The following is a 72,089-nucleotide window of genomic DNA, read 5'->3' as shown; positions in this document are numbered from 1 at the left end:
ATAATTCTACTTTTCTAAAATGTTTTATGATATAACGATTTAAATTAATATTAAATATATTTATACGCGTATTATACGTACATAGTTTTATACTTTTACTATACTTTAACTTTACCTTTACTTTACTTTTACTTTACTTTAACTTTAATAATTTACTTTAATAATTCATACTTTAATAATTCACTTTAATAATTTATACTTTAATAATTCACTTTAATAATTCATACTTTAAAAATTCACTTTAATAATTCATACTTTAATAATTCACTTTAATAATTCATACTTTAATAATTCACTTTAATAATTCAAAAATCTATTATAAATAGAATTCAATAGGTTTCATTATTTCATAGAAACTTAAAAATATATTTCTCTAAACTCTCTCAATCGAATTACATATATATATTTACTTAGTATTATTTCAAGATATTATTAGTATACATAAAATACTACGACGGAGTTATATTCAGACGATTTCAAAATAAGTTTTCAAACGGGATAGAGCTAAGGAAATTATGGGCTATAGCTATGGAGGTTATGGGTATTGTTCGAGGGTATTGCTCGTGAGGTCAACCTAACATTTATCATTTTCGTTGCGTCTACGTACTTTCCTGCAATATTGAATCACAATATTGATACGTGAGCATTCATATCTTATCTTTTATATATTAATAGTGTATCCCTGACTAGTGCTCGAGTATATATGATTATGCATGTTTGTATGCATAGTTTCGTCGTTAAATAGTTTATGATAAATCACGAATTTGATACATATGCTACTGAGATAAGGTATATGATATGCATGTCGTTGAAAAGCTAAAGAAAAATTAATAACTTTTCAATTAGAAATCTTGTGGGTTCGATGAACGAATTAAAAGATATGGTCAACTGAATTATTATTAATTTTAATATTATTATTAAAACGATTATTATAATTGTTATCAGTTGATGTTATTACTAAAATTATCTTTATTACTAAAAATTAATATTTTTATTGAAACTATCATTTTATTATTTTTATCATTATTATTATTATCAATGTTATTTTATCAAATAAATATGCGTACAAAGATATTTTTACCACACGTAATATAATTACATTAATAATACATACCACTATATTTTTATGATATTAAGTGAATTTTATAAATTTTATTACTTGAGATATATAAAAGTATATTTTTATCATATATGAATTTAAATATAAATTTTTATTTATTAATAAATGACTTGTATTATTTAGTATAATAAGATCTGATAAATATATTTAAATATATAAAACGACTATATATAAGTTATATAATAAACATGTATAGATTTTGGAAGTCATTTTGGGTCAAGTTGACTTTTGTTGACTTTTGCATGTCGGTCTCGAGCATTAGGATTGTGATACACTACGACTTGATCTAAATTGTTAGACAGATATTGACCAACATATAAATATATATACTTAATATAGGTTCGTGAATCCGAGACAAACCCTGCACTTGTTCAGTGCCGTCATATACATAATTGCTACGAAATACAGTATTGTGAGTTTCATTACTCCCTTTTTATATATATTTTTGGGCTGAGAATACATGCACTGTTTTATAACTGTTTTACGAAATGGACACAAGTACTAAAAACATATTCTACGTTGAGTTGTACCACTTTGCATATTTTTCCCTAATAGCTTGGTAACTACCATTTACATGCGGTATTGTAAACGTGAATCCTGTTGATAGATCTATCGGGCCTGACAACCCCAACCGGACTGGACGACCAGTATTCAACGGTTGCACAGTACTTCGTTTCAGTGACTACACTTGGTACAGTGTAGTGAGATTTCATAATAAAGGGAATATGCGACGTTGATTAAATGTTAAATATGGTTACCAAGTGCTCAACCACTTAGAATATTTTTATTAAAACGTTTATGTATATGAAATCTTGTGGTCTATTACTATTACGGAAATGATTGATTATGATAAACTAATGAATTCACCAACCTTTTGGTTGACACTTTAAAGCATGTTTATTCTCAGGTATTAAAGAAATCTTCCGCTGTGCATTAGCTCATTTTAAGGATATTACTTGGAGTCATTCATGACATACTTTGAAAGACGTTGCATTCGAGTCGTTGAGTTCATCAAGATTAATATTAAGTCAATTATAGTTGGATGTAATATGAAATGGTATGCATGCCGTCAATTTTAGATGTAAAGAAAGTTTGACTTTTAAAAACGAATGCAATGTTTGTAAAACGTATCATATAGAGGTCAAATACCTCGCGATGTAATCAACTATTGTGAATCGTTTATAATGTATATGAACGGGTCCTTTCAATCAGGAATACAATAATCCCTAGAGCGTAATAGAAGTAAACAGATTCTTCTGGTGACAAAAGAAAAAGAAGAATTATTATTGCAATGACCAGAATAATATTCTGAATTAGAACTGGATTGAGCATTTTCACAATCCTTAGAAGAATAGATTGAGGAAGAAAGTATATGAGTGATGAAAATAAAAGGAACGAAAGAGGTTGATTTATAGTGAAGCGATCGAGGCAGATGAGCGCATTAAATTAAAGAGAATCCTAATTTTATAATTTACCGAAGAATCAAATCTTATAAATTACAAAGATTTTCTTTAAATCCCTTGAATTCCGGAATTCAACCCTGACTACATCACCAGTTAAGACAAACCTGCATTTACTCATTTCAATCTTTTATGATAGCTTCACTCGTACTCTTCGAGTAATCGAATTGTTTTATCTATATTAATCAATAATGATAAAACTCTATTCATCAACTCATATTCGTCATGAAAACATTTTTTTATTGTTAGCCATGACGACCTTACTCAAATTTCGGGACGAAATTTCTTTAACGGGTATGTACTGTAGTGACCCGGAAATTTCCGACTAAATTTAAACTTAATCTTTATATGATTTCGATATGATAAGCAAAGTCTGTAGAATTGAGTCTAGAAAATTTTGGAACAATGTTCATATATTCAATTGACCTTCGACCATTCCCAACGATTAACGAACAACTATTTGTAAATAAATACATATATAATTAAATGTATATAAATAATAATTAGGAATATTATTTGAAATATTATAGGATTTAATGGTAGGAAATAAATATGTAAAATAATATGCGATGTAATAAAAACTATTATGTTGTTAAATATATATTAGGGATTATCACCAAAAAACCCATTTTTTTGAACTTGTTTGCGTGAGAGCCCATAAAAAAAAAGTTTGACAATTTGCCCTCGCAAGGAGCAAGAAGCCTCTTGCTCCCTTGCGCCTTGCGTCCTTGCGACCTTAGTCACACTTGAGAGCAAGGAGCAAGGAGCAAGGTGCCTCTTGCTCCCTTGCTCCCAGGTGGAAGCAAGGACGCAAGGTGCATCTTGCTCCCAGGTGGACGCAAGGTGCATCTTGCTCCCTTGCTCCCAGGTGGAAGCAAGGACGCAAGGTGCCTCTTGCTCCCTTGCTCCCAGATGGAAGCAAGGACGCAAGGTGCATCTTGTTCCCTTGCTTCCACCTGAGAGCAAGGGAGCAAGAGGCACCTTGCTCCTTGCTCTCAAGTGTGACTAAGGTCGCAAGGACGCAAGGCGCAAGGGAGCAAGATGCATCTTGCTTCTTGCGAGGGCAAATTGTCAAACATTTTTTTATGGGCTCTCACGCAAATAAGTTCAAAAAAATGGGCTTTTTGGTGATAATCCCTATATATTATTGGTATTTATATTTATACATAATAATACTTGTAAATATATAATATTATATTTATCTGTTTAAAAAGATATAATTAATATAATTATTTACTTAAACTTTTTTAATTAAGATTGGTTATATATATAGAAAGAGCATATATTAAAGATAAATGATTTTGAGCTTAATTGGTAAACGTCGGTAACACTCGGTTGATGTTTTGTTAGTTTTAATATAGATATAATACATGTTCATGAAGGATTGAAATAAAAGTTGGAATGTAAATTGATTACGAAGATTTTAAATTTGTTAAATATATTTTTACCTTTTCAAGTTTAAATATTAATACTCCGTACATATTAATTGGTACAGAAAATAGATAATTACCGAACCTTTTTGATCAGGTTTCAAACAGTTAATGAGTGAAATAATTAAATATATTTAATCTAAAAATTTGGGATTTTGTAACAACCCAACATTGATTTACCAAAAACACGACACAAAAAAAAATTTCTGTGACTGCACATCTGGACGGCGTCCAGAAATCGGGACGGCGTCCAGCCTTTACAACTGGGACGGCGTCCAAGGATTTGGGACGGTGTCCCAATGAACTAAAAAGTACTGATCAGTTTTTGTTTACACGCGAGCGAAAAACTCGCTCCCTGACACTTTTCAACGAAACCATTTTCACAATATGACATATTAAGTAAAACTAAGATATTGCCACCATAAAAACAAGTTTTACAACCCCGGGCTCACAATGACCCGTTTTACAAATAAAGTAGCAGTTTTGACCCATTTATCTCTTTAGACGGATTAGAACTCTACAACCCAACCCAATACCAAGAGCATAATCCCGGAGACTACCAAATCCCCAATCCGCGTCCATATAACCAAAAGCTACCCCTTCGAGCCCAAGCGCTCCTATGCATCTAGTCTAACAACTAGCTAGCTTCAATAACACAATACCTGTAAAAAGGTAAACAACGAGAGGGGTAAGCCGAGGCTTAGTGAAAGCAATAATTATACACATACATATATAATATACCTACTTGCAAACACTTACTCACATACCGCATACATGCTAGCAACACAATTAGCTTATCATCACAATTACAAGCTATAACCTCCAATAATCGAGCTAGCATAACAAAAGCATATATAATATGAACAAATATAATATGCTTATGCTACAACACAAATAACCATGGTCGACCAATAGTACAAGGGAACGGCGCTCGCGAAAACGCCATCGGTGTTCATAACATCCGTTAGGGCACTTAACACCTCGCACCACTAACCCCTAGGGTGGCACCTTAACACCCTGCACATCACCCCGAGTGGCATCTTAACACCTCGATGCAACACTCATTATTTTACGGAGTGGTGTCTTAACACCTCGACACTACACTCCTAGGTGGCATCTTAACACCTCGATGCTACACCCGAGTGGCATCTTAACACCTCGATGCTACACTCTTCACGTGAAACGTGGTGTCTTAACACCTCGACACTACACCTTTCACGCTACAATAAATAGATACATTATATACCTACACATATAATTATTCCACTCACCTCGAATTGCCCGCACAAGTCATAAACGTAATTCGCCTCCAAAAGCAACCGAGCAAACCTTTTACCTATAATACGCATATAGATATACAAACAATCAACATACATTCTCTACGAGAGAATTCGACTTCAACACCCTTAACCAAGGGTTTACACCTATCACCACAAACCGCCCATTTAGAAACATAAAGTGGACTTCACCAATTACCACTACGGGTGGTAATTCCGACCCATCCAACAAGTACAATTTAACCAAAATTGCTTATCATCCAATTAATCCAAAATTAAAGTCATTACCAAATTTGACCCATCTAAGTCAACCTATTTTGACATAAGTCCCAAAAACATCTTTAATCACTAACGGCTAGTGACTAACTTTCCAAAATACCATTTAACACTTGAATCAAACATTTATATACTAGGTTCATCAAATCTTGACCCATAACTTAGTTTGACACCGAATCAAGCTCACTTGACCTAAAATACCCATTCGACCCATTTTGACCTAGATTAGGGTTTACACCCAAAAATCAAGTCAATACAAGTGTTCTAAGGTTTAACTAACACATGCAAGGTCCAAACTAACAATTCCATCAATTGAAACCCTAAGTCACCAATTCGGGTTTACATACATGAATCTTCCCCAAAAACCCCCAAACTTCACAATAAATAGGTTATAACTCTAACTAGCACAAACTTTAACTCAAACAATAATCTTAACAAAGAAATTCGGATTTAGAGCTTACCAACACTACCACCACGTAGCCGTGAACGAGGTAAACAACTTTAACTCTTGAGACCGGACCCGAATCACACTTCTTCTTCTCCAAATCCCCAACTCTCTCTTGATAGAACCTCTCTCTCTCACTAGGGTTTGATGAGAGTGTTTGAGAAGGTGAAATGGAGATAAGAATGAGAGTGGATCAGTTTTAATGGCTCAAAACCGACCCCCAAGTGAAAAGACTCAAATACCCTCTTTTAAAACCTTTAAAATACAGCTGCTGGCCTGTCAGGCACTTTGGACGGCGTCCAAAATGGCCGGACGGCGTCCCACCCTTCATTCTTGGATGGCGTCCAAAAAGCTTGGACGGCGTCCTAACCTTCATTGTTGGACGGCGTCCCAAAGTCTGGACGGAGTCCCAATGAACTGAGTCTGAAACTGAACTTGTTTTGGTCGTAACTTTCAAACCGTAACTCCGTTTTCGACGAATCAAATATCGTTGGAAACCTAATGAGATTTACTATCCAATGGTAAGGTTTTAGAACACCAACTCTAATTTTATTTGGGATCCAAATATACGCTTACATGCCTCGTATTTCGAATGACGCTCGAAATAACGTGTAACTGAAAAACGGGTGTTACAACTCTCCCCCACTTAAATTGGATCACGTCCTCGTGATCCGCACAAACACTAGAAGTTGAGCACTTCTCCCACGAACATTTCCGCTTCCAACGCGGAGTCACACAAGTAGTAAACTCATCCGAATCCTCGCTTCGTGCACTAACGCATCATAATACAACAACCGTACTTCACAATCGTCCTAAAAGAAGGACAATTCATCGGCAACCATCGTCGTCACACCTCACGATTCCTACAAAACACAACAAAGCCCGACATCCATAACATCTTCTACAAATCCGAAGATCTAACCACACGCTAATAATCACTAGCGTGCACTACCGCAATAAACGATATCTCATACACTCAACGTCCAGAATTTCCATTTAGGAAATACGAAAAATACCACATTTTCCTTCAAGTTCTCACGGCTGCAACACGCAACAAGCGTCATCCATAACTATATCGCCCTATGCGATCTTCTAAATTCACTACGCCGCGAACCAAGTCTTACATTAATCCAAATCGAGAAGGATTCATGCTTCCTTAAAATTTCGTACTCATTCGGTTCATAACCGTACTACTCGACCGATCATTCCTGAATATTCTTTAGGCCAAGAACCAAACTCACTCCGGCTCTACACCGGATCATTCCTTCAATGAAAAAAAATTTTAATAACCCCGCAATAACACTTAAGAAGCACCACTTTCCCGCCGATCGATCCACACACGACTATACATCACTGGATTAATCCAGGACGACAATAATACACCACGAATTAGACGAAACATCAACACATCATCATAGGGTTTCTCCTCTGAACCATACAATACGGCTTCCTAGTACTAGCATAGAAGCTATTCGTATACCAAAATCCCATCAACGGCGAATCATCATCACAAAATTTCCGCAATTCGCCACACGAGTCACAAAAATATTCACCACGCCGGGTGAACTTTCCTACCTAGACCGTCCGTTAAGGATGGTCTCAACATTTCAATGCAACTAACAGTCGCATCACTAGGGAGCACACTCTCGCAACCAAACAACATCTGCGTGTCTCGATGTGAGACAGTCAAAATCGACACTCTCCGCCTCACATTCGTCCATAAAGTGGAATAATCCACTGACAATCTTCACGATTGCATTTCCCGACAGGGAAAATACGATATTCGCCACGATATCGAACTCGTTCTCACTCAATTATACTGTCCGGGTTTCATGACAACCCAGATTTTTCACTACGGGAGCACTCGCAACGACACTTCATTCTCTCACTCCGGGATCTCAAACTTCACATTTGGTCTCATACCGCACATTGGTACTACACGACCACCTTACATAGGAAGTCTTCCACTTCCTTCGATCCCATCATCACAATCTTCACGCATAACATTCCAGAGTTGTAACTCACAATCGTAAAGCACGATCTCGAGTCGACATTAGCAACCCGTCACTCTTCCTCGTTAGGAACTCCGAATACCTATTGAGGCTTAGCACAGTACGCTCCGACATTTCACTATACATAACACCACTGGAGTTTTCCTCGGGCGGCAGTAAAAACTCCCCCACTTAGGATTTATCTCCCTATTCTCACCGCCAAGATGATAACATCCCGCGGAATTGAAATTCCACGTCACACCTGACCATTTTCGCCGTTGGTCATGAACATCAATTCACCGCAAATTCACTTTAAGCTCTCAGAGCCGACAGGCACAATCACTTGAGACGTTGTACACGCGATGACATCGCACATTCATACCACAATTCACAACTAACTACCTTAATTGTTTGAAAAGCAAACTCCACCAAAGTCCTACATTTGCCTCTAAGCCTAGGCATATGTCACGCCGCTTACTTAGTCGTGATTCTCAGTCGAGATCACCCGACCTTCCACTCAACGAACTTTTTCAACAATTGCTCACTCTCATGGAGAAGAGTGACCAATTCTGACACCATAATTGCGTCCACCACAATATCAACACTTCATCAAAACCCTTCGGACTAACCGACCATTAAGTCCGTCACCGGCTCACCGGTCATCTCTACCCGTCTATCACTTAAGAGCAACAAGATTCGCTCACCCGTCACCTCATAAGAAGTATTCGTCACAATGCTCTTAAACTTCGACTTTCGCAACCGTCGAATTACCATCACCCGTCGATTACTATTATAATCTCCGATGCTCCCAAGGGTATCTCACGGGCACCCTAAGCACAAAGTGATCACACCACTACCGGAGTTGAACATTACACTAGCAGGTATAAAAAGGCACCTGACGCAGTGTCATGCAGACTCCCACCACAATCAAATGAATTTTAGAAAATCGATCTTTAGGTTCCATACACCCGATGTCACCCATCTCTCTATAATAATGACCCGAAGTCATACCTACCCGACAACCTTACGGTTTATTGTCTTATTGAAAGTTCCTAGCGATCACACGCTACCCGCAGTTTCCACAAGGCCAAATGATATAGCCTAATGAGGCCCTTCATCTAACACAAGGAGATGCTCGGGGATACCAAGTTTTACACCCTTCTACATCTCGATAAAACCACTACTACAAGGGATATTCCATTAGGAATGTTGCCCTATAATCTACAACACACTAACGCAATCAACATTACACGGGTCCCACTCCCATGAGTTTAACGACCCGAAGACTCCTCGATTCGCCAATTCCAAGGCGACTCACAACAAGAATCCTAACACGATTCTCTAACCACACACTCTACCGAGTGTAACTCAAAACTACAATCATTAGACTTGTCGCATTCCATTACAGAATTCAAGTCCTCGTCGCACACACGCAAACGTAAATCGATCTTCCTAGTTACGATGGGTAACTAAAACCAATAACAATCTCAATAATGCACCCACTACTTAGGGTGGCTAAGCACGCACCAAACTTGTGAGTTGGCTCAATCACTTAACTAACCGAATCCATCGTAACACTTCACGACTCTCAACGAACCCGATGCGACTACAAGCACATCACCCGAGACAACTATCACTTAGGAACCAATAAAGATTCCTCATTTATCCCGAATCTACCCCAACCATGCCACGTTTCCTCCGTTCGGTACTCGTCATGTCATGCTTAATGTCAAGATACACTTTCGTAATAATGGTGATCGGTCACTATTACAAATGCGTACCTTACCATTTCCACATGGTCACGCAAAGTACTTTATCCGGACTGACGCAACATTCACACAAAATAACACGCGATATTTCCTAGTACCCGAATGACCAAAGTCCTCACCGCAAACTTGATCACTCAAACCGCCAAGTATTCGAATCTCTCCAATAGATTCGTCCCTAGGACACCGCACGAAATAGATACCTGTATATATATATATACACCTATATACAATATAATAATAAATGTACACAAGTACACCTCAACAACAAGTCAACCTACAACCTAGGTGACAATCACTAAAACAACGTCCCCGTTCGCCTACTTACCTTAGGCACTAGCAATCTAAGGCACTAATTTACTCACGAAATAAAGCTCCACATAATCCCACATTGGACAAGCACTAGTCCTAGTTAGTCACCTACTCTAAGGCACTAACAAATCTCAATCCGACCCGTACTCCTACAAGTCTCGCAAATAACGCACCACTGTCAATACGTCTAAGACTAGGCACCTATTCCAAGGTCACCTAATTCCCTTAGACTATGCTCTGATACCACTTGTAACAACCCAACATTGATTTACCAAAAACACGACACAAAAAAAAATTTCTGTGCCTGCCCATCTGGACGGCGTCCAGAAATCGGGACGGCGTTCAGCCTTTACAACTGGGACGGCGTCCCAATGAACTAAAAAGTACTGATCAGTTTTTGTTTACACGCGAGCGAAAAACTCGCTCCCTGACACTTTTCAACGAAACCATTTTCACAATATGACATATTAAGTAAAACTAAGATATTGCCACCATAAAAACAAGTTTTACAACCCCGGGCTCACAATGACCCGTTTTACAAATAAAGTAGCAGTTTTGACCCATTTATCTCTTTAGACGGATTAGAACTCTACAACCCAACCCAATACCAAGAGCATAATCCCGGAGACTACCAAATCCCCAATCCGCGTCCATATAACCAAAAGCTACCCCTTCGAGCCCAAGCGCTCCTATGCATCTAGTCTAACAACTAGCTAGCTTCAATAACACAATACCTGTAAAAAGGTAAACAACGAGAGGGGTAAGCCGAGGCTTAGTGAATGCAATAATTATACACATACATATATAATATACCTACTTGCAAACACTTACTCACATACCGCATACATGCTAGCAACACAATTAGCTTATCATCACAATTACAAGCTATAACCTCCAATAATCGAGCTAGCATAACAAAAGCATATATAATATGAACAAATATAATATGCTTACGCTACAACACAAATAACCATGGTCGAACAATAGTACAAGGGAACGGCGCTCTCGAAAACGCCATCGGTGTTCATAACATCCGTTAGGGCACTTAACACCTCGCACCACTAACCCCTAGGGTGGCACCTTAACACCTCGGCACATCACCCCGAGTGGCATCTTAACACCTCGATGCAACACTCATTATTTTACGGAGTGGTGTCTTAACACCTCGACACTACACTCCTAGGTGGCATCTTAACACCTCGATGCTACACCCGAGTGGCATCTTAACACCTCGATGCTACACTCTTCACGTGAAACGTGGTGTCTTAACACCTCGACAATACACCTTTCACGCTACAACAAATAGATACATTATATACCTACACATATAATTATTCCACTCACCTCGAATTGCCCGCACAAGTCATAAACGTAATTCGCCTCCAAAAGCAACCGAGCAAACCTTTTACCTATAATACGCATATAGATATACAAACAATCAACATACATTCTCTACGAGAGAATTCGACTTCAACACCCTTAACCAAGGGTTTACACCTATCACCACAAACCGCCCATTTAGACACATAAAGTGGACTTCACCAATTACCACTACGGGTGGTAATTCCGACCCATCCAACAAGTACAATTTAACCAAAATTGTTTATCATCCAATTAATCCAAAATTAAAGTCATTACCAAATTTGACCCATCTAAGTCAACCTATTTTGACATAAGTCCCAAAAACATCTTTAATCACTAACGGCTAGTGACTAACTTTCCAAAATACCATTTAACACTTGAATCAAACATTTATATACTTGGTTCATCAAATCTTGACCCATAACTTAGTTTGACACCGAATCAAGCTCACTTGACCCAAAATACCCATTCGACCCATTTTGACCTAGATTAGGGTTTACACCCAAAAATCAAGTCAATACAAGTGTTCTAAGGTTTAACTAACACATGCAAGGTCCAAACTAACAATTCCATCAATTGAAACCCTAAGTCACCAATTCGGGTTTACATACATGAATCTTCCCCAAAAACCCCCAAACTTCACAATAAATAGGTTATAACTCTAACTAGCACAAACTTTAACTCAAACAATAATCTTAACAAAGAAATTCGGATTTAGAGCTTACCAACACTACCACCACGTAGCCGTGAACGAGGTGAACAACTTTAACTCTTGAGACCGGACCCGAATCACACTTCTTCTTCTCCAAATCCCCAACTCTCTCTTGCTAGAACCTCTCTCTCTCACTAGGGTTTGATGAGAGTGTTTGAGAAGGTGAAATGGGGATAAGAATGAGAGTGGATCAGTTTTAATGGCTCAAAACCGACCCCCAAGTGAAAAGACTCAAATACCCTCTTTTAAAACCTTTAAAATACAGCTGCTGGCCTGTCAGGCACTTTGGACGGCGTCCAAAATGGCTGGACGGCGTCCCACCCTTCATTCTTGGACGGCGTCCAAAAAGCTTGGACGGCGTCCTAACCTTCATTGTTGGACGACGTCCCAAAGTCTGGACGGAGTCCCAATGAACTGAGTTTGAAACTGAACTTGTTTTGGTCGTAACTTTCAAACCGTAACTCCGTTTTCGACGAATCAAATATCGTTGGAAACGTAATGAGATTTACTATCCAATGGTAAGGTTTTAGAACATCAACTCTAATTTTATTTGGGATCCAAATATACGCTTACATGCCTCGTATTTCGAATGACGCTCGAAATAACGTGTAACTGAAAAACGGGTGTTACAGATTTTTAGGAACGCTTTTATGCGTTAACTGTTTAGCAATGGACACGATAGTATCTTGCAATTTAAAAGTGTCGGTAGATGAAGTTAAAATATAAGGCTGCTTTACTAGTGATACAATGTTAAATCATTGATTCCAGTTCATCAAATGTGATCCTTTCCCACAACTTACTTATATTATATTACATATATTAATACAATAGAGAGATATATTAAACCCACTTGGCACCATCATTCATAAGTATATTTCTGTTTTCTGTATCCATCATTTATCACTTTCTCTTTCTATTCTCTACTACTAAACTTAAACTTGTTCTTTGCTATCCTCTTTATGATTCTTGATTCAATTTATACTTATGAAATCAAACGAACCCATCATCTTTGTTATTTCTTTCTGCTTGAACCGAGCTCGAGACCCATATTCGATGACCAAAACCCACCACAACCGTTACCATCGTGATTCACCACTCCATCGCCACCATCTCCTATCACACTCAAACCACCACTCCACCGTGAGCATCGCCACAGTCACCCATCATCACAACCCTCGGTCATCACCATGCCACCATCCACCCTAAGTGAATCACCACCACCGTGAACTTCACTTCACCATCTTCCATATTTTTTTTCCTTTCTCTCTCTTCTATTCTCTCTCTTTCTGCTATTTTCTGATTATTTTCACGACACAACCACATCATCCTCACCATCATGTTATTGCTCGAATCCTACTTCTATCCAGGTCAGTCGACACCATCATCAATTAACGGTTAAACTGCTGCTATGGTTGATCAAGTCACGCTGCTCACTGCAGCCGTGAACCACCATCACCATCACGAGTTCCCATCATCTTCATTATATGCTATCCGATCAACCTGCTGCTATGAGTGTTTCTGTTTTTGCATTCGGGAAACCACCAAAACCACCACCCAACCATCACTTTATCGCTACTATAGTTGCTACAGCCATTTATTGCTATTAATACGCTGCCTTTTTATTTGTTTTCTTATTTCTGTTTTGCTATTTCAACGATGAAGAAAGAGGAAACCGAAGTATTGTTGATGATAATAATGGTGTAACAGTGACGGCGATGATGGGAGGTTATGTTGAGAAGATGATGATATAAGATGGCGATATAGACGATAGGTGATTATAAAGATATTACAGTGACGATATGATAATTATATTTTTTTTTTGTTCTTCTTCGATGATGATAATTAATACGTATTATCACGATGATGATGAAGGTTGATGGAGACAATGAATTACAATGATCAAAGAAGATGATTATGAAAATAATTATAAGGTTAAGATAATGTTGATGATGTATGATGGAAGCTTGAAGAAGAAGAAGAGCAGACGAAATAGGATATATAGTTATAATTCGGGTTTAAAACAGAAATGAGACGGCAGAGGGATGGTTGGACGTGTTGTGTTTAGACAAAAGGTCCCGGGTTCGATTCCAACAAGCTGCGTTTTTTTTAATTATCAATTGAATAGAAGTTGGGCCAACTAATTTGCTGTTGGATCGAATTGCTGTTGGGCCGAACTGCTTGTTGGGCTGCTAGACTTTGTTTCTATAATTGGGCTCGGCATTTGGGGCTTCATGTATTAATGTCTTAAAACAATTAAAAGTGAAGTTTAATACAAAAACAAACTGATGGTCCACTGGTTGGGGTGATTTCGTTTGAGCGAGAGGTCTCGGGTTCGAGTCTGGTCGTGGGCAATTCTTTTTAGAACGAACTTTAAAAGGGTTCGTGAATCCAAGGCCAATCATGCATTGTTCAGTTGTTTAATGTCGTTATATGTATTTTTACTACAAAATACATAAGCTGAGTTTCATTACTCCCTTTTTAAATGCTTTTGCAATATATATTTTTGGGACTGAGAATACATGCGCTGCTTTTATAAATGTTTTACGAAATAGACACAAGTAATCGAAACTACATTCTATGGTTGGATTATCGAATCGAATATCACCCTTTTTAGTCTGGTAATCTAAGAATTAGGGAACAGACACCCTAATTGACGCGAATCCTAAAGATAGATCTATCGGGCCCAACAAGCCCCATCCAAAGTACCGGATGCTTTAGTACTTCGAAATTTATATCATGTCCGAAGGAGGATCCCGGAATGATGGGGATATTCTTATATGCATATTGTGAATGTCGGTTACCAGGTGTTCAATCCATATGAATGATATTTTTGTCTCTATGCATGGGACGTATGTTTATGAGAAATGGAAATATGACATCTTGTGGTCTATTAAAATTATGAAATGATTATTTATGTTAAACTAATGAACTCACCAACCTTTTGGTTGACACTTTAAAGCATGTTTATTCTCAGGTATGAAAGAAATCTTCCGCTGTGCATTAGTTCATATTAGAGACATTACTTGGAGTCATTCATGACATATTTCAAAAGACGTTGCATTCGAGTCGTTGAGTTCATCAAGATTATTATTAAGTCAATTATAGTTAGATGTATTATGAAATGGTATGCATGCCGTCAACTTTCGATGTAATGAAATATTGTCTTTTCAAAAACGAATGCAATGTTTGTAAATGTATCATATAGAGGTCAAGTACCTCGCGATGTAATCAACTGTTGTGAATCGTTTATAATCGATATGGACTTCGTCCGGATGGATTAGGACGGGTCTTCACATCAGACATGTCATAAAAAGCAATTAAAGATATATTATTGTTACCTTTTACTGTTCGTCAGCTTTCAGTATTTGTCAGCTTTTACTGAAATCGGTTTTCAAAATACCAGTTTCTGTATCATACACTTGTCTATATAAGCAGATCTCAATTGGAAGAAATGAATATATCACTCTCCTCTGCAAACAAAAATTCAAATTGAAAACATGTCACCAATTATTGTTCAGATTGATGTCTATTGAAATGGTAAGTTTTCACCAAAATTCACGTGTTACGCTGCGTGGACTAGAAAGCAGTTCCCAAATGTTGATGTTAGTCAGATGACAATTTCAAAGGTGTTTGAGTGGCTCAAAGAAATCATTTCGGTAGAACACTCAGGCGTGATGTTTTGGAATGTAGCTAAAGGAAAATTCGAGTATCTTTGCTAGGAAGAAGAATAGAATGGAATAAAAAATGAAGCAATTGTGAAACAACAAGCTCTTTCCTTGTATCTGGTTTAATTATGTGTTATATCTACTTTATGTGTTGTTTCTAATTTACTTTAATTATGTATTTTTAATTTGAAAATATGTAACCGTGTTATTGTTAGCAATAAAAGTGTTGTTCAAAAATATTATATTTGCAAATTACTAATAATAATAATACTGTGTTGTTTGTGATGTTCTTATTGGATTTAAGATAAAAGTGGCATAAGTAACTATGAAAACGTATCAAATTCGAGCGTGAAAAGACTATGAATCAGAGTTCTATTATTGCAGATGTAAAACCGAAGTTCCAAAGTTCGGATTTAATATTTTTCTACAAATTCGGAGTTTGAAACTCCGGTTTAGGGTTTCGGTGTTAGTTAACTGCCAAAAGGGACAAATCCGTAGTTTCAAACTTCGTTTTTAGCAAATCTGGAGTTTCAAACACCGGTTTTACCATTTTTATAAAAAAATTTCTATTTTTCTATTTTTGCAAACAATGTTAAAAAAAAAAAAAAAAACACTAATTTAAAAAAAAAAAATCTCACCGTCTTGCATCTTGCTAATGTAGATTTAATTGTTGGTGTTATTATCGGTACTTTCGGCATTTGACATCATCTTCCGCATTTCCTCGGTGGATTTGTTTTCTTCTTCATAGACTTCATATCTCCCTGACATATTTTGTTATTTAGGGTCAAACTCTTAAGTTCCTGGGTGGAGCTACATGTCTTAGTTGCAGGTTCATGTTTGTTGAGTATTTTAGATGATTTGGTTTCAAAGTTTTCTTTGTCTTTGGCGGCGGGAGATTTGTCCCTTTTTGTTTTGTTCTTCATAGACTTCATACAACCCCTGACATATTTTGTTATTGATGGTCAAACTTTTTAATGTCTTGGATGGAGTTGCATGTCTTAGTTGCAGGTTCATATTTGTTGATTATTTTAAAGGATTGGGTATCAACAATTTTTCGTGTCTTTGTTGTTCGAGAGTTTCGTCACCTTTTTGTGCATAAGTGTTTCGGTGGGTTCGAAGACCGGATTATTAGGCGCCATGAGGGTTTGGGGATGCTCTTGATCTTCGTCAGATCGTCACAAGTTCATACAGTCAATTGCTCGTTAGCTATTTACTTTCTGATGAAATCCTCGGTCCATGTTGAGCGTAGACGTGATGTTACAATTATGTATTAATTGGTTATTGTTTAGTGTTTGTTAAATATTGTTATGGTCCAACTCGACAGTAGTTCAAATAATTCATACTCCGTATGATCTAATATGAAGCAGTGTCTATTTCAGTTAGATCTTTGAATCCGTTTTAAACTAAATTCCGTTTTTTAAGAAATAAAACATCATATTTTTGTTTTACTAATAAATTTGACATGATAATAAAGCCCATAAATCTTCGTGGACACATATCAACCCGCATAGCCATCAAAATACCAATAACTCGGTAGGTACCAACTACCAAGTACAAACTTTTATGAGTAGCGATTAGATACGGTAATGAATCAAATATGGATTAGGTGAGTTTATATCTATACTCATGTTCATTTAATTTTAAAAATTCATATCCATAATAATATATTTTTAAGTATAATTCATCCATCTATATTTATATCTGTTAGATTAAACGGGTTAATAGATATTTATTGAAAATTAATTTTTTGTAAAAAAATATTCCTATTATGAAATAAAATCATAAAGTATATTTAACAAAATTGTGTAATATATATGTAAGGTATATGAATGTAATACTATTCACATAGTTATATCTTTAGAATATGTATATTCTATAATATTTTAATTGTTTATTGGGTACATATAAGGATATATATATATATATATATATATATATATATATATATATATATATATATATATATATATATATATATATATATATATATATATATATATATATATATATATATATTTATTTAAATAAATATCTATATATTTAAATGTATATATAAATTTCGGGTGGTAAATGGATATATTAATGGATGATAAATTGTCATTCATTTCCGATCCACTAATTTTTCGCATTATCCATATCCATATCTATATCCACTTATCAACCATTTAGATCGTCCATATTCATTTAAATAAATCGGATCGGATGAATATCCATTAGATCGGACATCCTTCAATTTAAAAACTCGATCAATCATACTTATATGATCGATTAAGTCATCCAGTTATGTCGTTTCTTCAAACTTAATCTCAAATTATTCCCAAGCTACAAAAAAAATTCTTCATGGTTTGGGACATAAGGATTTCAATGGGGTTGGCTGAAAGGATGCTTCTCTAGTCCTCTTCCTCCTCACCTTCGTCCCGGACGATTGATCCGGATTCAGTTTACTCAGTTGACTCATAAGTCCGATTTCAATATGTATCCTCGTTCCTGAATCTAAGTTGTAATTCAACAATGCATCTTTGAAGTCATTCGATTTCAGCATTGCGTGGATCGATCACGCAGCCTCTCTCGACGATTCCCCAAGTTCCATCCACTTGATCCTTGCTGCCTCTTTCAGCGACTCTGCAAGTTCCATACTTTCGTCTACGCCCCACTCATTCAGCCATTACCAAAATCTCTAATACCAAATAATGACGAGATAGGACCGTTGGCCACGCAACACACAATTGCACGATAAATTATGAACTCACGCAACAACTAAGCTTTGCGGCTTTTTATAACTCACGGAAAAAGTCGAAGCCTTTTATGGCTATTACTAACTTTATTTTAGTTCTCGAATTCAACTAACTCTAAAAATAAAAAAAAAATAAAAAAAAGTAAGTCTTTAAAAACCCTAACAAAAGCTATGGATAAAAGCTTATGCTAATACTTTGACTTTAGATAAGCATAAAATTAAACAATTGTAAACAAACTTAAATTCCTCCTTACTTATCCACATTCGCGTGTTCTTGACTTGGCCTACGAGTGTTTAGCCCATTTCCATTCGCGCAAAATCATACCTACATAACAAGATCTTGAAAATAATCAACGCAAATCCACCTGATCCTGCTTCAATTGGTTAATTATGTATAATTATAAGCGTATACCTTTTTTGTAATCTAATTTTTTTTATTTTTTATATAGCCTCAATCATTGTGTGATCATTGTACTATATTGTAATTAAGTTCAAGTTTGATGATGAATTAGTCACAAAAGAACATATGGATAGGGCATTAGAAGACTGGTGAGGAAGAGGTTAAGTATTGTCAGTAGTGGATGTCCAAGGAGTAAAACAATATCAATAACAAAAGAATTACTTTCACTTTCCCCTAGCCATGGCTTTTTAACTAATGTCCTCTATAACAATGTATGACTTTTATTCGAACAACGATATTGGCATCACTCAGAAGGGATTTAACCACATTCGCGATCATATGCCACTCACACACACGTTAGGAGGAAACTCAATTCGTAACGATGTTGGCAGTACCATCGAAGGTTAGGAAAACCCTCCGAGACCTTCCCAAATAGCATTGATGTTGGCAGTACAATCAAATGTTGGAAACTCCCGCTTGGAGTGAGAATCGAACCTCGGTTGGCAGTAACTCAAGTTAAATCACACCCCATACCACCAAAGCTAAGACTTCGGTGGTAACAATGTATGAAATGAGATTTATGTTACGTTTTTAACTTAAGTAAAAATAATCATTGTGTGGTTTTAATGACATGAACTCGTGCCTAGGGAATTTTTAAGCTACTCAAAGAGAGATCCTCTGTCACGCACCGAGCCTTAAAGAGTGGCGGTAGCAGGATTTTTTTCACCGGGGGCAAAAAAAAAAAAATTTAAAATCGTAGCAAAATATTGAGGTTTTTGGACAAAATTTGAAGGTTTGTGGGCAAACTTTGTAGGTTTTGGGGCAGAATTTGGAGAATTTTGGGCAAAATTTGAAGGTTTTGGTGCAAAATATGTAGGTTTTAGGGTAAAAAAAATTCACCGAGGGCAAAGTCGAAAAATCCAAAAATTTAACACTGAAAATTGCAAATCCACTGGGATCGAGCGCTCCCCGGTCCCCACATAAAACCGCCTCCGTCCTTAAATGTTGGTAAGCTTTAAGAATGCGAACTAAAGCATGCCGAATTTTAACTTCTGGATTTTAACTTCTGGGTGAATATACATTTAAGATTTGGCACTTCTAAAATCAATTTTAATGTGAAAGTTCTTTAGGTGTCTTTTATGTATACAATACTAATATTGCTTGTCATAAAGAAGTCTACCTTGTTTGATTCGGTCTGTAATATGTAGTTTAAGTGGTTCCTAGTAGAGACAATGTAGATCTAAATTAAAACAATTGGCTTCAAAAGCCATTGTAAATGTCCCATGTCCCGTTGTATTGTTTGCCCTTGGACCATGAGTGGTCTATAGTCTACTTGTAATGTTTCTGTTTTAGTGAAATTAAAGTTTGCCTTTCAAAAAAAGAAAAGAAAAAAGTCACGTTGTAATCGTTGTTTTTAGTGGTCTTCCTAGTTACTCGCTAGGGGATCATTTTGATTTAATAAAATTTTGTCGTTCTGAAGAAAAAAAATATTGCTTGTCATAAACTTTTATCTTGCTGACTAGCAACAATTCCAAACCGAGGCTCCACTTTTTTGGCAAAGAAACGAGAACTTTATATTAGACCAAGACACTTCATCAAAAAGATGAAGGCCAAACCATGATACAAACACCAAGTGAACCAAAACACGCAACAAGATCTAAACAAGCCTAACAACACGAAAACAAACCTAAAACTAGATCAAGGCACAACAAAAGTATGCAATGAAAAACTAAAACCAAAAAAACGAATCAAACGAGGACGAAAGATGGAATATAATCAAAAACCCTAAGGCCCAATTAAAAGCCATTTAGATCATCAAACCACACCCGCAGTTGAGACCGAAGAAAACAAACTACGCCCGATGATCACATGCCCTCGGAGAAAAAAAATTCTCAACTCGGCACCGTGAACCTTACGACCCTTAATCTTTTTAGGTTTGGAAACCGCATTTGAGCTAATGTGTTTACCCTCGACTTTAATTTCCATATGATCTTTCTTAATCGAGTCAAGTTACCCAGAACACTTGTGCGTCGAAGGAACATCAAACGCACCAACATCTTGCTCCATTAGCCGAGAACCCGCGTTATTGTTGAGTAATGGAAATGACTCTAACGAAGATTGATCGACTTCAGATATTTCCGCTACATAATTCTGGGAGTTACCTTGTTCAACCACATCCAACTTCAATCCGAAACGTTCTTCCTCAACAAAAGGCAAATTACTATCACCACCATCATTTTGTTCCTGTAAATTTGAAACATCAACAAACCTTACTCCCTCATTATAATTCAGCATCATACCATCCTTAGAAGCACTATTTGAAACAATATCAACAATAGTTTTTTTTCCTTTTGAGCGATCATCCGAGTCTTCAAACAAATAGTCTCGCATTTCTTACCAACACATGAGCACGACACAGAAGCCGAATCAGGTACATGAGGCATAGACTCCTGACCAAGATCATGGTCACCATTGTCATCAACTAATCATCCAATTCAGGGATTGAAACAAAACCAACATTTTCTTCCGAATCATGATCCACCTTATCTTGAACATGATCACTAGGAGACGATTCTTTTAAAGTATTTTCGATATCCGCCCCGATGCGATTAGAAACATCATTATGCTTCAACGCGGCTTGAACAAAGTTAATATTACGATGATGCGAGTGAGCCACCGGACTCGAAGAATTTCCTGCTACGCTCTTAATAGTTTCACCATGATCGTGACCGATCACAATCTCCCGATTAGAGGAAGCTATAAAATCCAAGGAAAACCCCTAGGCCCAAGAATCTATCAATAACTGACAAGTCGCTCACTTCATTCACCCATATCTCGATATTGGAGACACCAACCACATCAGCAATGACGGTCTCATGAATATGCTTAACTCAGTCGCAACAAATCCGAAAAAGGATCCGATAATGTTAAGAATCTCTGTTTCCTTAGCTATGATCAAGACCTTTCCAAAATTCCCAGCCACTTCTTGAATGTTATCGATGGAGGTGAACCGAACCAGAATGCCCCGTATCTTAAGCCACACAAATCTCATATATTGTTCGGCCATAATAACAAAGGGAACAATTTGAACGAACTAACCGGCACCTTTTGCCGAATCTACCAGCTTGGAGAAGCCTTCTTGATCGTCACAAACAACAACACAAGCGAATAAACCCAGCAAACTATAGTGAGAAATAATAACATGTCAATGCAGAAGTAAATATTTCACCTCAGCCTCTACGATTGGTGAGAGGCTCATTAAAAGCACACTCAGCTTCAACACATCGCCTACATGTGGATCTGAGATAAATCGACATCTAGGTCGAGCCACAAGAACCTTTCGGCATGATGAGTGATGAGTGAGCTCTCAATAGCCACCCCATGAAGATAGGTCTTCGAAACACTAACGAACGGTTCATGGATGAAACTGCCAGCTCTGTCGTGGAAGAATCTTTGTAAAGACAAACGCATATTTATGAGGAATCCAGAATCTTATATCCCGAATAGAACCAATTTTACCTATTTTAGTACACTCTTTCCCCAATCGTTCAATGAAAATCGAAGATCCGACCTTCTTATGCGGATTGGAGGACATATTTTATGAATAAAATAGTACTCATTAATTACAATTTTTCGTTAAATATATGGTCAACATTTTTTTTTTTTTTTTTTTTGAACAGCAGTACAGGATTACTCAGAGGGACTTAACCACCCACGCGTTCATCTCCCACGGTTGCGTAACCCTCCCCCAACTGCTGCCAAAGAGGAAACCCGGCTCAATCCGAGGGCATGGGCGGTAAAACCCCCTCCCTTACTGCCCCCGCAACGCGATGTGCGAAAGGGGTGAAATTCAAGGGTAAATGGGCAACCTTGTGTGCAATGTTGCACCCTACGAGAGTCGAACTATTGACCTCTCGCTAAGAGAGACAAATCACTAACACATGAGCTATAACAAAAGGTTGTAAACAATTATTTATCGAAACAAATTATATAAACTTAATAATCAACGATGTGGAACTCACAAAATCCCACAAGTCTCGATTCATTGATAACGTCAATATTAATAAATGTAAATCGATATCTCAAATCAAGATTATAACAAACTTTAACATAAATATGCATAAACATTCATGAGTGAAGGATTCAGTGACATAGGGACTTTCAACTTTGTCTAACACATGACTTAAATGCCAATAATTACCGGAAAGATTAGCTACATGGACAACATTTTTAGATCATGTAGTTTTAACTTCATAAATTAATTAACTTTGTATGCCAATTATTAACATCTTAAGGTATCTTTTAAACTAATGATCGTTAACTACTCTCCCAAAAAGGACCACGTGTAATTTACTTTTTTTTCAAAGTAAAATATAAAAGGTGACTTACTCCTTACATCTAAAAGTAAAATGTCAACGTACTTACATTTCTACTGAATGTACAAAAGTTGTGTAGCACGTCTCTCTTTACTTTCAGACACCGAGCTTACATCCGACCCATAATTACCCTTTTGTCGGGTCAAACCGGGTCAAACTATTCACACTTCGAAACAAGCTTCCAACAGCCATCGACTCCGATAACCGCCGCCGCCTTCCTCCCACCCCACCACCACTAATCTTACACTCATCTCCGACCACTCTCACTGCCTTATGACTCACACAACCGGAAAGTATTCCCGGCCGTTTCTTTTCCTCACATTTTTTCTCCGTCACCGAAACTTTCCCGCCGGAATCCCTCCAACCTCGATCCTCGTAATCGGTAACCACCGAGAAATCAGCCGCACTCGCCGTCACAACACTCCAATCAACACTGACCTCACTAGGCGCGTAACAGTTTGAATCCGAGTTCCGGTGAGCTAAAAACGAACCGTTACCGGAAGTCGAAAAGCTTTCAATTTCAAACAAATCAGAACTTGAATAGCTATCTGCATCGTCGTTGTACATTCCGCTTGACGGTATGTACATCTCCTTTTCTGTTGGAATAACAACATCCCAATTATTTAACAAACTTAACTTCCTTCCAAGGCTTAATTCACCGTTACTGTTATCTCCACTTGATTTTCCCGCCGAAATTCCTGATTTTGAATTCGAGCGATCAGAATTTGAAACTGAATTCTGACCGCTCGAGTTTAATACAGGAAAGCTAAAGTAATCATTCCTAGTATTTTTCTCCATGAAATTGCTTGACAACGGAACGGTATTTGCATCGGTGTACAACATTTTAGGGTTTGTATTCGAGATATTTTTTGTTTGGATGAATCGTTTTTCACATATCTGAGTCGATTTTTTGTCGATACAATTGCAACTGAAACGAGAAAGGAAAAATCGAGCTTTGCTTTCTTTTTCGATCCTTCGTGGGGGTTGTTTATTACGAGGTAATAATCCGCTACGACTATTCCAACTTGTATTCGATCTAACACTTGGCGTGTGCGTATTTACTTGATCAATTTGTTGTTTTTCTGAACAACTTAGATCGAATTCTTCAATTTGTCTTTCTTGTGGATTGATATTACTTATCGTATCGTTAGTATTGATGAATCTTGGATCAATCTTATTATCCACATCTTGATCAATTTCCCCTTTGAAGTACTTTTCAGCACCAAACACATCAATTTCTTCGGATTTGATACGATAAGGTTGGTGGTTCATTGAGACATATGAGTTAGCTTGAGTTGTGAGCTTACTAATGATGTTTTCTTCGTCTTTATTCAAGTACGAAGAAAAAGAGACATCGCGAAGATTGTTTCGTGTTTGGAGTGTTAGACTGGTTTCAAAAGACGAATGCGTATCCATGGAAGTTTATAGCAAATTATTAAAGATTTGAAATTGAATAGAACTGGAAAAAAAATGGAAGGATGAATGAAGAAACTTAAAAGACATAAATAAGGGGAATGAAATGAGCAACTTGGAGAAATGACAACCATTTGTACAGAGAACAAATGAGCTATTATGAGGAAGGTCCACATGCATATTGTTCATAACAAATATTACTTGGTCAAGTTAATTTGTCTTTTATAATTGATTTGGTTATGTTTACAAATCATTGTTTTTATCATTTACTAATAGGCTAGGGTCTCAGAATCTTAGCCATACATGATATAACACGTAGAAAGAAGGCTCGGTACCAAAGACAGATATAAGAAACTAGGATTTTTTACCGGGGTTTTCTACGAAATCTTTCACTTCAACGGAATAAAAAAGAAACGAAATTATAAATTGAGAAATGAAAAATAAAAAGGTTGAGGAGAGAACTTAAAAAGGTAAAACTGGGAGGGTAAACCGTAACAACATGGTCTTTCATGGTAGAACTGTAACAACATGGTCTTTCATGGTAAAATGTGGAATGACCCGATGACTCTAAATGAGATTCAAACCAAATCCTTCGAATGGATATCAAGAAGATCAAAGAAAAAGAATATCGTTTGGTTAGATTGGTTGCATTGTCCTTTTGTTTATCTTAATAGCTAGTAGTGTCTTTTGGGTTGCGATCGTTGCAAACGTCCTCGCTGATGTATGTTCGTGTTTAATTTTCGTATAGCCGTACTCATTGTAAATTCCGAGATTATCAATAAAGTTTTTCTTGCTTTAAAAAAAAAAAAACAAAACAAAAAAAACTGGGAGGGTATAACAACCCTCACTTTTCCCTTATAAATTTACCAAATTTCCCTTAGGGTTTCAAGGTCATACTTTGAGTATTAGCATTAAGGTTGTTATCCGGATAAAATACATAAAGTAAATAATACTAAAACCCTAACTATTAACTACAAAACCCTAATACCATTTAATATTAAATAATAAACCCTAACCCTAGTACTTAATAAATAATATAAACTATATATTAATACTTAAAGGTGACAATACTTAAACTTTAAAAACTAATATATAAATTAATATGAACCAAAACAACAACTAATAAAAGATTAGGGTCTAATAAATAAATAAAATGTAACTACAATAATTATAATAATAATAATAATAATAATAATAATAATAATAATAATAATAATAATAATAATAATAATAATAAATATATAAAATACATAATAAATAATAAATACCGTAAAAAAAATTCACCTAGTTACAATTGCCTGCAAGTTACAATTCAAAAATATCAAAAGTCAAAAATCCAGAAAATACAATCATTGTAGCTGGCTATACTTATTTCCTTGTTGTCATGGATGTATACCACATTCATTTATTTACTAGAACAATTATACATATAGTATCATCTTACAATAATAAAGAGAAAATAATTGAGTACGTTAAATTAAATAAAGTTAATAATAACAACAAACTTGGAACTTAAGCGATATGTATGGATGGATTATTATTACTTACACAATAAGCATAAATAAATTACTAATTATCTTAAATATTAACATTATATAAATCTTTTGAGTAGAAAAGGTCAAACACATTTACTACTTATCTTTATGTACGTAAAAATTATATCACATCCATTTTTTATCGTTCAAAAATTATCAATTTCTGAGTTTTTCTCGGCCGTAAAGTTAGCTAATTGAATTAGTTGGATTGGAAAGATATATTGTTACTAGGATATCAATCAATCTCTCATATATATCGTGAACTTACAACCAAACCATCTAACTAAAAATAACTCTCGCTAGATTTATTCCTCCATCAAAACAAACATTCAGTCTCGTTTATTCATCAAAAACTAAAGTACCCGATCATAAAGATTGAAACGGGTAAACGGAGAGAACGAAATCAAGAAGCAAACAAGAAGAATTGTTGTGTTAATACGATAACTCGTTTCTTTTCGAAGGTAACTGTTAATCTAACTCAGTTTCGTTTCAAGGTGAATCTTAACCCAAAACTTCCACCGCCACCTGCTGCCCCATTTTAACAGCCCAATTCTCCACCCTTTTGCATCCTTGTTGTTGTGGTAAACCGCCACCACAAGCTCCTGGATTTTTGCCGCTGTCCACCGTAAACCCGCCACCAAACCGCCACAATCACAGTCCGTTTTTTCTGTCTGTTTTCAGCCCTATGTCAGCACTCTACCTGCTGTTTTTGTAGCTGTGAAACACCATCAAACACCACCCAAAACCGCCCTAAAACAGCCCCATAATCAACCCATTGTTGCTGCGTTTTACTTCTGGTTTCCCTGCTTGTTTGCGAGCCAAAACAGACCCATGAAAGCCTTTGTTTGGGTCGTGATCTTCTGCCAGATTTCTGCTGTAACTCAGTTCCTGTTTCGGTCCATATTCATCGCCTTTTTCTTAATCATAACCTCCTAAGGTATATATACCTAAACCCTAGTGTTAATTATACTTTTAATTTATTTTAGTTAATATAAGTAAGGTCATGAACATTGTGTATGAAGATAATGATTATGATATAGGTTATGAATAAATTTATAAGGTTAATATAATCAAGTAACTTGAGTATGATAAAAGATTATGAATATGAGAAAATATTATGATTAATGATTATGAATAAGATGAATGTTGATAAAAGTTAATTAAAATAAATAAAAGTTATAGGTATGATGAATATGATTATAATAAAGGATAATGAATAAAGATAAATAGATTATGGTTATGAAGAAGTAATAATTTGTTAATGAATATTGAATATAATAAAGTAATGATGATTAAAAAGGTTAGGGTTTATAAGTATGATCATGATGATAGAGAATTAATGAATGAGATGAATATGATTAAAAGATTAAGTATAAGGTTTAAAAAGATTGATAAAAGATTATGAGTATGGATTTATTATGATTAAAAGATTAGGGTTGATGAATATGATTAAGTATTATGATTTATAGATTGAATATGATAAAAAGGTTAGGATTTTATGTGACGGTTAATGTTATTAGGTTATGATCATGATAAAAAAGTTATGATTTTATGTGAGAATGAATAATGGTTAGTAATATTTGATGGAGGAATAATAAATAATGAAGATGATATACGTACATGCATGCATGCATGCATGAATACGTACGTATGTGCGTGTATACATTGTAAGTATATATGTGTGTGTGTATATGTAAATATATACATACGTGTATATGTATGTGTATATATGTATGTATATGTACGTGTGTATGTATGTATGAAGGCGTACTACGTAAGTTATATAAGGTTAATAAATATAATAATAAAAGTAATAAGTGTATATATATGTATCATCTTACACTTATATATATGTAACACCTACACCTAATATATATATATACCATATAGTTATGAATACATATATGTGTAATAATAATAAAGAATATATATATATATGTATGTATCATATAGGTATATTCATACAAGTATACATAATAGTTGATTAACTAAATAATACTATTATTAGTATAACTTATACACTTATCTATATAGTAACACTTAAGTACACTAAGTATATTATCACTTATATAAATATAACTTTTCTCGAAAACGGTCACTGTTAATATAGTTTGCTATATTAATAAACAAACTTTATGTCTATTAGACATTAACTACTCGAACATTATATCTCTAGGTTGAGATCTCCGTATTCAACACTCCGATCATATAACTTGCGTGGAATATGTATCTGCTATTAAGGTGAACTTCATAGCCCCTCTTTTTACTTTTACTTAACTGTTTTATAAACTTTGGGGTGAGACACATGCTTGCTTTTTAAACTGTTTTACACTTAGACACAAGTACTCAAACTTTCTTTTGATTAGTTCAAACTGTTGCTAACATGCTTTGATTCATGCTTAATCCCTACCATGATATCGTTAATTGCTACGTATAAAGGCAAGCTTAGTTATTGTGATAGCGTTATTGAGGGTGACGTCTCTATCCGGATGACCGCTGGTCAATGGATACATAATAACGATGAACGACACGAACGTGATGTGTTTAGGGTAACTAATGGTTAGTATCGATATCATATACACCAGCACTACTACCGGACTAATTAAACCGCTTATTTAAATCTTGTGGTCTAAAAACTTGTTATGATTATTAAACCTATGTTGTTCACTCAACCATTTTGGTTGACACTTTTAAGCATGTTTTGTCTCAGGTACTTAGATATATTGCTTCCGCTGTAGAACTCTGCTGTTACTTAGAAATCAAGCCGAGCACTGGGACCAGAGATAACATCCACGTCAAAGGCGATTTTGGCGGGGTGTTACAGTTGGTATCAGAGCTCTGGTTATAGGGAACTAGGTTACATTAGTGTGACTAACATGAATAGTTAGGATGCATTAGTGAGTCTAGTCTATAACCGAGTTGTTCATTTGCATTGATTATTTGCATTACATTCTAGATTATGTGCATTAAGTTCACTTATATTTGTTATGCCTAGAACTCCTATACCATTCAAATCTTTAGAAACACTTTGCTATAGGAACTATACTTACACGTCTGACTCTTAGAATAAGAGCCATAACTTACTTGTATTCCAACAATAGAATGCCACCATACCTATCTCATTATGAGAGCCAACGCTTGTTATAGAGAACCAGGATTGCATTCTATGTGTGCCTTATGTGGGTGCCTTAGCAATCTTTAGGTCTATAACCTTTCCTGCCTTAGTTTTAAGTGCTTTCCCTTAATCTTTATACCGTCAATTCATCTTACTACATGCTTTTACCTCTTCTGACATTATGTATCCTTTCCTATGGATGCCAAGCCAAAACCCTATCATCTTGCATGATCCCGACTCTGAAGGATCAACTAATATGTGATTATTATCATATCCAAACATATTCTATGACGTGACTTCGCCATTGTGATTCAAAGTATTCTTTGACTCACGCGAAGGGATGTCACTCATGACTCAACATTCCAACGTCAACTTTGATCACATGTCCTGACCACGTGAGATGATATTGAAGTGGAAGTATGAATTAGTGAAATATAATGACGCTTGGCCGACGTGATTATATTACAGTAATTCATATAGAAATTTCAAAATCATGACATATGGAATAGAAAGTGAATCAAAGAGAAATTTCCAAGCCATTCATGTTATTACATGAAGGTTAATCAACATCTGATTTGTAGATATACGAGTAGCTCATTTCAACCAAACTATCTATCTCATACCCATGAGTAGATTAACAAATTCTCCTATGCCATAAAAGTTGTAAAGCTTAGCATTCTTTCTTTCTTAATCAACTTATCTCTTTGACGCCTAATCATCACATCCCCGCTGGAAGGAAGGATGCATGTTCTTAAGTGACCTGAAGTGACACCCCCAAAACTTCTTCGAAGCATGCCTCCTGTTATCTGCAATTACGCTCTTAGTGTAGATTTTCATAAACTCATTAGGAAACCCGTCTAAGATAAACGATAACCACTCGTAAGATTTTCATTTGAATATTCAAACGAAGATATTATAAACACCACATTCACTATCACGTTCTCATACTCTACCATTCATATCTCACTTGTCAGCAACAGCTTCACACATGAACGTTTTGAATTCCAAGAACTTGAACCACATTTAAATTCAATGGTTTTCATTAACTCGTAATATTTTTGCTTAAATATCCCCGAAGTTTTCAAAAATCATTCACTTGATCTTCATCGATCATTTTCCAACTTGAAAATTCTGCTTACCAAAATTTTACACACACTGTTTTACTATGCGATCCTCTCGAAATTTTATAAAATATTTACTACCATTCATGTAAATTTTATAAATCGTATATGTTTATATAATAAAGTAAATAATATTTACCCTTACTTATTTTTGACTAGTACATATAAAATTATACTCTCACTTCTACAAATCAATTATTTTACTCAAAAGATATTTTACGTAAAATAGTACATGTTGTACATAACTCTAGTTTTACTAAGAACTTTGTTCCTTTTTAAATTGTCACCTTAAACGACTCGAACTTCTATAAAATTTTCATTGCTTGTTTATATAAAATTTTCGTATTATCCTACACCACGTATTAATCACAATCCCTCTTGCCCTTTGAAACTTATCATTAAGTTCAACATTCAAAACTCTATGTTCTCGTCAACTTTTCCCCTTTTGAGGTTGACCGTTGAGAAGATTTTACTTCTAACATCCACGGTTAAACCACAACACCCTCGTGAACATCAATTCTATAATTCTATATTTTGTGGTACAAGAAATCATTTTTGGAAGATTTTCTCACCAAATGAAAACTATTCTTATACCCAATGATTCCCATTTCTTCTCATCCGCACTTAAAATCATAAGTGAATGATAGGTCGACTCGCCATAGGTGCGAGAACGTCTAACTCGATCAGAGATCACACCTCCCATACGGTTTCCTTTTAGTAACAGGAATCTATAATCCTCGCTATCTTCTTTACAGGAGTTACCTTAAATGTATATGACATATATTTGTTTACTCCAAATATCTCTCTTCGTTGGTTGCAACTAGATGATTATCCTAGATAAGGGTTCGACCTCTGTTTCGACCTAACGGAAATCATAATCATAAAGTTACATTCGACAGTGTGCCTCCAAAATTTCTTCCAAGGATAAGTTCACATGTATTGTAATATATTGGACAATATCTTTTCCACAAGACCATTTTTGAGGGCATCTTAGTAATCATGGCTTGCTTTGCATATAAGCCAGATTAATGACCCCTCGGCTGGCATCTCGTTTCGCCTTTCTTGAAAATCAAAGACATCATGCCTATGGTTAATCTTACGGAATTAAAATCTACACACCAACCATATCAAACACAAGTCATGCATCAAACTACATGGCTGTGATCTCCAAGTACTTCTCTCTGATTGTCTGCCCCAATGGTGTATGACTAAAATATCACAATCCCGTTTAAGGAAACCTAATCAGATGATACCCATGTTATCCCTTTGAATTACCTCCGCATTGATAATAAAATGCACTTCATAGAAGAACCTGTAGGATTTATGAATCGCGAGATCAACACTTGAAACAGGACAACATTTCCTATTGCCAAAAATCCGTTGGAATTCACGTAGAGGCCCCGAGTATACCTTGGAACGTGTAGACCAAATGAAGCGGAAATATCCCCATCTTTTCTCAACCGAAACTTCGGGACGAAGTTTAAATTAACGGGGAGGTACTATAACAACCCTCACTTTTCCCTTATAAATTTACCAAATTTCCCTTAGGGTTTCAAGGTCATACTTTGAGTATTAGCATAAAGGTTGTTATCCGGATATAATACATAAAGTAAATAATACTAAAACCCTAACTATTAACTACAAAACCCTAATACCATTTAATATTAAATAATAAACCCTAACCCTAGTACTTAATAAATAATATAAACTATATATTAATACTTAAAGGTGACAATACTTAAACTTTAAAAACTAATATATAAATTAATATGAACCAAAACAACAACTAATAAAAGATTAGGGTCTAATAAATAAATAAAATGTAACTAAAATAATTATAACCTTAATAATAATAATAATAATAATAATAATAATAATAATAATAATAATAATAATAATAATAATAATAATAATAATAATAATAATAAATATATAAAATACATAATAAATAATAAATACCGTAAAAAAATTCACCTAGTTACAATTGCCTGCAAGTTACAATTCAAAAATATCAAAAGTCAAAAATCCAGAAAATACAATCATTGTAGCTGGCTATACTTATTTCCTTGTTGTCATGGATGTATACCACATTCATTTATTAACTAGAACAATTATACATATAGTATCATCTTACAATAATAAAGAGAAAATAATTGAGTACGTTAAATTAAATAAAGTTAATAATAACAACAAACTTGGAACTTAAGCGATATGTATGGATGGATTATTATTACTTACACAATAAGCATAAATAAATTACTAATTATCTTAAATATTAACATTATATAAATCTTTTGAGTAGAAAAGGTCAAAAACATTTACTACTTATCTTTATGTACGTAAAAATTATATCACATCCATTTTTTATCGTTCAAAAATTATCAATTTCTGAGTTTTTCTCGGCCGTAAAGTTAGCTAATTGAATTAGTTGGATTGGAAAGATATATTGTTACTAGGATATCAATCAATCTCTCATATATATCGTGAACTTACAACCAAACCATCTAACTAAAAATAACTCTCGCTAGATTTATTCCTCCATCAAAACAAACATTCAGTCTCGTTTATTCATCAAAAACTAAAGTACCCGATCATAAAGATTGAAACGGGTAAACGGAGAGAACGAAATCAAGAAGCAAACAAGAAGAATTGTTGTGTTAATACGATAACTCGTTTCTTTTCGAAGGTAACTGTTAATCTAACTCAGTTTCGTTTCAAGGTGAATCTTAACCCAAAACTTCCACCGCCACCTGCTGCCCCATTTTAACAGCCCAATTCTCCACCCTTTTGCATCCTTGTTGTTGTGGTAAACCTCCACCACAAGCTCCTGGATTTTTACCGCTGTCCACCATAAACCCGCCACCAAACCGCCACAATCACAGTCCGTTTTTGCTGTCTGTTTTCAGCCCTATGTCACCACTCTACCTGCTGTTTTTGTAGCTGTGAAACACCATCAAACACCACCCAAAACCGCCCAAAAACAGCCCCATAATCAACCCATTGTTGCTCCGTTTTACTTCTGGTTTCCCTGCTTGTTTGCGAGCCAAAACAGACCCAAGAAAGCCATTGTTTGGGTCGTGATCTTCTGCCAGATTTCTGCTGTAACTCAGTTCCTGTTTCGGTCCATATTCATTGCCTTTTTCTTAATCATAACCTCCTAAGGTATATATACCTAAACCCTAGTGTTAATTATACTTTTAATTTATTTTAGTTAATATAAGTAAGGTCATGAACATTGTGTATGAAGATAATGATTATGATATAGGTTATGAATAAATTTATAAGGTTAATATAATCAAGTAACTTGAGTATGATAAAAGATTATGAATATGAGAAAATATTATGATTAATGATTATGAATAAGATGAATGTTGATAAAAGTTAATTAAAATAAATAAAAGTTATAGGTATGATGAACATGATTATAATAAAGGATAATGAATAAAGATAAATAGATTATGGTTATGAAGAAGTAATAATTTGTTAATGAATATTGAATATAATTAAGTAATGATGATTAAAAAGGTTAGGGTTTATAAGTATGATCATGATGATAGAGAATTAATGAATGAGATGAATATGATTAAAAGATTAAGTATAAGGTTTAAAAAGATTGATAAAAGATTATGAGTATGGATTTATTATGATTAAAAGATTAGGGTTGATGGATATGATTAAGTATTATGATTTATAGATTGAATATGATAAAAAGGTTAGGATTTTATGTGACGATTAATGTTATTAGGTTATGATCATGATAAAAAGTTATGATTTTATGTGAGAATGAATAATGGTTAGTAATATTTGATGGAGGAATAATAAATAATGAAGATGATATACGTACATGCATGCATGCATGAATACGTACGTATGTGCGTGTATACATTGTAGGTATATGTGTGTGTGTGTGTATATGTAAATATATACATACGTGTATATGTATGTGTATATATGTATGTATATGTACGTGTGTATGTATGTATGAAGGCGTACTACGTAAGTTATATAAGGTTAATAAATATAATAATAAAAGTAATAAGTGTATATATATGTATCATCTTACACTTATATATATGTAACACCTACACCTAATATATATATATACCATATAGTTATGAATACATATATGTGTAATAATAATAAAGAATATATATATATATATATATATATATATATATGTATGTATGTATGTATGTATGTATGTATGTATGTATGTATGTATGTATGTATGTATCATATAGGTATATTCATACAAGTATACATAATAGTTGATTAACTAAATAATACTATTATTAGTATAACTTATACACTTATCTATATAGTAACACTTAAGTACACTAAGTATATTATCACTTATATAAATATAACTTTTCTCGAAAACGGTCACTGTTAATATAGTTTGCTATATTAATAAATAAACTTTATGTCTATTAGACATTAACTACTCGAACATTATATCTCTAGGTTGAGATCTCCGTATTCAACACTCCGATCATATAACTTGCGTGGAATATGTATCTGCTATTAAGGTGAACTTCATAGCCCCTCTTTTTACTTTTACTTAACTGTTTTATAAACTTTGGAGTGAGACACATGCTTGCTTTTTAAACTGTTTTACGCTTAGACACAAGTACTCAAACTTTCTTTTGATTAGTTCAAACTGTTGCTAACATGCTTTGATTCATGCTTAATCCCTACCATGATATCGTTAATTGCTACGTATAAAGGCAAGCTTAGTTATTGTGATAGCGCTATTGAGGGTGACGTCTCTATCCGGATGACCGCTGGTCAATGGATACATAATAACGATGAACGACACGAACATGATGTGTTTAGGGTAACTAATGGTTAGTATCGATATCATATACACCAGCACTACTACCGGACTAATTAAACCGCTTATTTAAATCTTGTGGTCTAAAAACTTGTTATGATTATTAAACCTATGTTGTTCACTCAACCATTTTGGTTGACACTTTTAAGCATGTTTTGTCTCAGGTACTTAGATATATTGCTTCCGCTGTAGAACTCTGCTGTTACTTAGAAATCAAGCCGAGCACTGAGACCAGAGATAACATCCACGTCAAAGGCGATTTTGGCGGGGTGTTACAGAGGGCAAAATGAAAATTATAATTATGAGAAGAGAAAGTGTAGAATCAATAATTTAAAGAGTGTAAATAATAATAATAATAATAATAATAATAATAATAATAATAATAATAATAAGTGGGATTGGGTGGGATTGGGTATAGTTGTTGTATTATTATTATTATTATTATTATATTATTATTATTATTATTATTATTATTATTATTATTATAAACTTAAAAGTTTTAAAACTTACAAAAAATTAGTGGGAAGCCTAGAGACAATCTGGACCCCCACACCTCTAGCAATAGCAAAACCTATCCGAGTAAAAATATGAGCAGCAGCACCGGCACCAATATCTTGCGTCATCGAACTCTTCTGAACCCGCTTTAGCAAAGAAACAGCCTCCTTCTCTAATTCCCCAAGGGAAGAAAATGAGAAAAGAAGGAAACCATAACCAATCGCCTGACAGCTAGATTCGTACTTGACCCGCTTCCGACGAGCCGCATCAACCACAGCACGTCCAGGGACAAAGTCAGAAAGCCCAGACTGTGTCAAAGGAGAAGACCCTGTCAAGTCAACACAAACATCACCACCACAATCCCAGGAATAAATTATTATTATTATTATAAAAACTATTTAAGGATAAAAAAAATATTGTTCACAATTTTCTTATTTTATTTCAATAGGGAGTATTACTCCGTATTTTTTTAAATATTCAGGAAGAAGTAATGCATTCTAAAACTCCAAATCAAATCGTAGTTATTTTAGATATAAATATAAATAAAACCCGAATATAGGCAATAAATTAAATACTTCGTCGGCTTAACCTCTAAAATGGACCACGTCGGTATAGCCATCTCGTCAATGGTCCAACTTACGGAGTATTATATACTATTGCATAATAAAATTCACTTCTTCTGTTCAATTAATATTATCTCCTACGATAATTCTGCAACATGATACGTTCCCAGTATAAATCGCTGATCATTATTTGATTAGTACGATATACTCCGTATTTATTTATTTATTTAAACACCATTGTAACAGGCTAATAATTACCGAAACATAAAACCCCTTGTTACTCGACCATTTTATCTTCTTATACTACATGCTTAACTGCGTTTTAACAACCCAACCCACATGCTACAACTGTTTTAACTGTTTTTTAACACATTAATCAATCAAATCTTGAATCTTGTTTCAGCCATATATTCAAGTTCATAGCAACATATGATAATTCATTTGTTTCCTGTTGTCAAGTTTTTTGGGTCTCAGAATGAATGTCTCCAAAGAAAGCTGATAGAGTACTCGAACGTTCCAAAATAAGTACGTCTTGTTAAATCGATGAATCTGACCTGTCGTATCAATCTCAATAACAACCCGCCACTTGTTTTGGCAGTTTGTGAGTTCGCGTTGCAAGTATAAAATACAGGCCACGAGGACAATCAAGTTACATGACAAATTAAGTTGTAGACTTGTGATATATGGTGGGACCCTCTTCTTCTAATAATGCAAATTGGTTATAAATGAGCATAGGAGACATGCATTCACAATACAATGGTGGATACAGCGTATAAGCCCCACCATTGAATTACACCGATGATGTTGTAGTTTTCCTTACATTTCACAATCGTTTCGGGCCAAACAAGGGATCCTATGCTCATTAATTTTTTGGCAATTTTGTGAACAAATTTGATGGGAGGGTTGTTATGGGGTCCTTTCGAGGGGCACTGTGGGGCGTTTTATGTGATGCGGAAATGCATTAGTGGTGAAGGGAAGTTAAGTTAATAGACATACCATATTGGCACATATACCAGGCAAACGGGTCGGGTCAAGACCTGAACGGGTTTGCGTCGAAACGGGTCATGTGTTAAACGGGTCAGATTATTTAGATGGGTCAAACGGGTCGAGTCTAAATGGGCCAAGCCGAGACCGGATTCTCAAAGTTTCTTAAACAGATAAAATCTCTAAATAATACACATTGAAAGGTGGCGTTCATTCAATCAAAGCTTTTATGCCCTAGCACTAATGACTCTCTTTGGAGCCTCAGAATAGACACCTTGCTTAAGCCCTAGGAGGGGAAGGAGTTAGTCTTCTAGTTTCTCTCACACTCGCCTCGTCTCACCACCATGGAGCATATAGATCCACCCGATCGATGAACAAAATCATCATCACGAGCAGTAGCTGAAACTGCTAGTCGATCTACCGGATCAACTTCTGCCTACCCCGCAGAAGGGGTTTTCTTAGAAGAATTCCCACTTAGACTGGTAATGAGAACCCGATCTCCAGAAGCTAATTGGCAAGGTTCGACTTGACCGGAGCGGATCGCAAAAAGATCGAGGGTAGTTTCTCCGTCTTGATGGACCTTTCTTATTATAGGCCAAAGGAATAGCTAAGGACTTATTCCCTTGTTTTTTTTTTCGTTGCAGAAAAAAGATCCCTTCCCCCCGCTTTCAAAAATGATGAATATGAAGTCCGGGAGGCTGCAGGTACTATGGATCCTCTGACTCCCAATCGGGTTGCCTTCCCAGGTCTCTCCAGTGTTGCCTGTAAATCGTGATGTGCCTTGAGATGGCCGTCAACTAGAACCCCGAGTGAAGGCAACTCAATAAGTACTCATGCTCGGGATCCGCATATGGTGGTTCGACTTGCTTCTCTGTTGGCATTTCCCAAACCCAAGACCGACTAGTGCCCGGTTTGTCTTGATTTTCGATTGATGAACAAGAAGGAAAATGGAGGGCTTGAATAGGCCCTTAATTCTTATTACATTAATAAGATAGGTTGCTTGAGCGTATTTTGACCCTTTTTATTAGTAAGGTTGTCGTATCGATCAAGGCGAAACTTGAGTTAAGACCTATTAAGTACCCGTTAAGACCTTATATATATTTGTCAGGCTTCATATGGGTCTAAATTGAACCCATTCTTTAAGGTTTTTAGGACCCAATTGGGGTTTCATATGGGCCTAAATTGAACCCATTTTATAACTTTTTTATGGATCCGATTGGTTGAATATCGAACCCAATGGACCCATTTTTCAAGCTATGGGTCTCAATTGCCGGGTATACCAACACATATTGGTCATAAATTGGGCTCCATATCCACAAAAACAACTGAAAACACCATGTTTCCCAAGAAAAAAAAAAACTCAACGAAACTAGAAAAATGAACTACAACGGGTGATGAGGGCATTTTTTTTTTTTTTTTTTTATTGTGAGGGAGTCTTAAAAATCCATGTAACGTGTGGTCTAAACTAATTATTCCCTAGTCGGGTGTGTAAGTTTTACCTTTCAAAAACCAACGATCAATTAAAAAAACACATTTGGTTAGCCTCGTTTATTAACTTTTCTGGAAACCAAGGATAAATATGACTCCACGAGGCTACCAAGTACCAATAGAATCCTCCTTTAAACAATGTGCCTGTTCGAAAGCTATAATGACCAATATTGGAATGATGTGCATTGTGCAACTTTAAATGCACAATTGAAAAATCAAAGACACAATGACATGCTGTACTGCTTGTTCGATATTATTCAGGGGTCAGGAACGTAAGGATGAGAACATATCAGCTGCTCAATCAGTATAAAGCTCAAATTTTCATAACACCTAGATTCATAACCTCAAACCAACAACCGACTATATAAATAGGACTGTATATAGCAACAAAACATTTCTTAGCATTGACTTGAAAAGCCTTTTGCTAGGTTTACAGTACAACAGAGTATCCATGTAAGTAATTTAACTAATGTTGACTTGACATCTAAAGAACACAGATTACTAAAAAAAATCTACTAAAAAACCATACAAAGATTGCTTGAAAATTTTGATAAAATACCGGTTTGGAGTGAAATTTTTGGTGATTAGCGTGAGGATGTGGAGTTAGAGCCGACAACCCAATATCGTTTGACTGCAACTAGAATTTTCTCAGGAACTAAGGGACCGTCCTCGTGATCCATAAGTTTTGTGTCCCATCTCATTGCACCAACGATGTTTTTTACATTCATAAGTACGTCTACTTCATCACGCAATATAACAGCACCTTCTGGACGTAGTATTCTATCCATCTCTAGAAGAATGTCTTCAAAATCACATCTGCATGATCAATTTAAACAAGTCATAATAATCAGATGATCAATTTCAAAACTGAAATCCAAACACTCCCTAGTAAAGAAAGAATATATTAAAAAAAAAAAAAAAACACTTGTTCTTCGTATTATGTTACAAACCAATCATCAAGTGTGTTATAAAGCACAGACCATTGTAGTCGGCAATTATTTTTCGAACTCACTTACTCTTGCGGAAAGTAGTGTTTTATTATGTTTTACATATTATTTTATTTTTGTGGTTTTAGTTGTTGCAGGTTGCTAGAACAATGGAATTTTTTGCAATGAAACTCAAGTTAAAATATGTTATAAAGTTCATCACTAGAAAGCATAATGCTTATGATAACTTTTAACATTAATTCGTAAAGAAACTGTGGATCAAGAACTAGAGTATATATCCATTAACTGATTCAACTTACTTGTCCTTGTATAAGCTGAATAGACCATTGGCATGAATGAGGTCATACGTCCGGGGGTACGTTGAGAAAGCTTCACACCTGCAAAATACATCCAGGTATATTTAGCCAAAAGGCCAAGATTGTAAATGGGCCGGGTCAGGCTGCCCCAAAAGACCAAAACATGTATGCCCCAATGACCGATTCATATGTAAATGGTTCCCTGAAAAAATAAAAAAGAGCTTTCATGTTAAGAATCATACCAATCATGATAGATCCCAATAAGCCCACGTTCATATATAACTCCAAGCGTGTTATCAGCCAAAGTGGGGACCACATTCATAACCCATAACTTAGGAGAATCGAGGGCAGCAGCAAACCCTCCAAAACCGGCATTCATATCCATAATGTTTCGGTACCTTCCGGAATCGATTATTCTATTGATTCTTTTATAAGCACTTACATGCTTCTTCCACTGTCTGTTATCCTCCTTATATTTATCTTCCGAAACCCCCGGAACGGATCCAGACGCAATTCGTGGCGGGATTGCGTTGAGTCGTTCAGGGAACGGCTTGTATTCCACGTCAGCATTTGAGCTGCCAGGAGTTACACATGTCTCCATGTTCTTGTACCTACATCATCAAATAGTCCACCTTAAACAAATTAAGAAAAAAATTCATAAAATTTATACGTTTATTTTATAAGTAGAAACATGAAGTGGTATAAAAGAACTGTAACTAGGAAGCGGTGTGCAGAATAGATATCAAAATTGGTTCACGTCAAGACGAGTATTTTTGTACACGTGATTGGGCTGATAAAACATTTCGTCCAAAAATTTCAAATTTCTACATAAGTAATTAGTTTTTTGACGATAAATATGAGTTATTACCTAAAAAGTTAACTTTATGTACACCCAGTAAAAGGCTCAAAGTTCAAAAGGAAAAACTTTCAACCCATTTGAAATTTTTCCTATTTAGCTAATAATATTGAACTCATCCAATCAGTAACAAGGTCAAAATTGACACTTCTAAGTCTGCGATAAATATGGGACATGTAGAAGACACGCCAAAGCAAGATGTAAGGATTTAATACGCATGAATGTATAAAACTATACAAAAAATATATATATCGCTGTATTCATACCAAACATCATCAGGATCTTGGGAGCAAAATGTAACTCCGGAAGCATCTTCTGATCCACGACATGATTCGGGATTTAGTTTCTTCTGAAAAATAGCCGTTTCTCCACTTTCAGATATTTTATCCCAACAAAGAAGCTTAGCAACCGCTTCGATATTCCTTTGTTCTTCCTCAAGATCCTCCTTTGGACGCTGCCAAGATTTGTAATTATTTCTCCAATTAATTGGAGGACCCGAAAGCACCCAAAATCCTCCCGGTCTAAGAACTCTATCAACTTCCATCATATATTTCCCGTCTACAAACACCAAAATCCATAATGAAATTAGAAAAAGTATGATGCTTATGCAATAATTTTACAAGAATTGTGATTAGTTTGCAACAAAAATTCAAGTTTGATGGTTTAAAAGGGTGATTATACAAGTATAGGAATGATATATACCGTTTGATCCCCATGGGATTAAGCACCTAGAGCAATGAGCCATGTCAAAGGCTTTAGATGGAAAGGGCATTTTTATAGAGCCGAGAACGCCAACAATGGCGGGTACACCTCTTTCAAGAGCAAACTGAACCTGTGCTTCATGATTATCTCTAGGTGCAAATGACATGGTTACAACGTTTCTCTTCCAAAGGTACGCCCCCCAACTAGCAACCTACATAAACACCCAACAGTTAGTAAAATGGACAAGATTTCACAAATGACATGGTTCATGGTTGCAAAGCAAACGCCTTTCTAGTGATTTGTGTGATTGCGCAAATGGCCAAATGCCTAGAAAATACAGTAAAAAAATTGGGGTTTTCCTTGTTCGGGCTACGCCAGAAAGGGGCCTAACCAAGTTATTTTGTAACCGTTTTCCGAACCTTCACTTGGACACCATAAGATATGATGCTAGTTATGATGCTAGTGAGGTTTGAACCTGAGACCTCTTGTGAGGATATCAGACACTACTAGGCTATCTTAAGATCGTTGCCAATAAAATATAATTATAAACGAATAATTTGGACAAATAGTATGCAAAAAACTTAGTGATTTGCATGTTTGTCCAAAATCACAAATTCTTGGCATTTTCGCAAGAAATATGGTTTATTTGCAAAACAAGAAACCAATTAAGTTTGAAGACTAGTTAAGCACTCGTTAAGAAGAAAATCAGAATATTTAAACATACCCCACAACCAGTATCCAATGCAGTCCTTACTGTCCCATTCGCAATTGGGATTACAGAAGCAAGTTGATCGATATAAGCATCCGCGCCTTGAGGAAACTGGGTCCCACCACCCGGGAACCTAAACACATCCCCCTCATACTGAATCCAGTTTTGAATAGCTTTCTCAACAGTCAACGCTTTATACGGTGCATTAGCAAAAGGAACATAATCTCGACTTTTAGGCCACGAAAACGGCGTTACGTAGCCTTTAGGGGCCGGGATCAAACACTTCAATTTTTCTTCTTGAGGAGGACAATGTCGTTCTCTATAAATCATATCGTGTCTAGGGAACGTCATGGCGCGTTTCTGATCATGACATGGGGTATAATCGGTATATTTAGCACTGCATGGTTTAAAGTCTTTGACTTTTGACTTTGACTGGTCAACTATGCCGGCATCACCACTGTGGTGCGTCTCAAAGTTTAGATTTGGAAGAATGTTGCAATCTGCACTCGTTTTAGTCATCTCTAAAGCTATACTATCACCTTTTCCAAAACCACTCCTTTGCCATGCTCCCAACAAATAAAAGAAACAGCATAAACCGATTACTATGAATATCGTTATCGAACTCCTGGTCCTGCTATCCCCTGTATTCCCCTTTGTTGCCATAATACAGCCTGAAATTTATATGATATTTTCCATTTTTCAAGTTAATTTAAAAAGAAAAACATACAAAAAGGTAACCAATAGATGACCATTATAACACTTAAAACGGGCAGATAATTAATGATTATGATTATATTGAGCCTAATATGAACTACTACAAAATAACCAATAAATGACCATTACAATGTATTAGCTTAGTAAAAATAGCATTGATTAATTTGCTAAATTTATTTTTATTAAAATTGGGGATGTTTATGAATCCATTAATGTGTAACACCATGCCCTACCAACTATTGGCTCCCCTTATTTAAACCATCATGTTCAACATGCCTAGTTCTAAAAGCTTCAACCCCACAAATGTACTGCAAGATTCATAAACTCCATATCCATTTATAACGGTCCAATAGTATAACATATACTTTAATTAATTAATTAATTATCATCAATTGAAAGAAAAGGGTACATCAGAATTGAAATCATGAAATTGAAACGTGTATTAAAGTACTAAACATTAGCTAAAAACTAGTCTACTCACACATTTTCACAAACACCTAATATTCATACAATAAACCAAATCTTGTGGTTGCATCAAGTTAACAGAAACAGTAATAATGGGGAAAAAGAGCAGATCTTTACCAAAGTAAGCTCAAGCAGAGCAAGTTTTGAACATAAATTCTGTCACGATTGTGGGCGACCAAAATATCTGCAAAGTGGGTTTGTGATCACGATGAAAAAGTAAATCTCGATCTCAAAATATATACCGAGTATAATACAAATACAAATAAAAAATTTAAAAAAAAAATATATCTAAAAAATTAAAGAAGTGATCGTCGGTGGGACTTGGGTAGGATGTGAAAGTGTGTGTGTTTGAGATGAACAAGTTGGGTTAAGAGACAAAGTTGTCAGTGATGGGCCCAAAAGTATTGTAACGTGGACCCACTTGAGAAAGGTTTTTACGCGTATATGCTTTTACTTTGCATTTTATTTATCATTTTTTTAAAGCAAAAATATATGCCAGTAATATTTATTTATTGAAAAAATTACGCCCGTTAATACGTGTGGTTTGTTTACACTTTATTGACAACTAAACTTAATTTTTTCAATCTAACTTCCCTTAAGTTTTTAATGTTAACCCCTCACATGTGCCACACATGTGAGGGCAAATTTGTCCTTTTAAATAATTTAGTCCATCAATACATACATACATACATACATAAAACAAGTAAACGTCATACAAAAAACAACATACGGTTCAGATGGTAATTTCAACACGTTGTTAGCTGAACAGGTCTAATTATACTATACCACTAATAGGCCAAATGGCCAAACTTTCGACGTAGCTAATACTGAATAGCCTTTGAAAAGCCAAAAAGTACCAAGTCACCAAAGTGTATGCCAATCTAAAATACAATTAATTTAATATATTCAAGAAGATAAAGGACAAAAATGTGTTTGTGGGTCGGTTCAAACTGACACGTCTAAAACCAAATGGTTTGCCCAATTACACCAACCAACCCTAACTGTCCATTTTGTCATCTGTACTTTACATGACTACATTTCTAGTGGAATAAATTATGTATTACAGTCTTCCATTCTTTTCCGACTAGTAAAATTATAGGAACCGTATTTCCATTAGTACCACTCAAACATGTACCAATTATTTAAAGAGATGAATTTGCCCTCACATGCGTGGCACATGTGAGGAGTTAGCATTAAAAACTTAACGGAAGTTATGTTGTACGAAAGTTAGGCAAAGCTTAAGTATCAACTGTGCAAAAAATTTAGTTTAGGTGTTGTCAAGAAAGTGTAAACAAACCACATGTACCAAAGGCGTAATTTTTTCTTATTTATTTTTAATTTATTTATATTTACATATACATATACATGTATTACATGTATATAATTTTATAAAACGGCTATTTATTTGTATAGATATGGATATATAATCATCAATAATCAATGTTGGGGTGTGCTTAACTTGACACATAATTACACAGGGTGAGTACTTATAGTACTACAAGTATCAAGTAGTTGTGTGATCCCAATTACACGCAGGGGATTTGATCATGTATTAGTTGTGCTCGAAACTTCTCTAGCCACATTCATGGGGTAATGTCTGAATCGGTAGCTGAGTCTGATAGGTTCGAAGTCATCCCTATTGACTCCGATGAGGTGAAGAAGAAGTCGACCAAAGCTAGGAAGCCGAGAAGAAGGCGAAGGGTCCAAGGCGCTGAGATGAAGGAATTCTCAGTGTTCATAAAGAACACGTGAGTGTGGTGCTATTTTTCGTGCGGTTCATAGACACGGTGAAGATGGTTGCTAATCGCTCGTATCTCGCTTGATTGGTTTCTCTCTTCACTTTGTTCATTCGTTTCGTTATTTTGTAGCCCTTTAGTTTGATCTCGTGGTTTTTGTGTTGTGCTTCATTAGGTTTTGTTCTCGTTGTAAGCTCGGGTGTATATTGGTTGTTCGTTCATTGGGACTTCATTAATTTAATGAAGTTCCCATTTTGTTATTAAAGTTTCTTATTTTCTCGCCCTTAAAAAAAGTTGTGCCAAATTGTATTATCCAACAACCACACAGTTACTTGATGTTAAGACGTATGATTCATGATTTGTTAACCATTGATCAAGTGTACACTTTAGTGCCTCCTATATTGTCACAGGCTGATGACCAAATTGTGTGGAGAATGTATGATGGCAACAACATAAACTTTTCGGTCAGCGGTGTGTGGCATACCATTCGGCCAAGGTCAGCGATAGTTCCATGGTTCCGTGTTGTTTGGTTCTCTCAATGTGTGCCTAGGCACGCTTTCCTAATGTGGTTACTTATGGGAGAAAGGTTGAAGACGCAAGATAAGTTAAAACATTGGGAAATTCACGGTTCAAGGCCTCTTTTATGTCCATTTTGTAAAACCCAACAGGATACTCATGATCATTTATTCTTTGAGTGTAATTACTCGGAGCAGGTGTGGAGGAGGATATGAACTTTAATCGGTACTCAGTTTAGTTATAATTGGCGAATGATAGTCACGGGTATTGCCCCGGTTGCTCATAGACGTGTTAGTAGTATTGTAGTTAGTAAACTTAGCTTTGCAGCTACGGTCTATTACATATGGCAGGAGAGAAATAATCGGGTGTTTGGAAAGCAACCAAGAAGGGAAGATCAACTTTTTGAGCTCATTTATGCGACGACCAGGCTAAAGATCATGTCCATAAATTTTAAGGACTTACAACAATCGAGACATATGAAAGATGTTTGGAAGGTTCCGTAAGGGCTGTTGGTCGAGTGTTGATGCAAGAGTCTGTTTTAGTCTTTTGTTTCTTGGTTGTGTAGTGGTTGTTGGTTCACTTTGCTTGTGGTCCATTCTTGTACTATAATATGCTCTATTTTTAAAAGACAAACTTTCAATACATCGAAAGTTGACGGCATGCATACCATATCATAATAAATCCAACTATAATTGACTTAATAATAATCTTGATGAACTCAACGACTCGAATGCAACGTATTTTAAAATATGTCATGAATGACTCCAAGTAATATCTCTAAAATGAGCAAATGCACAGCGGAAGATTTCTTTAATACCTGAGAATAAACATGCTTTCAAGTGTCAACCAAAAGGTTGGTGAGTTCATTAGTTTATCGAAATCAATCATTTCCTCATTTTAATAGACCACAAGATTTCATATTTCCATTTCTCATAAACATCATGCATAAAAATCATTCATATGGATTGAACACCTGGTAATCGACCTTAACAAGATGCATATAGAATTCGCGTCAATTAGGGTGTCTGTTCCCTAATTCTTAGATTACGAGACTAAAAAGGGACATATTCGGTTTAATAATCCAGCCATAGAATGTAGTTTCGATTACTTGTGTCTATTTCGTAAAACATTTATAAAAGCAGCGCATGTATTCTCAGTCCCAAAAATATATATTGCAAAAGCATTTAAAAAGGGAGCAAATGAAACTCACTATACAATATTTTGTAGTAAAAATATTCATACGACGATACTGAACAATGCAGGGTTTGCCTTGGATTCACGAACCTATATCATTCGTATATATATTAAAACATATAATCGTAATCAAGTAATTATATATATTATATCTTAAATTATATGTTATATATATTTCATTTGTATATATATATATATATTTAAAAATGATTAATATTCATGTAGTTATATATATGTATAAATATATTTATATGTAATTATTTATATAAATAATAAAAATTTATATAATATTTTTTTAATGTAGATATTATTTATTTGATAAAATGATAGTTTTAATATTAACGATATATATATATATATATATATATATATATATATATATATATATATATATATATATATATATTATAATAAGCATACTTTTAATAATAATAATAATGTTAATTGATAAAAGTATAATAAAATAAAATAATGTTTTTATATAAAAATCATGTCAATGATAATAATATTAATGAAAATGATTATTTTAATACTACATTTATGTTATATGTCAAGTGGCTGACAATATTAAAGTAAAGTTGGTAATCAACAAATATGATGAATCACAAAATCATTCACGGATATTACTGTTCTACACAGTGAATTATTGTACTATATATATATGTGATCGATTGTAATCAGTGATACACAAATTCATACATATAGAATATATTTCATCACCATTCTTTTACTCTCTCATATTTTAAGTTTGTTAGTAACCTATAGTCACGAACCAAACCACTAAAGGTAGTTATAAGCCTACTGAATTATAACACGTTATCAGCACGAAGTGCTCCGTATAATCAAGGTAATAAAAAAATTCTTTAACGATATCTTCTATTATTTATTAGTAAGATAAATATTATTATCATCATAACTAACATTTATATTTATGTTATATATGGTCGGTTATACCGCCTAAATTATATTTATGTAATCTAACTTTTATTAACTTCATTAACATTTATATTTATGTTATATATGATCGGTTATACCGCCTAAATTATATTTCTGTAATCTAACTTTTATTAACTTCATTTGTAACGACCTTGGATTTTCCAACGTTTGTTTATTAATAATTATTATTATTAATACTTGTGATTAAACAAATGTATGTTATTACATTTACTTGTTGTCATGATTGCCCGTACTTGACTTTAATTGCCCGAAACGTCTTGGTGACACACGAAACTTTCACGAATAATATTTTTAGAGTATTATTTACATTCATGATTGATTTTATTAATTATTTTAATTAACTATGGTTATTAGTTAGTTACTTGGGCTTTAATTGGACTTATTTGTTAATTAATTGAACTTGGGCTTTGATTAATGTTATGGACTCTAGAACATGGGCTTATAAGTCCACCCTACCCATTTATATGGATTAACTAGCCCACTAAGACATGTAAGTATTACTTGTAAGTGTAACTAGTTAGTTAAGTCACCTTGGAATCTAGTTTACACATAATCCCCATGCATGGCCATCTATTAACCACACTTTTGAAGCTTTACATGCTAGTGACTAATGAACTAAACCTCTCCCCCCTTGAACCCTTCAAACCGTCGGCCTAGATGATTAATGGGGGAGTTTTCTTTTCATTTTTCCTTATTACTCACACTTGCATTCTCTCATTCAAACACACACAAAATACTTGCAACCTTTTCTCTCATTTCTCTCTCAAGTTGTAAGTAACAAGCCTAAACTTCTCTTCTTTTTCTTCAAACAAAACCGAAACCAAGAACACTTCATCATCATCATCTTTGCTTGTTGTTTACTTATGCTTTGTTGTTGTTAAAGTTACTTGAAGTTTGTTGTTATTTACTTACATGTTAACAAGAATCAAACTCCTTAGTTTATTCTTCATCTTATCTTGTATTTTCAAGAACACAAATAACATAAACTTACTAGTTTATGATTCTACTTTTATTGTTTCAAAAGATTTAAGGTTCATGTGTTGTAAATCATACTTGTAATTCATGTTAGTAAACTTTAAAGTTTACTTTCTTAAAGATCAAACCTTGGTTTGAATCTTTAAAGTATGAACAACCATGACTTATTAACTTGTTTATTTAGTTTGTTACTTCATATTATGCACTTTTATTTCATGTTTGTTGGTTCAAATGGTCAAGTATTACAAGTTAGCCTTGATCTCATACTTTCTTGAACTAAAATTAACTTTGAAAGTTCAAGAACATGTAAGTAAGTTTCTTTAATTATAACTTGGTACACTTATGTTAAATCTAGACTTTTGAGTCTTGGATCTTCAAGATCAAACTAAGAATTATGTTCTACAACTTAAGATCTTGATTTCATAAGTTCACTTTCAAGTTTGTAACTTATTATTAGTTTTAAAGTTCATGTATGTGTTAGATCTAAGACTTTGATGTAACCTTGGTTCATCAAACTTCATACAACTCTTAAGTGAGTTGTGCTACATGTCTTAGACCTACACTTGTGTCATAATAGTTAAAACTTGGTTAATATTACTTTTACATTTCATGTATGTGTTAAATCTAAAACTTTGATGTAACTTTGGTTCATCAAACACTTGCAACACTTAAGTGAGTTGTGCTTCATGTCTTAGACTTACACTTGGGTTATGATGGTCAAACCTTGGTGAAAATTATGCAAACACATCAACGAGTTGTACACTTGAAGCTATATGCATCAAGGATGAGAACCGTGATAATCATCGAGCACCAAGACCACCGGAACCTACTATTTTTCTGTTTTCTGTCTTCTGCCTACTGTTTTCTGGGTTCTGTAACAGACCAGTACACCTGGGCTACTGTAAACTTGATTTTCAGATAGATCTTTTCGAGTAGATAATTTTTCATATAGGACTCATCTTAATCCGAGTTACGGTTTAGGATTTATGGCCCTCCGATCGTCACTATGTCCTTTTAACGTTGTGCAGAAATTTCTGACCTACTCGAACTTAGACCGTCGCCACGGTCAAACGAAGACGAGTTTGCTTCTGTAAATTTTACCACACTTAAAGGACTCATATATGGATCCATGGCCACTTTTCTCACCTTAATTCAGTAAGGGTAGAGGCCGTGGTGACTGATCGAAGTCAGCCTTTGTTTTAAACTACTTTCGTAAACGAAACTTACTTTACGCCTTTTGTTTGACGATGAATGATGAAGACCCTTAAGAACTTATTTACATACTTTTAAACCTATTCGGACGATTTACTGACTTAGTACTATTTGACTTAGGTTGAGGACTCGTTGGACCTTTCGGACCGATTACTTGCACACTTTTCCCGACTCGACTTTACCGCTACTTTATCATTGTGAGTTATAGCATTCCCTTTTTACTTTAACTATTTTGGGAACTGAGAATACATGCGGATTTTATGTTTTACATACTAGGCACGAGTACTTAAACTTATATATGTGTGGGTTATACAACAGCATAAACATTCCCTTTAGCTCGGTAACGTTTAGTCATTGGTTTTTGAACCGGTGAACGCGAATCTTAGATATGGATCCATAGGGTTTGACATCCCCACTCGGGCTAGTAGCGCTAGCATTTAATGAGTGTTTAATACTTCGTAAACATACGCACTTGCCAAGTGTACTTTCAGGGGGTATAAACATTAAGTTAGTTACCAAGTGCCCACGGTTAACATATACTTTATCATACTGTTTTGAAATGCTCTTTTTAGCACTGAAATCTCGTGGCCTACCTTACTCACCGTTATACTTAAACTATAGCTCACCAACCTTTGTGTTGACATTTTTAAGCATGTTTTTCTCAGGTGCTTAAGGTTGTTTGCTTCCACTGTCGTGCTAGTCTTGCCATAGACACCCGCTGCTCTAGTGTTATCACTGCATGAACTACTTTATCTTGCATTCAAACTTTATTACATTTGAAACTATGTTTTGTAACGATCTAAGGGTCACATACATTTATTCATGCTTGCTATCCGTAGAAGCATACTGTTGGTGTAAAACATTTGATGTCGGTTATGACGTCACCTTTTTATCGTGAATGCAACTTCTTTTATTACAGCATATAGTACTTAACCTTGTAATGATCCTGTTGTTGATGATTCGTACACGATAGTTTTGTACGGGGCATCACATTTGGTATCAGAGCTAGGTTGTAGGGAATTAGGTTGCATTAGTGAGTCTAAGACCGGCCCGAGTAGGATTCACTAATAGGACTAATCTACAACTTGCTAGTTTACTTGTTTCCGCTGAACTTACTGCATGCTGCTGCTTACTTTTGCTGCTATGTGCCGTATGCTATTACATGATTTCACTACTTCATGATATTACTTGCTTTCGATTACATGCTACTTCTGTACGATTCGTTATGATGGCCATGCTACTTATTGTTATACATGATTTAAATTGTTGGCCTAATACGTGCTTGCTTTATGACTTACTGACATGGAAAAATTTATTTTTCCTTGTTCAGATGTCGAATACTCCACCTGCTATCGCTTTGGGCAGTCCAGACTCGTCAGTCGCCCCACCTGCTGCTGCTGCCGACACACCGATCCCGATACGCACCAGTGACCCTGGCGCTTCGTCTTCCGGAGCTAGTAGTAGTGCGCCGCCACCAGTGGCTACTATTGACGGACACGTGGACCCTACGGAGATTCCAGCTCTGTCTTCTCCCGGACCCTCGGAGCCACAGGCCCGCATCGGTGGTGTTGTGATTCCCGCGGAGTTGGGGAAGGGCCATTCCGTAACCATATGCGCATGCCGTGCTGACGCGCTCCTAATGGATGTTTAGTGCCGATTCCGCCAGGCAGATACAGACAGATCTATCTTTAGGATTCGCGTCAATTAGGGTGTCTGTTCCCTAATTCTTAGATTACGAGACTAAAAAGGGACATATTCGGTTTAATAATCCAGCCATAGAATGTAGTTTCGATTACTTGTGTCTATTTCGTAAAACATTTATAAAAGCAACGCATGTATTCTCAGTCCCAAAAATATATATTGCAAAAGCATTTAAAAAGGGAGCAAATGAAACTCACTATACAATATTTTGTAGTAAAAATATTCATACGACGATACTGAACAATGCAGGGTTTGCCTTGGATTCACGAACCTATATCATTCGTATATATATTAAAACATATAATCGTCAATTAGGGTGTCTGTTCCGAGCTCGGGTTACTGAACAATGCAGGGTTTGCCTTGGAATCCTCCGAGCTCGGGTTACTGAGCTCGAGGAGCAGTTGGCTCAGGTTTTAGACATCCTACACCCACCTTCACCGTAGGACCTTTTGTATTAGATTTCATGATGTAATCTAGTTGTAGTTTCATATTTCACTTATGTATTGTACGAATCTATCATGATGTATGAAACTTATTATTAATGAATGGAAACTTTGTGATATTACTTTTTGCGCAAGTGTTCTATTTACGTTACTGTATGGTGTTTTGTGGTACTTGTATCAACTTGCGTTACTTAATTAACATGTGTTGTGCTGTTTACATGTTGGTTGTTATATACTATATTATTATATATTGAATGCTGGATTTTAACTTGAGTCAAAATGTTTGTATAGAACACCATGGCTAACGGTCGATCCACACCTACTGCTACTCAAATTGAAGAGATGATCCAAGAACGTGTAGCCGCAGCCATTGCGGAAATGCAACCCCAAGCTCCACCGCCACTGCCACCACCACCGGTTATTCAACCCGTTCGACATGGGTGTACTTACAAGGAATTCCAGAGCTGTAAACCACACAACTTCAGCGGCACTGAGGGACCGGTTGGCCTCACCAGATGGTTCGAGAAACTTGAATCAGTATTCCAAGTTAGCAACTGTTCGGAGGACAACAAAACCAAATTTGCTTCTTGCACGCTATCTGATGGCACGCTCACATGGTGGAACACAATGGCACAGGCACAAGGCATTGATGAGGCGTATGCTACGCCATGGGAGGAATTTAAGTGTGCCATGATTGAGGAGTATTGTCCGAGAACCGAAATCCAAAAGATGGAAATGGAATTCATTCAGTTAAAGGTCGTTGGGAACGACCTTGATGGTTACAAAAGGAGATTTTTGGAACTAGCCCTGATGTGTCCGAAAATGGTCACCCTAGAATTCAAACGAATGGAGAGGTACTTCTGGGGACTCCCTAAGAGCATTAAGGGAAACGTCACCTCGTCCAAGCCACTGAATGTTCCCGAGGCGATGCGCATGGCGCACACTTTAATGAATCAAATAACCATCGATGAACCGGAGAAAACTAAGACTGAAGCGGGTACTAGTGAGAAGCGCAAATGGGATAACCACAACAACAACAACAGCGGAAGGAACTATGATCAAAACTCGGCGAAACGACATGAGGGTTTCAGAGGAAACAACAACGGTGGAAACCTCAACCCCAACAACAACATCAACTCCAAACCGAACTACAAGGGAACCCTACCACAATGCAAGAGGTGTTACAAACACCACACTGGGTATTGCAATGTTGTCTGCGAGAAGTGCCAATGGTCTGGGCATGTTGGAAAAGACTGCAAGGTCACCACTTTGAATGGGAAGCCGAACACCAACGGGACGAAGAAGTGTTACGAATGTGGGCAGATGGGCCATTTCAGAAATGCGTGTCCAAATAAGCGAAAAGATGGCGGACCACCGCGCGCTAGAGCTTTCAACGTTAATGCAAGGGACGCCCGAGAAAACCTCGACTTGGTGACAGGTATATTCAAAATCAACAATCTTTTAGCTTCTGTCTTGTTTGATACTGGTGCGGATAGAAGTTATGTATGTAGACATTTTTGCGATAAGATTAATTGGTCATTAGTCCCGTTAAAAGAAAGTATGCTTGTCGAGGTCGCCAATGGAAAACTTGAAAAGGTTGACCATATTAGTCGTGGAGCTATTATCAACATAGCTGGTGCAGATTTTGAAATTGATTTGATACCTATCAAACTAGGAAGTTTTGACGTGATCGTTGGTATGGATTGGTTGAGTAAGATAAGGGCCTATATTATCTGTGGAGATAAAGCTCTTCGTATACCGCAAGGAGATGGTGAGCCACTGATCATCTACGGAGAGAGATGTACCTCGAAGCTGAACCACATTAGTTGCGTGAAAGCGCAAAAGATTATGAAGAAGGGACGTTTTGCTGTCCTAGCACATGTGAAAGCGGTAGAAACTGAGGTGAAGAGCGTGAACGACGTTCGAATTGTGAACGAATTTTCCGATATCTTCCCAGAGGAATTGCCTGGATTACCGCCGCCGAGAGCAGTAGAATTTCAGATCGACTTAGTGCCAGGAGCTGCACCTGTAGCTCGCGCACCTTATAGACTCGCACCTTCCGAGATGCAAGAATTACAGAGTCAATTACAAGAGCTGTTAGACCGAGGGTTTATCCAACCAAGCTTCTCGCCTTGGGGCGCACCTGTGTTGTTTGTGAAGAAGAAGGATGGATCCTTCTGTATGTGTATCGACTACCGTGAACTCAACAAATTGACTATCAAGAATCGGTATCCTCTTCCCAGAATTGACGATCTTTTTGATCAACTACAAGGATCGAGCATTTACTCAAAGATTGATTTGCGATCCGGTTATCACCAGTTGAGGGTGAAGGAAAGTGACGTGATGAAAACTGCGTTCAGAACTCATTATGGTCATTATGAGTTTCTCGTGATGCCATTCGGATTAACCAACGCACCTGCTGTGTTCATGGACCTTATGAATCGGGTCTGCAAGAGGTACCTGGATAAGTTTGTTATCGTCTTCATAGATGATATCCTCATCTACTCTGATGTGGTAGCGTGGGGGTACGTGATAGTACTATATTTTACTACGAAATACGTTACAAATTACACAAGTTTTAATTATTTATTTACAAATGGGATGTACCTAAACCTTGCTACAACACTGTAGGCAGTGTACCTAATCGTAGAGTAGTATAGTTTTTAGTAAGTCCGGTTCATTCCACAGGGAGCTGGCTTATTTCACACTATATTTTAAACAATTATATTCGTACAAAATATATTATATTAATAATATATAAAAGGGGGTTTTACCGTTTAATGACCGGTTTGTCGATTTTATATTTTAAGCGAAGCGTAAAGTAAATGACGATATTTAACTAACAATATAAAATAAATAACAATAATTAAAATGACAATAAATAAAAGTACGAGGAAAAATGAAATAAAATATATTATGCTTATTTAAACTTCCGTAATCATGATGTTTGACGTGTTGATTTTAGTTTTATGCCCATGGGTTAATTGTCCTTTGTCCTGGATTATTTAATATGTCCTTCTGGTTTTTGTCCATAACAGTCCATCGGTCATAAATTTAAAGTGCGAGTGTCCTCGTCAAATTATCCTTATACCCGAAGTCAAATATTCCAACTAATTGGGGACTTAAACTGTAACAAGGTTTTAATACTTTGTTTAATAATTACACCAGGATATCGACTGCATGTAATCCAAGGTTTAATACTTTGTTAACAATTACGCCAAGTGTCCTTGTACATAATTTCACCCCTGTTTTAATAATTCCATAGACTATTAATCCATTCCCGTGTCCGGTTAAATGAACGATTATTCGTACATATAAATATCCCGCCCATCGTGTCTGATCGAGTGTATATGGTTATTTATAGGGACGTCCAATTGTAAATCTTTATATTAAAATTAACAAACTATCATTTAGTTAAACAAATATAAAGCCCATTAATAGCCCATAGTCTAATTTCCACAAGTGTCGTTCTTTTGTCCAAACCCCAATTATGGTACAAAGCCCAATTACCCCGTCTTTAATATTTAGCCCAACATCATGATTACTTCGGCTCAAATAAGCATAATAATAACTTAAGCACGAGACATTAATTTAAAAAGGAGATCATAGCTTACATTGATTATTTATCGCGTAGTGGTACACGGACAGAATTTCGACTTCAAAAACCCGTAAAAATAACTTTTACATAACCCGAACTAATCTGATATAAAACTACCCTATACTATATATATTATATATATATTTATTTATTTATTACAGAGTATTATTATTATTATTATTTATTATATATAAACTCGGCAGAATGCATGGCCTTTTATAGGCGTTTTGATTTCTGACAGCTCCGCGAGTCGTGGAGTTTTTGGCCTTCAAACTCCGCGAGTCGTGGAGTTTTTGGCCTTCAAACTCCGCGAGTCGTGGAGTTTGAAAATCCAGCTCCGGATCATTTGTCTCATAGCTTGTCGACATGATTATATATATATTTATAATATATAAATAATTTATATAATTATTTTTATATTATATTTTATTCTTATGCATAGTTGACTCATAATTTTTGGTCCATTGCGTCGGACGTTGATAGTTGACTCATGTCCCGGTTCCGGATTTTCGTACGTCCTTGCGTACAATTTAATATCTTGTACTTTGCATTTTGTAACTTGTACTCTTGTCATTTTTAGACGTTTTTCATCAATAAATTGAACCTTTTGAATTGTATCTTGAAGATTTGAGCTTTTTGGACGTTTGTGTCTTCAAATCTTCGTTTTCGCCTTTTGTCTTCGCACTTATTTATTTAAACAATTACAATGAAAATATAATACAATTACATATGAAAACCTATTATTTAAGAGTAATATTGCTATGAAATATATGTTCCTTTTTAGCCTTATCAAACATCCCCACACTTGAGCGTTGCTTGTCCTCAAGCAATACAGAACTTGAAATAAAAACATACATGAATCACTTTTTTATTCATCACACTTTGTACATCAGTGATTTTGATATGGTGGTATAAACAATGATAGTAACGATAGAACCATGGTTAAAGGTGGGTGTGTCATCCATAGTTGCCTCGGGTTTAGGTCAACGACACTTGCAATCAAATAGCTGATTTACTTTTGGTTTCCAAAGCAAAGTGCACATTTGAAAGGAGGTTTACAGTCCCATATGACTATGAAAATTTAGATCCGTTAGGAAATTGGATCTTTATGAAAACATTTGATCTTTTGAAAATTCAATCTAGCTTTTACCCTACACAAGTTTTCCGGAATAACCTTTCACCGGTGTTTGCAAAATATTTTTATGGGTTGTGTGGGTTTCAGATTTGAAAATTTTAGCTCAAAACTTATGGTTTTGTGTTACCCACTTGCTAACCTTGTATTAGGAAAGCAACACGTCCAGTTCACTTGTCCCGTATATTACCTTTCGGCAAACTACCGTCCGGTTGTAAAGGAAAGCGATGAACAAGAAACTGTTAAGGCAATGTCTAATGACATGCATTTAATTATGGTCTACAACGTGTCGGACGCAATTACTATCCTTTGTAGGAGCAATAGTAAAGATCATCCTATAATTTTTTCGGTCTGGCACAAGGTCCTGTCTTTGACCATGCAATGCAACCACCGTTCTTACGGTTGACACCCGATTTGGTTCAGGTGACCTAATGAATTCCAGGTGAATTCTTAGGATTTTACGTTCAATGGTAATGAACGCATTGAAAATAGGTTTTCAGAAAACAAATCGGTTTGTAATTTTGATCAAAATATTTTCTCGTTCAAGCTCGAGTTTAGATATCATCGAATTCCATGAGTTTGAATTCTCAATCTTTAAGGTCAATCTCAAGGATTGAGTAATATCAGTCTTAAAAGCTGATTTTTGATCTTTTAAGGAGATTATCCTTTCTGGGGATCTGATTCATTAGTCTTATCAAGCTAATTTGCACGGTGCCCCCCATTGTACGAGATAAATCCTTCTCATGGTTAGGATAAATCTGACCACTTGGCGACCCTGTTTGATGCTGAGGTCCGTGGATTTCCTGCTGATTTTAGAGACAACTTTTCTAGATTTTTCGTCAACCTACAGCTGGTCTGGACGACAACTTCTTGACCTAAACCAAGAAGCGCGTGTCTTTTTCGGAAGACTTTACTTCCTCTTAATGATGGAATTGATTCATCGTGTAGATCCATCTTTTCTTTTCTTTCATCGGGTAAAACAGTTAATTTAGTCCAAAACAAAAACACCTGCAATAACTTTGCACAAACATGTGATAGATAGTTTTTAATTAACTTGGTACATTCTCCCCACACTTAGTTTCTTTCTTTACCTTTTTATTCTCCTTTATTCCATTTTAAATGAATTCAAGCATTTTTGGTTTTTTCTCAATTTATGTCCTTTTCGAGGTAACGATAATTTCGGTATTAACACCTAGTTTTCATCGTTCATAAATATGTATAAACATGATTTTGACTTCATTTAGTTGAAAATTTTTCAAATTTTCACAAAATTTGGCAAATAAACCAAGTGTAAACACGAGAGAATTTATAACCCTTCCCCACACTTGAGATCATGCAATGCCCTCATTTGCATGAAATCAGACTATAATTATCAATTCATGAGGGTGATTAGTGTAGAAAAGTAATTAAAAATACCCAGTTTGTAATTACAAAGCTCGTCGAATGATAGATGGCGCGCCTCATCGTTCATTCCTTTTATTATTTTATCACACATGTTTTTCTTCAAAAACGGTTGCTTTTCTGGACTGTTTGCTAATCTTTGAAAATGCGTCTTTTACCCTAACTTATTATGCATGTTTATTAACGAGTTATGCACTAACCCGAACCCCTAATTTAACGTTAAGTGGGGTTAGACTTCCCCACACTTAGCTGACGACATGTGAAGTCGGTAGAATAAGTTCCACGAATTAGAATAGTGAGCCAGTTATTTACATCTCGGGTGGTGTATAATATATCAATGGGTTTAAAGTTTAGACTCTCCCGATCGTCACTACTTAATTCTTTTTTAAGTGTAGCTTTTAGTAAATGGATATGTCTCTTTTCTGGTTCTTGGTCAAATGGATCGATATACATCGACATACATATTTCTATAGGGTGAATAATTCCTAACATTTCCTTCCGTTCATTCTCGGGATCAAAGGTTTCACCTCTATTACCCAATTGGGTGAAATTCAAGGTGTCATTATCTATTAAAGCTCGTAGTTCATCTTCGGTAGATGACTCGTCTATTGAGAATATTGGGTTGAAAGGTTGTGGAATGGTGAATTTCGGGATTGGAGTAGATTCTTCTTCATTAACGGTACTTATTGGTCTCACCATTTTGGTCTCAGGGGTAAAATTTTCAAAGTTATCGTTTTCCCAAGAGTACCAATTTGTCACCCTTACTTCTTCTTTATCCATTGATGGATCGATGATTTCGTCGGTAGAGGCTAATGTGTCGATATGTTGTGAAATTGGTAAGACTGAATAAAAAGTATCATCGGGATAGTTGGTAATTTCGGAGCTCTCGAATTCATCAAAATTCGATGATATGAGATTTTCTTGCACAATACTCCTCAGATCAACAGGTGTGTAGTCTGATAGAGTTTCAGCTTGCCCGTTTACAAACTCTCTCATTTGTTCATTTTGAGCATTGAGTTCTTCGAGTTTGATTTTCATATTGTCTAATAAATTTTCAGACACGTAATTTTTCTCGTCTACTGGTTGTTGAGTTTGGATATATTCTTGGGAATAATCCCAATTTGAATTGTATTCGTCATAATCATTCCATTCAGGTTCCGTGGGTGCGTAATTTTCCATAGGAACGTAATAATAACATTCCCATGTTGAGTGATAATCTCCACAGATTTCACAACCAGTTATTGTTTCGTCATTCGTGATCCAAGATTGACCGAACGAATTGTCATCAACACTCGTTTGAGAGTATTGATTTAAATGATTTTGGATATCAAAAAGGGTTTCCATAGCCTTGTTTTCAAAAATTTCCATTTTATTGCGATGGCCAAATTTTAGCTACAATGTGGTGCATTTACTAATTATCCTATTAGTTATAAAAATAGAGAAACTTATATAAGTTGTCCAATTAATAGACTTTTCTGCTTTTGCCCACGTTTCGAATAGCCAAAAGATGCAGCAGGGGGCCAGAACCCTTTAAATCGGAAGCTCAAAACTCAGCCACTAACAAATCCAACTATTACTACGAAGCAGAAAATTGTCAACGTCCATTAATTTAACCACTTAAATAATTTTTCTTTCCGTTTAAGATATTAGATAAGAAATAGAGAAAATTTCTAAGTCCTAAAAACTAAAGCGTCGAGAAAAAAGAAAGAAAAAGAATGCGCGTCGAAAAACTTCGAAAAATAAAAATAAGAGAATAGCGCGTCGTAACTTAAAAGTCTAAAAATTATATCTAAAAAGTTGCGCCTAAAGTTCTAAAGGTAAATGCAATTTTATTCAGAAAACGGCAATTGCTTAAAGGCACTACAATCTATTTAAAACTAAAGCGAAAAACGGCGTCGCAAAATTCTAAAGCACCTAAATCTTAGTCTAAAGAAAAAGCACTTAAGGGATTTTACGGCAAAGCCTGAAAATCTAGAAAATAAAAATAAGCTACGGCAAAAACTATGTCTTAAAACTAGCTACGAACGAAAAATATACAAATATTACGCTAAAACAAATGAAAAGATACAAAATATAAAAATAAACTTAAAGTTATAAAAATTATTTATTTTTATAAAAATATTATTTTTATATTATTTATTTTATAAAAGTATTAATATATATATATATATTTAATAATACTAATTAATATTTAAAATACAAATTAATTTAAAAACTAAAACTAAATATTAATATTAAATATAAACCTAATTAAGTTTTAATAATAATAATTAAATTATACTCGTAATAAATGCCAAATTAGGGTTCTGGGTGCGTCTGTCAGGGTGGCTCCGCGAGTCGTGGAGTTTTAAGCCTGCAAACTCCGCGAGTCGTGGAGTTTGCATTTTCGGTTTTTTTTTTAAATTTTATATTGTTTTTCTAAAATGATATATAAATATATTTATACAAAAATAAATTAAAAATCTAGCGTTTCGCCAAGTTCCCCGGCAGCAGCGCCAAAAACTTGATGTGGTAGCGTGGGGGTACATGATAGTACTATATTTTACTACGAAATACGTTACAAATTACACAAGTTTTAATTATTTATTTACAAATGGGATATACCTAAACCTTGCTACAACACTATAGGCAGTGTACTTAATCGTAGAGTAGTATAGTTTTTAGTAAGTCCGGTTCGTTCCACAGGGAGCTGGCTTATTTCACACTATATTTTAAACAATTATATTCGTACAAAATATATTATATTAATAATATATAAAAGGGGGTTTTACCGTTTAATGACCGGTTTGTCGATTTTATATTTTAAGCGAAGCGTAAAGTAAATGACGATATTTAACTAACAATATAAAATAAATAACAATAATTAAAATGACAATAAATAAAAGTACGAGGAAAAATGAAATAAAATATATTATGCTTATTTAAACTTCCGTAATCATGATGTTTGACGTGTTGATTTTAGTTTTATGCCCATGGGTTAATTGTCCTTTGTCCTGGATTATTTAATATGTCCGTCTGGTTTTTGTCCATAACAGTCCATCGGTCATAAATTTAAAGTGCGAGTGTCCTCGTCAAATTATCCTTATACCCGAAGTCAAATATTCCAACTAATTGGGGACTTAAACTGTAACAAGGTTTTAATACTTTGTTTAATAATTACACCAGGATATCGACTGCATGTAATCCAAGGTTTAATACTTTGTTAACAATTACGCCAAGTGTCCTTGTACATAATTTCACCCCTGTTTTAATAATTCCATAGACTATTAATCCATTCCCGTGTCCGGTTAAATGAACGATTATTCGTACATATAAATATCCCGCCCATCGTGTCTGATCGAGTGTATATGGTTATTTATAGGGACGTCCAATTGTAAATCTTTATATTAAAATTAACAAACTATCATTTAGTTAAACAAACATATAGCCCATTAATAGCCCATAGTCTAATTTCCACAAGTGTCGTTCTTTTGTCCAAACCCCAATTATGGTACAAAGCCCAATTACCCCGTCTTTAATATTTAGCCCAACATCATGATTACTTCAGCTCAAATAAGCATAATAATAACTTAAGCACGAGACATTAATTTAAAAAGGAGATCATAGCTTACATTGATTATTTATCGCGTAGTGGTACACGGACAGAATTTCGACTTCAAAAACCCGTAAAAATAACTTTTACATAACCCGAACTAATCTGATATAAAACTACCCTATACTATATATATTATATATATATTTATTTATTTATTTATTACAGAGTATTATTATTATTATTTATTATATATAAACTCGGCAGAATGCATGGCCTTTTATAGGCGTTTTGATTTCTGACAGCTCCGCGAGTCGTGGAGTTTTTGGCCTTCAAACTCCGCGAGTCGTGGAGTTTGAAAATCCAGCTCAGGATCATTTGTCTTATAGCTTGTCGACATGATTATATATATATTTATAATATATAAATAATTTATATAATTATTTATATATTATATTTTATTCTTATGCATAGTTGACTCATAATTTTTGGTCCATTGCGTCGGGCGTTGATAGTTGACTCATGTCCCGGTTCCGGATTTTCGTACGTCCTTGCGTACAATTTAATATCTTGTACTTTGCGTTTTGTAACTTGTACTCTTGTTATTTTTAGACGTTTTTCATCAATAAATTGAACCTTTTGAATTGTATCTTGAACATTTGAGCTTTTTAGACGTTTATGTCTTCAAATCTTCGTTTTCGCCTTTTGTCTTCGCACTTATTTATTTAAACAATTACAATGAAAATATAATACAATTACATATGAAAACCTATTATTTAGGAGGGATATTGCTATGAAATATATGTTCCTTTTTAGCCTTATCATACTCTAAGAGCGAAAAAGAGCATGAGCAACATCTCCGATTAGTACTTGAACTCTTGAGACAAGAGCAACTTTACGCCAAATTCTCCAAGTGTGAATTTTGGTTGAAGGAAGTTCAATTTCTGGGTCATGTTGTGAGCGACCAGGGTATCAAAGTTGATCCCGCCAAGATTGAAGCCATCAGCAAGTGGGAGACCCCCACAACTCCAACTCACATTCGCCAATTCCTAGGTCTCGCCGGTTACTACCGAAGGTTCATTGAAGGATTTTCTCTGATTGCGCGTCCTTTGACCGCACTGACTCACAAGGGCAAGAAGTTCATTTAGGAACCCGCACACTAATCAGCATTTCAAACTTTGAAGAAGAAGTTAACCACCGCACCTATCCTATCACTTCCTGAGGGCAGTGACGACTTTATTATTTATTGTGATGCATCGAAGAGTGGTTTTGGTTGTGTACTGATGCAACGCTCAAAGGTTATCGCTTATGCCTCCCGCCAATTGAAGATTCACGAGCGGAACTACACTACTCACGATCTTGAACTTGGAGCCGTTGTCTTTGCACTCAAATTGTGGAGACACTATCTTTATGGAACTAAGAGCACTATCTTCACCGATCACAAGAGTCTCCAGCATATCTTCGACCAGAAGCAACTGAATATGAGACAGCGTCGATGGATCGAGACGCTCAACGACTACGATTGTGAACTTCGTTATCACCCTGGCAAGGCCAATGTTGTAGCTGACGCTTTAAGCCGAAAGGAGAGGACGGTACCTCTTCGTGTTAGGGCTCTGAACATCACCATCCATTCGAACCTCAACAGCCAGATCAGAGTAGCCCAAGATGAGGCTCTCAAGGAGGAGAATATATCTCACGAACATTTGAACATACTTGTCTCTCGATTCGAGGTTAGGGAGTCTGGACTCCGATGTTATGCCAGAAGAATTTGGGTACCTTATTATGGAGATCTACGGAACCTTATACTTGATGAAGCCCACAAGTCAAGATATTCAATTCACCCTGGAGCGGGCAAGATGTACCACGACCTTAAAGAACAGTATTGGTGGCCGAATCTTAAGAAAGACGTTGCAACCTATGTTGGTAAGTGTTTAAATTGCTCAAAAGTTAAAGCCGAGCATCAGAGACCTTCTGGTTTACTTCAATAACCGAAAATCCCACAATGGAAGTGGGAAAGGATAACGATGGATTTCATCACCAAGCTACCAAAGACGGTGGGCGGATACGATACTATTTGGGTTATTGTTGACCGCCTCACCAAATCTGCACACTTCCTAGCGATGAAGGAAACTGATACAATGGAAAGACTTGCTCAACTATACATCAAGGAGGTTGTATCTCGTCATGGTGTACCTTTATCGATCATCTCAGATCGCGATCCCCGTTTTGCTTCTAGATTTTAGCGTCCTTTGCAAGAAGCCATGGGAACTCGTTTTGACATGAGTACTGCTTATCACCCTCAGACTGACGGGCAAAGTGAACGAACGATTCACACCTTGGAGGACATGTTACGTGCATGTGTCATTGACTTTGGAAAAGCCTGGGAAAGGCATTTGCCACTAGCCAAATTCTCGTACAACAACAGTTATCACTCGAGCATTAATGCCGCACCTTTTGAAGCATTGTATGGCCGCAAGTGCCGATCTCTTATTTGTTGGGCCGAAGTAGGCGAAAAGCAAATCACCGGACCCGAGGTAGTCCATGAAACAACGGAGAAGATTGCTCAGATTCAAGCTAGACTTAAGACTGCTCGTGACCGTCAAAAGAGTTATGCCGATCTTAAACGTAAAGACTTTGAATTCAACGTTGGTAACCATGTAATGTTGAAGGTTGCACCTTGGAAGGGTGTGATTCGTTTTGGAAAACGTGGAAAGTTGAACCCACGATACATTGGTCCTTTTGAAATCTTGGAACGTGTTGGACCCGTTGCTTACCGTTTGGATCTACCAGCACAATTGAGCTCAGTTCATCCTACCTTCCACGTGTCAAACTTGAAGAAGTGTCTTGCTGCACCGGAACTTATCATACCACTGGAAGAACTTACAATTGACGATAAACTCCACTTCGTGGAAGAACCTGTTGAAATTATGGATCGTGAGATCAAAACTTTGAAACGCAACAAGATTCCGATCGTCCGAGTGCGATGGAATGCCAAACGAGGACCTGAGTTTACCTTGGAGCGAGAGGATCAAATGATGCGGAAGTATCCTCACCTTTTCCCGACTCCTCCATCTACCTCAGCTTAAAATTTCGGGACGAAATTTTCTTTAACAGGTGGGTAATGTAACGACCTTGGATTTTCCAATGTTTGTTTATTAATAATTATTATTATTAATACTTGTGATTAAACAAATGTATGTTATTACATTTACTTGTTGCCATGATTTCCCGTACTTGACTTTAATTTCCCTAAACGTCTTGGTGACACACGAAACTTTCACGAATAATATTTTTAGAGTATTATTTACATTCATGATTGATTTTATTAATCATTTTAATTAACTATGGTTATTAGTTAGTTACTTGGGCTTTAATTGGACTTATTTGTTAATTAATTGAACTTGGGCTTTGATTAATGTTATGGACTCTAGAACATGGGCTTATAAGCCAACCCTACCCATTTATATGGATTAACTAGCCCACTAAGACATGTAAGTATTACTTGTAAGTGTAACTAGTTAGTTAAGTCACCTTGGAATCTAGTTTACACATAATCCCCATGCATGGCCATCTATTAACCACACTTTTGAAGCTTTACATGCTAGTGACTAATGAACTAAACCTCTCTGTGATGACCCGGAAATTTCTGATCAAATTTAAACTTAATCTTTGTATGATTAACATTTCTGATGCGATAAGCAAAGTCTGTAAAACTGAATCTAAAAATTTTTGAACTACTTTCATATATTCAAATACCTTTCGGTTGTTTTCGATGATTCGCGAACAATTATATGTAAATAGATACATATATACTATAACTTGAAAAGGTAACAATGTATTAATTGTTTGATATCGTACATTAAACTTATTGGTTTAAATATCTATTTGAATATATATGATAAGTTGAAATATTTATTATTAAAATTTATTTATAAATAACTTCCAATGTGTATTTAAAAACTGATTTATGTATATTAAAAAGATATATACATATATATAATTTCAAGTTATTTAGTAAACGATAGTAACATTCGTTTGTTAATTCGATTGATATTTAGATAATTGAACTAAAAGGTTTAAGATGAACAAGTAAAACACTAATTTGCTACAGTATTTTCAAATTGCTACAGTACCCAAAATGCTACAGTGTTTTCGAAAATCACTATTTGCTACAGTGAAATTGACTTTGCTACAGTAACTGTACTACAGTAAACACTATTTCATATTTTGACAAAGGTACGAGTCACGAAACGAAAAGTACTAGTTTTCTCAGCGTACGAAAGGGCGTTCGAAAAACCGGAACCGGGACATAAGTCGAGTGACGACGTACGACTTATTGGAACAAAAATTACAAGTCAACTATGCACATAAATTTAATATAATATATAATTAATTATATAAATTATATATATTATATTTATATTTATTTATTATGTCGACAAGCTAGATTACAAAAACAATGTGAGCTGGAAAACCCACCCATGCGATCGCATGGGATTTGGCCTAGGAAGCCATGCGATCGCATGGCAGTCTGGTCCAGGCCACATCTATAAAAGCCGATGTTTTGTGCTTCTGATTTCATTCCTACTCCGTATTATATTTATTAATTATATTATTATTATTATTATTATTATTATTATTATTATTATTATTATTATTATTATTATTATTATTATTATTATTATGATTAATCTTAATATTATTAGTAGTATTATTATTAATTAGTATTATACATAAAATACTACGACGAGGTCATGAGCGTGTCACTTTCAAAATGGTTTTTAAACGGGATAGAGCTAAGGAAATTATGGGTTATTGCCAAAGAGATTATGGGTAATGTTCGGGGGTATATTTGTGAATCAAACCTAGTGTTTATCATCTCCGTTGCGTCTACGTACTTTCCTACAATATTGAATCTCAATATTGATACGTTGAAATCTACGGTTATTTGGTAATCCGTGTTTCGATCACATTTTGGTGAACGACTTTATATGCTGCTAAGGTGAGTTTCATTGATCCCTTTTTAATTGCTTTTGCAATATATATTTTTGGGCTGAGAATACATGCACTTTATTTTAAACACAATGGATACAAGTACATACTAAATTCTACACTGAGTTTGAACCGAAAATCCCTTAGCTTTGGTAACTGTTAACTGCCAGTTATAAGAACTGGTGGGCGCGAGTAGTAGTATATGGATCCATAGGGCTTGATATCCCCGTCCGAGCTAGAGCACTAGCCTTTTAACGTACGTATGCTATTTGAGAAGCGTACACGTTGGTTTGCGTGTATTATTAAGATGATTATACAAAGGGTATAAATTATATATACGTTAAGTTTAGTTGTCAGGGTGCTCAATTTCGTAGAATATTTTGATAAACGTTTCTGGATGAAACAATTGAAATCTTGTGATCCACCTTTATATACAGATTATGCGAAACATACAAACTATGAACTCACCAACCTTTGTGTTGACACTTGTTAGCATGTTTATTCTCAGGTTTCCTAGAAGTCTTCCGCTGTTTGCTTATATGTTAGACAAGCTATGTGCATGGAGTTTTACATGGCATATTTTTCAAGGAAACGTTGCATTCACCAAATCATCACCATGTATCTTATTTTGACTACATTGTCAACGGAAGTACTGTTGTAAACTATTATTTATGGTGATTGTCTATATGTAGAAATAATCAGAAGTCGAAAACCTTTGATTTAAATATTCATTTATGGTGTGCCTTTTTAAAAGAATGCAATGTTTACAAAATGTATCATATAGAGGTCAAATACCTCGCAATGAAATCGATGAATGACGTGTTCGTCCATATGGATTTGGAGCGATCGTCACACTCTCCCCCCTTGAACCCTTCAAACCGTCGGCCTAGATGATTAATGGGGGAGTTTTCTTTTCATTTTTCCTTATTACTCACACTTGCATTCTCTCATTCAAACACACACAAAATACTTGCAACCTTTTCTCTCATTTCTCTCTCAAGTTGTAAGTAACAAGCCTAAACTTCTCTTCTTTTTCTTCAGACAAAACTGAAACCAAGAACACTTCATCATCATCATCATCTTTGCTTGTTGTTTACTTATGCTTTGTTGTTGTTAAAGTTACTTGAAGTTTGTTGTTATTTACTTACTTGTTAACAAGAATCAAACTCCTTAGTTTATTCTTCATCTTATCTTGTATTTTCAAGAACACAAGAACATAAACTTACTAGTTTATGATTCTACTTTTATTGTTTCAAAAGATTTAAGGTTCATGTGTTGTAAATCATACTTGTAATTCATGTTAGTAAACTTTAAAGTTTACTTTCTTAAAGATCAAACCTTGGTTTGAATCTTTAAAGTATGAACAACCATGACTTATTAACTTGTTTATTTAGTTTGTTACATCATATTATGCATTTTGATTTCATGTTTGTTGGTTCAAATGGTCAAGTATTACAAGTTAGTCTTGATCTCATACTTTCTTGAACTAAAATTAACTTTGAAAGTTCAAGAACATGTAAGTAAGTTTCTTTAATTATAACTTGGTACACTTATGTTAGATCTAGACTTTTGAGTCTTGGATCTTCAAGATCAAACTAAGAATTATGTTCTACAACTTAAGATCATGATTTCATAAGTTCACTTTCAAGTTTGTAACTTATTATTAGTTTTAAAGTTCATGTATGTGTTAGATCTAAGACTTTGATGTAACCTTGGTTCATCAAACTTCATACAACTCTTAAGTGAGTTGTGCTACATGTCTTAGACCTACACTTGTGTCATAATAGTCAAAACTTGGTTAATATTACTTTTACATTTCATGTATGTGTTAAATCTAAGACTTTGATGTAACTTTGGTTCATCAAACACTTGCAACACTTAAGTGAGTTGTGCTTCATGTCTTAGACTTACACTTGGGTTATGATGGTCAAACCTTGGTGAAAATGATGCAAACACATCAACGAGTTGTACACTTGAAGCTATATGCATCAAGGATGAGAACCGTGATAAGCATCGAGCACCAAGACCACCGGAACCCACTATTTTTCTGTTTTCTGTCTTCTGCCTACTGTTTTCTGGGTTCTGTAACTGACCAGTACACCTGGGCTACTGTAACCTTGATTTTCAGATAGATCTTTTCGATTAGATAATTTTTCATATAGGACTCGTCTTAATCCGAGTTACATTTTAGGATTTATGGCCCTCTGATCGTCACTATGTCCTTTTAACGTTGTGCAGAAATTTCTGACCTACTCGCACTTAGACCGTCGCCACGGTCAAACGAAGACGAGTTTGCTTCTGTAAATTTTACCACACTTAAAGGACTCATATACGGAGCCATGGCCACTGGTCTCACCTTAATTCAGTAAGGGTAGAGGCCGTGGTGACTGATCGAAGTCAGCCTTTGTTTTAAACTACTTTCATAAACGAAACTTACTTTACGCCTTTTATTTGACGATGAATGATGAAGACCCTTAAGACCTTATTTACATACTTTTAAACCTATTCGGACGATTTACTGACTTAGTACTATTTGACTTAGGTTGAGAACTCGTTGGACCTTTCGGACCGATTACTTGCACACTTTTCCCGACTCGACTTTACCGCTACTTTATCATTGTGAGTTATAGCATTCCCTTTTTACTTTAACTATTTTGGGAACTGAGAATACATGCGGATTTTATGTTTTACATACTAGGCACGAGTACTTAAACTTATATATGTGTGGGTTATACAACGGCATAAACATTCCCTTTAGCTCGGTAACGTTTAGTCATTGGTTTTTGAACCTGTGAACGCGAATCTTAGATATGGATCCATAGGGTTTAACATCCCCACTCGGGCTAGTAGCGCTAGCATTTAACGAGTGTTTAATACTTCGTAAACATAGGCACTTGCCAAGTGTACTTTCAGGGGGTATAAACGTTAAGTTAGTTACCAAGTGCCCACGGTTAACATATACTTTATCATACTGTTTTGAAATGCTCTTTGTAGCACTAAAATCTCGTGGCCTACCTTACTTACTGTTATACTTAAACTATAGCTCACCAACCTTTGTGTTGACATTTTTAAGCATGTTTTTCTCAGGTGCTTAAGGTTATTTGCTTCCGCTGTCGTGCTAGTCTTGCCGTAGACACCCGCTGCTCTAGTGTTATCAATGTGATAAGGCTAAAAAGGAACATATATTTCATAGCAAAATCTCCCAAGAAAGACAAGATTTTAGTTGCAATTGTTCCATTTTCGAGTAATATTCGTTTATTTTAAATAAGTGCGAAGACAAAAGGCGAAAACGAAGATTTGAAGACGCAAATGTCCAAAAAGCTCAAAAGTACAAGATACAATCAAAAAGGTTCAAATTATTGATGAAGAACGTCCAAAAATGACAAGAGTACAAGTTACAAAACGCAAAGTACACGATATAAAATTGTACGAAAGGGCGTTCAAAAATCCGGAACCGAGGCATGAACCAACTTTCAGCGCTCGACGCAACGGTGTAAAAATTACGAGTTAACTATGCACAAGAATAAAATATAATATTTAAATAATTCATAATAAGAATAATATTAAATAATAAAAAGTTGTTAATTGAGCATAGTTCAGGGGTCGTAAATGAAAATTCAATTTATAATTTCGCCTATAAAAGGAACGATCTACGTAGCTAAGAAAAAAACATATTTTTCAATCATATTTTCTATCTATATTTCGATCCATCTATCAAATATCTATATCTAATATCCAATATCTATATTCTATATCTCTATCATAATGTTAACTTAATAAGATATAACAATAATCTTAATTTTAATTTTAAATTATGATAATAATAAGATTTATGATAGAGATCGTTTGAGTGTGTAAGTCGAAATTCTGTCCGTGTAACGCTACGCTATTTTTAATCATTGTAAGTTATGTTCAAACCTTTTTATATTAATGTCTCGTAGCTAAGTTATTATTATGCTTATTTGAGCCGAAGTAATCGTGATGTTGGGCTAAAATATTAAGACGGGGTTATTGAACTTTGTACCATAATTAAGGTTTGGGCAAAAGACCGACACTTGTGAAAATTGAACTATTGACTATTAATAGATGGGGGGTATTGTCTAATTGAGTGACAACTCATTGGAGTCTGTCGAACCTATCTTCAAATTAATTAACCTAATAATTAATAATGATTATGGTTGTCCTATTTAGTGATGTTCATATGGAATCTGTTATAATCATTTAATTAATCAATTGGGTTGGGTAATTGATTATTCATTCTGATCAAGTGGATGAATTAATATTCATAAACTAATTAAAACAGGGGTGGATTACATACAGTGATAACTGGTGTAATTGTTGACAGAAGTGATAACTGCGTCACAGTTTAAATCCTTAATCAGTTGAAATATTTGACTTCGGGTATAAGGGTAATTTGACGAGGATACTCGCACTTTATATTTATGACCGATGGACTATTATGGACAAAGACCAGATAGACGTATCAAATAAACCAGGACAAAGGACAATTAACCCATGGTAATAAATTAAAATCAACACGTCAAACATCATGATTACGGAAGTTTAAATAAGCATAATTCTTTTATTATATTTCTCATCGTATCTTTATTTACTGTCATTTTATTACTCGCAATTTTATTTACTGTCATTTTATTTATTGTCATTATTTTACGCACTTTAATTATCATCATTTATCTTTACGCTTAAAATATAGAATCGACAAACCGGTCATTAAACGGTAAAACCCCCCTTTTATAATAATATTACTACTTATATAATTATATATATTTTGTATAAATATAGTTGTTAAAAATATAGTAAGTATCACCAGCTCCCTGTGGAACGAACCGGACTTACTAAAAACTACACTACTCTACGATTAGGTACACTGCCTATAGTGTTGTAGCAAGGTTTAGGTATATCCCATCCGTAAATTAATAAAACTTGTGTCATATTTTGTAGTATTTTGTATTAAAAATAATACTATTTCGTACCCTCACGCTACAACATCACACTGCATGAACTACTTTATCTTGTATTCAAACTTTATTACATTTGAAACTATGTTTTGTAACGACCTAAGGGTCACATACATTTATTCATGCTTGCTATCCGTAGAAGCATACTGTTGGTGTAA

At 35.3% G+C, this 72,089-nt stretch overlaps 1 protein-coding gene and 1 pseudogene across 1 annotated transcript; both read right to left on the bottom strand.

Moving 5' to 3' along the window:
* Nucleotides 1-23,075: 23,075 nt before the first annotated feature.
* LOC139844525 (protein PHYTOCHROME KINASE SUBSTRATE 1-like) lies at nucleotides 23,076-24,817 on the bottom strand (annotated as a pseudogene).
* Nucleotides 24,818-39,207: 14,390 nt separating this feature from the next.
* Nucleotides 39,208-43,727, bottom strand: LOC139844524 (probable methyltransferase PMT2). The gene is made up of 7 exons (XM_071834746.1): nucleotides 43,681-43,727; nucleotides 42,400-43,055; nucleotides 41,676-41,886; nucleotides 41,240-41,531; nucleotides 40,360-40,728; nucleotides 40,121-40,198; nucleotides 39,208-39,690 (listed from the first exon to the last, which is right to left on the bottom strand). Exons 2-7 carry the CDS (start codon nucleotides 43,045-43,047, stop codon nucleotides 39,459-39,461), a joined length of 1,830 nt encoding a protein of 609 aa, XP_071690847.1. The 5' UTR covers nucleotides 43,048-43,055; nucleotides 43,681-43,727; the 3' UTR covers nucleotides 39,208-39,458.
* Between the last annotated feature and the right edge of the window lie 28,362 nt (nucleotides 43,728-72,089).

The sequence above is a fragment of the Rutidosis leptorrhynchoides genome, chromosome 4 (assembly GCF_046630445.1).
Source record: "Rutidosis leptorrhynchoides isolate AG116_Rl617_1_P2 chromosome 4, CSIRO_AGI_Rlap_v1, whole genome shotgun sequence".
NCBI lineage: Eukaryota > Viridiplantae > Streptophyta > Magnoliopsida > Asterales > Asteraceae > Rutidosis > Rutidosis leptorrhynchoides.
The sequence above is the reverse complement of the archived record's forward strand: the minus strand, read 5'-3'. Positions and strand labels throughout refer to the sequence as shown.

Bases quoted from the DNA above. Each gene is read 5' to 3' on its own strand.
- LOC139844524 (XM_071834746.1), bottom strand. From the start codon at position 43,047: ATGGCAACAAAGGGGAATACAGGGGATAGCAGGACCAGGAGTTCGATA. The intron at 40,729-41,239 runs GTATGAATACAG...TTGATGATGTAG, and splicing joins CAAGATCCTGATGATGTTTG to GTACAAGAACATGGAGACAT. The intron at 40,199-40,359 runs GTATGATTCTTA...TGTATTTTGCAG, and splicing joins ATTGGGATCTATCATGATTG to GTGTGAAGCTTTCTCAACGT.